Source organism: Monodelphis domestica, chromosome 1 (assembly GCF_027887165.1).
Source record: "Monodelphis domestica isolate mMonDom1 chromosome 1, mMonDom1.pri, whole genome shotgun sequence".
Lineage (NCBI taxonomy): Eukaryota > Metazoa > Chordata > Mammalia > Didelphimorphia > Didelphidae > Monodelphis > Monodelphis domestica.
In genome coordinates, this window is record NC_077227.1 from 304,814,100 (window position 1) to 304,886,188 (window position 72,089).

Consider the following 72,089-nt stretch of genomic DNA (forward strand, 5'->3'; position numbering starts at 1 on the left):
CAAACACTAAAATAACCCTAGGATATATGGCTGAGTTATTAGGTATATGAAACAATTTTCAAAAGAAAAACAAAATCCCTAAAAAATCCCAAATAAAAAACCAAAAATTAAATTATGTATAAAATAATAAGTACAGAAATGATTAAAAAATAAAAATCCTAAGTGTATAAAATTCTGTGTAAAAAAAAACAACAACCTGTAACAGGCAAGGTCCAATTAAAGTGACTTATGTCCCACAAGCCAGCACTTTTCCCCGTTTGCAGCCAGGACTACAGACAATTGCCAAACTATAAGAGAGAAGGGACTAGGTTTCAGCAGCAAATGTGAAAAATCATTCCCTGGTCTGTTTGTACCTTCATTGTCAGAGATAGGGGGAGCCAGGATGATAGCCAAACTGAGGAATTTGACTCAGAATTTTGCACATCTTAACATATGTCAAGTGCATGAACCTCGAGTCTCACACTAGGTTCAAGTCCTTTCGTGTTAGTATAGAATTTCAACAAACCTCCCTGGATTGGTTTGGTCCTTTTTGACCTTGTGATATTTGGCACTGCATAGTGGCTCTTTTGTTTCCTTCTGCTGGAATCAAACATAATCATTAAACACAGTCCCATGATATTTATCAATGTATGGCAGGTTTCCATAATCTAAAGTTTTGGAGTATGCATAGTTGCTAGGGCTAATAGATACTGTAAACTTATACTATAAACTTTTCCTTCAAATTAAAAACATTAATACTGGTTTCATGTACTTCAAATATTACTAAGGATAGGAAAAAAGAAAAGAATAAATATTCTATTGCAAATATAAAGAAGAAAAATGATTTAAGAATCATAATTTCATAATTCACAGTCCATGTCACAATGTGTTAGCCAAGAAGAGGCACAACACAACAGGTGCTCATTCAAAAATGAGATTTATATCCCTCATAACTTGGCCAGGATCCATAGTGTAATTGTACATGATTTTTTCACCAGGTAAAACAGTAGTACAGCAAATAATAAAAATTCTAAGTACCTAAATCCCCCAAATTATAAAGTCCATTAGTGACAACAGCAAACAAAACCACTATCAATGGGATTCACATGAATTTTTACAGTCATTTGCTATATGACATTCAAAAAAGCTATGAACACAAGAGTACTTGCCACAAGTTCTACAGATTTACCCAATCTTTCAACTTCGATTAAGATTTTTTAACAAAGTGTAAAAATAGACTCGAATTCAGGACTCCAATCCCCAGAATCCTTTTCTCCATGTCCCCAGAGTGCTTGGAATTACATTGAATTCTCACCTGGGTGAGAACACAAATGATTATTTAAAGGAGTTTTCCACCTACTGGGGTCTCTCTTTGGACATCTGTTTTGGAGCAGACGTGTCTCTTTTATGATGTGAGATTATCTTGTCTAGGCCTCTGGCCTTGGCACGTATTTTTCTTATTCTGTATTTTCTTTAATCCTTAACCTTTAATAAACCTCTAAAAAATATAATACTCCTTGCAGAGAGAAACTAATTTCTACCTGCCTCAGTCTCCCCTAAATTGTAATCTTTACAAAAGTCTATTATTACCATCATTCCAAAATTTTGTAGGGGAGAAACCCAGAAAAACCTCTGTTCTATAAATGAAAACCTTGTGGGACCAAAAATGTCACCACGAATCTAGATTATTCTGGTGGAAGGGTGGAATAAACTGAAGAGTTAAAAACATGGTAAACCCATTTGAAACCTACTAGGCTTCATAGAAAAAATCATTCCTACATCTTGGATGAGATTATAACACATCAAAAGGTAACTAAGCCCCTTGGACACCTCTCTCCCTGTTGGTACGAGGCTGTAACACAACTGTCTCCAATATGTCCCACCCATTTTCACATGGAGTCAAGAAATAAATAGTGAAATCCACTTCAGATGTCTGATCCAGTACATATTCAATAAATGCAGAGATAGGAAAATAGAACAGTGCTATTGCATTTAACTTCAGCTACAAATGGACCCTTACCTCTTATTACAAACTATTTAGAAGCAGGCAAATGATCAGTCAGAGGTAGAGATGCTCCAAGATTTCTGAAAATCACTTTCAAAGACCCATTAAAATCAATTTAAATCATTAGATAATTACATTCTTCAAAACATTTTTGCAGGTTAAAACCAGTTTGATGAAGTCCATCCGTCATCATATATGTGACAATTAACAAAAGCAAAACAGGAACAAAAGGCTGTTTGTAGTCTTTTTAACAATGATGTCCTTTAGTACAATCATAGGGGAGGTACAAATAAATACAGTGTCACAGAATATTTCAATTTTGATAACTCATGAAGTGGTTAACAGTAAATTCATACATCTTGTATTCATAATTTTGTTACAGAGACTTCTTCATTCGGGGCAGGGGAACAAACTGAAACAGTTATCAATAAGGCATTGGGGTCTGAAAAGGCTTTAAATTCTCCTCCAGATTCTTGGATGTTCCTTTCCCTCCTAAGTACCATCAGTCATCTAAATTCCTTTGTCCATACCTCTGGGATCCCCCATACTGAGGAGGGTTCCCACACTTAGTACAGATATTTGGGTGTGAGTTTTTTCCTGTTTTCCTGATTTGTCTTCTTATAATTCATAATTACATTATCCATTTTTCCACAAAAATAACATGAGTAATTGTTTTGTAGACTCTTTTAAGGGAGCTATGATCTCTATTTTATTTCCTTCCTCAATGTCTCTATTAAGGTAGTGTTCTCTTTATCTTTCTCTCCATGTTTAGCAATTAATTTCTTTATTGTCTTCCTTAATATTTCCACTAAATCTGTGTTCTCCTTCTCCTTTCCCTAATGTTCCTCAAAAGCAAAAACGGCCACTCTTTTCAAGTCTTCAAGATCCATAGAAGGCCAGTTTGGACATCCAGTTATAAAATGATTCTTAACTACTTGCAACTGTTTTTTTCAGACTGTATTCTGATTTGTCTAACATCCCATTCTCTAGCAAGATCCAATTCTATGTATCTTCCTCCCAGCTCCATAAGCCCATACATAAACTGAGAGGGGTTTTCATTGTCTTCCTGTTTCAGATTCTCAACTTTAGTCCATGTACCAGGCCTATCAGAACAAGCTCTCATAGCTGTTAGCAATGCATTTCAAGCCTAGCATAGTTGTAAGTACTCTTGTTCTGAATTTGGGTTCCATTTAGGATCTTCGTTTGCCCAACTAGGTCTTCCCTTTCCCTGGTTCTGATTAACAAGAGAAAGAATCTTACTTTTTTTCCCTTTCCATTATCAAGGCCTGAAGCAAATCAATCCATTTGGGATTGTATGTGAGGAAAATGCTCTCAACCTTATTTATAAAAAGCACAGGCTCAGACTCAGAGGAAGGTAATTTTTCATAGAATTTCTCAATGTCCTGTGAAGAGAAAGTTGTATGATGTCTAATGTTGACTAAATCTCCCTTTTGTTCTAAGTTGGAAAATCCCTTAGAGGAAATAGACCTTTATTTGAATAATCTGTGGTAACTGCTGCTTGGTCTATGTTCTGGATTTCAATGGAGTGGGTTATAGTGAGGCTATTAGGGGAAAGTTGGGTGAATGGAGAGGGAGGGGCTGGTCAGGGTAGGAGGAGGCATGGGGAAAAGATCGGGGGTGGAACTGGGGGCATGGTGGAGAGGAACAGGGGTTGGGCTCGGGGTGGGATGGAGAGGAGAGGGGTGTGAGGCTGCATCTGTGGAGCAAAGGAGTAGGATAGTTGAGGTCTAGAGGAGGAGTCATAGCAAGGTGGGTGTGATTGGTCAAGGAGAGGAGGTAGGGAAAATGATGGCCAGGAGAATGAGGATAGTGATGGTTTAGGTAACTCTAGGGATAATTGGTGGGCACTGGATAGTGAGAAAGAGGAAATAATTGTGGGTATAAGTAGTGAAATGATAAGGGAGGGTAGAGAAGATAGATTGGGATTAAGGGGATGGGAGGGGTGGGAGTGAGAGAAGGTCTGACAGGGAGAAGAGCTGAAGGGTTCAAGTCCTGGTTTGGGTCAGAATGAAGAGAAACCTTCTCACAGTCTAGATGGGATGATTTTCCTTCATACTAGATCTAATCAAGGGTTCAGGAGGAAGAACTGAAGAAGTTGAGACAGAAGGGTCTGTTTCCAAAGAACACATGGTTTACTTACTAGAGGGAATGGTTGATGTATCAACATGATAGGCTCACGAGAACCAGTATTTATAAACTTTGGAAATTACTTTTAATGGCTAACTTCAAATCTTTTAAGATCTTGAAGTTAAAAGACCCATATTTTGTCCAGGATAATGACTTTTCCATCCATGGCTTACAAACCTTTCTAGCTTCTTTCTTTGTCATCCAACTCTCCATAGGAAAATTCGAATCATCCCAAAAATGAAAAAGTGTATGCAAGGGTAAACCTGGTGGAATCTTTCCTGATTTCCCTTGATTTGTTGCAGTATTTCCCATATTGTCTAGTCTGTCGGAGTCTGACTATTTAAGTTAGTCTGCATATTGCTAAATGGTCAGCTTAAAGAATGGAAAGTTCCTAAAACATAAAAAAAAAGATACACAAATTTTGTCAATGTTATTGTGGAAGGCAATGAGAGTAGGTTTTTTTTTTTAATGAGCTAATATAAGGAACTAAATAATTGTGGCCCAGCAATAGTACTAATAATGAATGTGTATTTAGTGGAATATTGTTGTTACTAATAATTTATAATAATATATATTTATTATATTTATTGTATTTAATAATAGTTATGATTAACATATCAATTATAGATAATAATTAACAATTAATAAAAGTTGCCAGTGACTAATAATAATTATGGAAATTGAATATTATTATTGATAGCATCATTAATATTATAGTGTTCTAAAATTTTTCCTTATTATTGCATTTAATTAATTCAATTTAATGTTGGATTTGTTCAATTTTAGAAATTTGACTTTAATTTTGATTCAGTAATATTAATATTGAACTATTAATAATACTTTTATTTAAATGTTTTCAATTTAATATTATTAGTTTGGATTTCTAGTAGCAGTGGCAAAGGAATTTTCTTTTAATTTTCCTGTAGATTTAATTTTCAACAGAGGGTGGCACTATAACTGTGTGTAGAAGAGAACACATTCCTGTTTAGGCCTTATCTCTTTTCCACAGGGAGATAAAGAAGAGGGGGTGAAAACAAGGTGTGGCTTTTGATATGCTTAGAATAAGCTGGCAGGAATATGGGAGAGGGAGGGGAGGTTGAAAAATTCAGTTCTTTTCTCTCCCTTAGAGGTTAAGTCACGTTTTTTTCCTTTTAAAGTTGGGGGAGTGTGGGGGCTGGTAACTGCCAGCAACCTGTTTAATCAGTGCCAGAGTTTGTTTGTTTGTTTGTTTGTTTTTAACTCAGGATCTCCATCCCCAGGTCAGGCTCTCAAGCTACTAAGCTAGCCTGCATTGCAGGCTAAATTGCAGTCTCTGCTCCAGCCCCTCACCAGGTGCTAAATCTTAGGGGGAGGGAGCTCCTAACTCTAATCCACAGCCTTGAAGTAACCACCAGGATTAATTTAAGGGGTGTCTACCAAGCTCAGCACAGCACATAGCCAGCTAGGTCCTTGTGGCAGTGCTCAAGTGGGTTTTTTCGAGCTTGGGAAAGTCAGGGGCTAGGCTGTACTCATAGCAATCAGGATCCTGCCTCTTCACAACCAGAAGAAAATTCAGACAGACATGGACCTGGGAAACACCAGGAATTCCTATTGGGTCCTAAAACCCCACTGGTTCTGGGCAGAAAGGATCAAGCCTTGTACTCTACTGATCCACCCTAGGTTAAGCTAAAGGAGTGGGGTGGAGGACTACATGGGAGGGAGTTCTGTCACCAATTTATCCCAGGAAGTGCAATAAACAACCCTGCTTCTTTCTCTCAGCCTAGGTGTCACTCACACATGAAGGCAAAGAAGCAGTGCTGCTTAAATTCCCTTACACTTCCCTAATCACTAATCTAAAAAAAAACATTCCTCAGAAGAATTTAAGAATCCAAAATAAACCCAGGTGGTTGTCATGCTGTTGTAAATAAAATTAATATATCTACCAATTATTATTTTCATGAAGTTTATTAATACAAAGGAAAGATGAGCACAGATTTAAATCTCTTTCTTTATTCTAAGGTCTCAGACCACATTTAGACTAGCATCCATTAACCCTTCTTTCCCTCACCTCTCCCTTCCTCTCCCAGAGTCACCACCACCAGCCCCTGTCAGTTCCACCCTTTTTCATTTCTTCACATACCATGACATAGTAACTTTGGTATTTAGAGAATCTGAATAAAATAATAGTTTAAAAGACAAAATCACCTATATAAAAATGAGGCAGAGAAATTAATCGAAATAATGAGCAAATCTGAGAAATCCAAATTACACATAGATCAGACTTTTTAAGGCTCTCAGTCAAAAAGTTGCTTTAGGAAGCTAGAATCCTCAAATTGTGTGAGAAGAAGAAATTACCAGGCCAGCCTTTAGGAAGCTGGAACACAAGGAAGTTTTGTGGGGCTTCCATAAGGGGGTGAAAGTTATTTTCAATCATATCCATTGTTTGGGGACTGGCTAAACACTGTGGTACATTTACTTACATTCACGAAATATTCCTTGGTATTAAGAAGTTATGTATATGTTGAATATAGAAAAAATGGAAAGATTTTATCAACTGATTCAGAAAGAAGGAAGCAGAGTTAAGAAACCAATAAATATGACAACAGCAATGAAAAGGAAGAAACAACCACACTTAAAGAGAAGAAAGTGAATGTTTCATAATTACAAACAAAAATCATAATTCCAAAGTAAATGTATGAGATGGCTCTAACCCCAGAGCTTTGTGAAGATAAAGGGTCTCACAAAACTGTAATTGTACATAATTCCAGACTTTTGAAATGTATAACTTGATGATTTTCTTCTCATCTTCAGTTTTCTTTAAAAATATTTTACATCTATGTACAAAGGGATCTTAAACTGTATATCCTTTCATCCAATAATACCACAAGTAAGTGTGAATCACAAAGAGATTTTTATAAAGGGATAAGTACCTAGTTGTAGTAGTCTCTCGGTAACTGAGGATGACGATTGTCTTTGTGCGTTTTTGTGCACAAAGACACTTGTGCATAAAGATTTAAGTGGAAAAATTGATGCACAGAGACAGTCCCACTCTCTCGGCATTGGAAGCCTGGGTCCATTGGCACGAAAAGTCATTACACCTGGAGACTTCCTCAGCTGCGTTGAATGGCCGTGTTGTCTTTTGTGCTCCAACACGCCCTAAGCACTCCACATGGTTCCCTGCTGTATCGCCATCTCAGCCGTGGAACCTTCTTGTTGCTTTCTTCAGCCTTTTCCGCCGAAACAGTCATCACATGCCGGGTGAGCAAAGCCCTGGTTCACCAGGGGTCTACGACGACCCGATTGCTACCTTCACAAGGTTTAGCCGGCCTGTCGAAGTACAAAAATATTAATAGCAGCTCTTTTGTGGTAGGAAAGAATTGAAAACAGATGGAATGTCAATCAATTTGAGAATGGATATAGAAGTTGTAATGGTAATGTAATATTATTTGTGCTATCAGAAATGATGATGATGAGGATTTTAGGAAAACCTGGAAAGACATGATGAATTGATGCAAAGTGAAGTGAATAGAGTCAAAAGAACATTGTACACAATAGTAGTAATATTGTTTGATGAGCAAGTGTGAATCACCTAGCTATTATCATCAGTAGAGTGATATGATGCAATCCCAGAGACTCATAACAAAAAATGCCATATTCCTCCAGAGAAGGAACTGATGCACTATATTTCACTTTCTTCTTTTTTTTAGATCTCCTCCACTAAAGGACCTCTAGGGAATATTATTTTACATGATTGCTTTTATAAAATCTCTAAAAAATTGCTGTATGGAAGGAGAAAATTTGGAAGTATTTTTTCTAAATGTTAAATTATTTTTACATGTAATTTGAGAAAAATAAAATGTTATTTTAAAATATTGTTAGATATGATGACTCCCTAGGTAGAGAAGAGAGTCAGGGATGCAGGGAAACGTTATGATGTTTTTAAAAAATCAGAGGACATTAAGAAAGTATTATTTTCACAATTTACTTGGAGACTAATTTTGCTGAATTAAATAATGAAAAAATGGCAAAGGATAGAAAAAATAATTTTCAAACAGACTGCAGTCAACTCTATTAAGCTTCAAGTCACCTCAAAAGAGCTTGCATGATAGCAAATAAGCAAGAGCAAAAATAAAATTAACTTTAAAAGATAAACACAGAAATTCCATTCTTCTAAAAGACAACAGGGTCAATCAATTAATAACAACTCTTAAGACATGTATATATACATAATTATACATATATAGTATATATGTACACACATAAACATAGTATTTGATATTTAAAGGGAAAAATCAAAACTTGTTAATTAATTACTATTTGTTATTTAGTAAGGGCTTGATACAAAAACAAGTTATTGCATAAATATTCTCAAAGTATCTGTAGATTATTCTTTCATGAAACTGAATATTTTTATACATTCTGCTTTTATTTATAGGAAGATTGCTAATATAAATAAAGATAGCTCCTATATTAAAAATCAGCTCATACAATAGTGAGCACATTAAGAGCATCATTAAGTAATTCAACATTGGTAGTCTAAATCTTGCATGAGTTTTAGTGCATCAGTCTACTTTTTCCACTATTCTGGACAAATCCTTAAAGAAGCCCAAGGATGTCTGATGCAGGGGAATCACAAAGCCTGTTAGAGCATATCTTCACTAGGGAATTTTTAAAGCATGGAAATAATATCCAACTATACCAGCAGAAAGGACACTTTTCAACAAAATATTGGCCCACAAATTCCTTTGTATATTAGTTCTGAATTACCACAGTTTGATTCTGCTTCTTCTTCAGCTCCCAGCTTGAGGTAATGTTCTTGGATTGCCAGAAAGGTTCTCTTTGGTTCCCTGCAGCTCTGAATTTAAAAGCAGTTAAGAGTCCTGCAGACCAGAGCAGCCCAGAGAGCCAGCAGATAAGGTTAGTCCCACAGGCCTTGGAGGGAAGCACAGTTGGAGCATTCTGAGTAAGGCTTCATCCTAGCCAGTCTAAGCAAAGGCAAGCTGAGTCCCAGTCAGAGAAGGGGGAGCCCCAGCCCACGTGACAGGGACAGTCCGGGCTAACTCTAGGCAGCAAAGTGAGCTATGAGGTCCCACTCCTAGCAAGGGCCTATAGCAAGGGCTCAGCCAGGCCTCTAGCCAGGACAAATGCCCACAGAAACAAGGCTTCAACCTGGCACAAGCACCAGTGAGGCCCTGCCCCTAGCACAGGTTCACAGGGAGGCCCCAAGCAGCCCCAAGTCTCAAGTCCCAAGACCCCAGCACAGGCCTCCCACATGGCCCAGTCCCAATGAAGACCACCACAAAGGCCTTTGAGCTGGGCAAGCCAGCATGGAAACCCCCTCCAAAGGGACAAAAGGAATAAGATTTTGATCATATGAAAAGTCTGGTTGAGCCTCATATTCCCTCCAGTTAGATTCCTCCCATATATGCACAAATGTGGATATACACATGGAAAGATCACAATGAACACACACAAAAAAGATACACATACATACACACACATATATATACACCTATGTTAGATGGTGAACAGAGCATCTAGACTTAACCCTAATTAAATGAAGCCAGCTCATAAACGGAAGTTAAAGGAGTTTCTTCCACTTCTATCCCCAGAGAAGCATTGGAAGGACCTTCCATAAATCCTGCTTGTATAGACCACAGCAAGCATCTTCCAATGAGGTCAAAAGACATCTGAAACTCTGACTGAAATGAGAAGAGGCTGAGAGCGCGAATCCCACCTTCTTAGGCAGCTGCCTATGCAAAGGTTAAAAAAAAAAAGTTTTTTAAAAGTTTCCCCCCAGACTGACATGATACACCAGCTGACTTCCATGCACAAGTGTGCTTCCCTGTGCTCAGAGTGTATGAAAACCCTTGCAGGATGCCTGTAGTGAATGTTCAGTGATTCCTCATTTGTCATGTGACCTCGGCTCTACTTCATGACTGACAACATCAGAGAAATTAGAGTTACGATATACAAAATATGTAAACCATTAAGAGAATACGTCTCCTCCCTGAGCCTCTGCTAATCAGAAGCAGGAAAGAGCAGCAGAGACAAAAAGGGATTGAGACAGAGAGAGGGACGTTCACTGGGGTTTGTGAGAAAATCACCGCCTTGAAAAGACACTTGTCAGCCTCCCTCTTCACCTGTTGTTGTAACTGGGATCCTTGTGCTCAGAGTTCTGGAGTTCCCTCTCTGTCATTCTCCACCAGAACTCTCTGATGAGGAGGTTTTTGTCTGCTCTCTCACTGCTCTCCCTCACTGTGTCTCTTGCACAGTAATACATGGCTGTGTCCTCGGCTTTCAGGGAATTCATCTGCAGGTGCAGCAGGCTGTTGCCATTGTCCCTGGAGATGGTGAATCGACCTTTCACAGAGTCTGCGTAGTATGTGCCACTTCCAGTATCAATACCTGAGACCCACTCCAGCCCCTTCCCTGGAGCCTGGCGGACCCAACTCATGTAGTAGCTGCTGAAGGTGAATCCAGAAGCTTTGCAGGAGAGTTTCAAGGATCCTCCAGGCTGTCTCACATCTCCCCCAGACTCCACCAGCTGAATGTCACAATGGACACCTGCAAGCAAACAGTCATTAGAGACAATAGTCACACAGACCCACCACTTCAAAGACTTTTAAAAAACAGAGTTAAAAATTGAAATCTACCTTGCAAAATCATCAGAATGAAAATGCCATTGAGTCCAAATCCCATGATTCAGGCTCTACAGTGTCAGTCCTCAGCTGGGAAAGGCCACACAAGGAGAAGCTCCTCTCCTAGAGCAGCAGACACAGGTTTTGTGCTGGGTTCATGGCCAGAGGGAGGAGCCCCATTTGCATGTCTTCCTCTGTTTAATGGGAGGAAGAGCAGCTGCCTTCCACTGTGAGGAATCCCTTCCCTGAGCTACAGAAGCATGAAACCTCCAGAGTTGGCTCTAAAGCCCTGAGGAAGACTGTGGTGACACTGAGATTCCAAGTATCACTGTGAAGTCTCAGTGTCTATCCTCCATCACTCCATCTGACATAGTCTCAGTACCAGAAAATACTCATTAGTTCCTTCTGTGTTCCTGGCCACCCCTGAAATGAGTTGTTAATGTGTGTGGAAGTGGTGCAGTCATCTCAGATCATTTCTTAGGAAGCCTTTTCTTTAATCCAATTCCATGACACAAAAGTTAAATCAATGTAAAAGCATTCATTAAGCAAATACTAGTGGAAAATGCTGATGATACAGGAAAAAAAGATAAGAGCACACATTGCCCTTAAAGGGCCCACATTCTAATGGATAGACAGCACGTAAATAATCAGATATATAGAACATACATGAAGAGATGATGAGGACTAATTTCAGAGGTTTAGACCCAGGAAACTAGAAAATTCCTTCAACAGAAGTTCGTATTTAAATTGAGATTAGCAAAAAAAGTAAGAGGTTAAAGTTAGAAAGGACATTGCAGGTATGGATATGGCTAGTTCAAAAAAGACAGAGGAACCAGAGAAGATGGAGTGTCATGGATATGATACAGCAATGTGCTCAATGAAGTCAGATCTGAGTGTTTATATCCTGGAATCCCTTTACATTGAAATAGAGTAGGAACATGTCCTTGAACTGTTCGGAAGTCTTTAGATTCTTCTCAGAATCATTTTTTATTTGCATAATGCAAAATACAAGGAATTACAAAGGTAGCCAATGATATTGAAATATAATCATTAATTTCTAACCAACAAAAAGTTCCTGGGCATCAGATAAAGAACCTCTGGTGTTCTGGTCTCTCATAAACTATTCCTATAATTAACTCTCAACATCTCCTTAGTAAAGTATTTTTCTTAGTTCCCTCTCAGTCTCTCACATAGATGTTTCTAACTATCACAGTTAACTGATAGTACCTAACATTGTATTCAGTCACTCTTAAAGTAATAAACTATAAAGCAGTCTTCATCACCTCTGAACTACTTCCTCTAGATGCTAGTGTTCTCTCTCCCAGAATTACTTTCATTTTTTTTATAAATTTTTTAATAATCTCAGTACATAGTCATTCATGTACATATTTTACCCCAAAACAACAAGCTACTTGGTTTTATGAATATTTAATGGTCCATGATAGGTTCTGATTTATTCCTTTAATTTCTTCTTGTTTGGTTGCAATTTCACTTTTTCTGTTTGTTTTTCTGCTATTTTTCTTAGTCTTTTTAATGGATTAATCTTCAATTTTGATGATTATTTGTGTAATATTTTCTAGAATTTATCTTTTCTTCTATTTTAGGTTATTCATAGTTTTTTAATTTTTAAAAATTCACATTCACTTCAATAAATCTCTTTTATTGTGTTAATGTTTGTTTTAGGTATATAATTGACCTCAATCTGAATGATAGGATCCTGTGACCATTACAGTATGTTATCATCCTCCAATATCCAATTTGAAACTGGACCCACTTCCCAGCCGTTACTGTTTCTGTAACAGCCCCAATCCAGTTGTTTAGCACATGTTTCTCATGGACATTGCTATGGCCCACAAGAAATTTTATCCAGTGAGGGGAATTGACTAAATTCCTTTTAGGTTCTTACCCTAATGGAGACAATCTTTGAACAATCTTGTGCTTTCCTGGGAGCAAAAGGACGAGGAATTGGATTTTTACATATCACCAAATCTATGCCAGGCATTGTACTAAGCACTTTTCACAAATATATCACTGATTCTTTCAACAAGCCTGTGAGGAAATTGCAATTAATATTCCCATTTTATAGATGAATAAACACAAACAGAAGTAAAATGACTTACCCAAGATCACACAGCTCATAAGTGTCTGTGTAGAGGGGATTTCATCCCCTTCCCCTTCTGGATTGCACCCCTGGTTCATCCCAATTGTAATGATGGGGAATAGGACAAAAGTACCTTTGGAGGACATTGGAATGTAGGAATGACAATTAGAAACTGAACAAAGACTTCTGGGAAATTCTCTTGAGGAACAGAGACACAGAAGGGAGTGAAAGGAGGATCTTTTTCTCTGTGATATTTTCAAGACACCTGAGCCTATGGAGATTTCTGACACTGACAGAAACCTTAATATCCAGGATTCTTATTTAAAACATCGCTAGTTCCTGACAAGAAAACTTAATTTCTCTGAAGACTTTTATTTCCCTGAACTATTGAGATACTGGACTCAAATCAATGAGCAGTGCTCTCGCCCAGAAGAAAACCCTTTAATTCAGTAATTAGATTATTTTTAAAAAAGATTTAGGGAAACCTACAATCCCTCTAACCTCGTCCCCTTTACCCCAATCAACAATTAAGTCAAATCAGCAGTCAGATAGAGAATCCAATCTCATTTATTTACATCTAGAGAGGAAGTCCATTGATAGACTCCAATTTGTTGCCAGTTTTCAAGAAGAGGGGGAGCCTTTGAGGGAGCAGGAATTGCTGAGCCTTGGAAGTTAATATCTCAAAGATCCCAGCAGTGGGTACCAGATAACTTAGGGCCCTAATCAGAAACTGCCGGACCTTGGAAGTTAATATGTCAAAGGTCCTTGCAGTAGGTAGGTACCAGATAAGAGCTTAGGGACCACAAATGCTGACAAACATTCCAACAATGGTATATACCAGATAGGGACTGGGGGGGGGGGGAGACCATGCATGTTGGAGGGCATATATATCCCGGCATCCCCAGACTACAATTGGAACTCTATGGTAGAGCTCCCCTGGTGTGTGCTGCTGGTGCACATCAGTTCAATAAATGGCCCTCCTACTAATTGCATTGTCTATTGGTCTTCCTTGGTGGTGGGCAAATACCTGGACCCTAACATTTGGGGGCTCATCCAGCTTGTCCCCTCCTAGGATCCCCTTGACAAGAGGGCCAAAGGCACTGCCTTGGATCAGGTGAGCCGAGTGGGGTGTGAGAGTGTGCGTGTATGTGGTGACTGAAAGTGTATGGGGGAGAGAAGGACTCCCGCTAAACATATGGCCCAGTGGATGATTCTCTGTGCCTGAGACACTTAAAGGAACAGTACACTGAAACTGTTTTAATGAATTTTCTCCCTGCAAATATTTCTTCTTAAGAATGGATCCTAAAACACTGATTTTTCCTTTCAAATCATGCTGGCCACAAAGTTGTGTGTTTCTGTCACAATCTTGTCTTGATGTAAAAATGGGAGAAAATGCAAGATTAATCCTCATCAGAGGACAAAAGCAATTACCTGTTCAATGATTTTTTTATTTCCCTCTTTCTTCTTTTGGATGGGCCCCCAAAGGAGCAAAAGAGAGAAAATTCTGAGCAGAAAAGGGAGATTTTTACTCCACAGTTAGAGACACTTTTCACCTAAAAAAAATTAATTAACTCTAAATGTGAAATGTTGCCAGATTTTTATTGAGCACAAAAACTCCTGGTTAGAAGTTTGTTTTGGTAAACCTTGCAATGCATAATGGTTTCAGTGAATTTGAGAATTGTCTAAGTGTGATTGATAGCCAGTTTGCATTCAGAAAAAGTTATGTTGTTGAGCAGAACTTATTCTAGAATTTAAACTTGGGAATCTTTCAAATCATATTTATTTTAATGTATGTGCTGTCAGAAATAGCAGCAAGAAATGACATGACACACAAGAGGTTTTTAAAGTGGTTAATCTGTGCATGGGATTTCTAAGAATTTGATGTTTTACAAAAGAGGAACTTTTTAAATGATGTTGTTTTTGATCAAGGTCATATGAATTGTTTTTAAATGTGCAAAATGCATAGGAAGGAATTTGTAATTTAGAGATGAACATATATGTATTCAGATACCAAATGCTGGAAATTAGTAATGCTGAGTGGATGCAAAATATGTATGCATTTGAATTATGAAGAGAATTAAGTTTTCCACCTACATAGGTTAAGGGTATATGATATACAACCTGTGTGCCCTTAACAAGACAAATTTAACCAGCCCTGAAATCAAGAGGGCTTGTCATGAGGATTAAATACAGTCTAGCTTCAGATATATCAAAGAGGTCAGGCTGGAATGCCAGGTAACATGTAGCTGACTAGGGAAAGTGATTAAGTACATGTGAAAGGAAATAACTTTATATCTTATAACCTGCCTATACAAGTTAATAATTGAATTTTTGGGTGTCTGGATTCATTTTATGAAGTGCTCCGTTTCAATAAGAGTAATGAATAGAGGTACTAACTGATACTATGAAATCTAGTATGAAATAGATATAACAAATTATAAATTGGAATAATGTTGATGGACTTAAATTAGGAATGTAGCAATGTTTTGAGCTAGAAAGAGACTAACCTGGAGGTTCTATTCTACTTTAGACAGGTTTGAGAGGAGTACAGGTAAATGCTTTGCACTTCAGTTTGGTTACACTGAAACATTACTAAAGGACTTAATCAGAGTTATTTGAAAGTATGGAGTTCAAACTGAAATCCACTGAGAAGGATGGACCAAGGTTGCTAAGTAATAAAATCTAAATCAAGTCAGGCAGCCTTAGGATAAATTGCTCAGAAGCTATTAACCCCTTCATTGTACACAGGAAGGAGAAAAAAAGTGTTTATAATAATTCCACACTGATACTTAGGGACTGAAATAGGGATCTAAAAAGGTTAACAATCACTGTGTGATGGAACTTAAAGATGGTATATTTTAATTGTATATTTTGGAGATTTTGAGGTGCTCAAGCAAGCAAATATTGCCATCCCTGTCTGACCAAGTAGCTTGTTTGGAGCTGTGGAATCCTAATGCAAACATCCCAGGTCCAGAGTGATAAACTGAGTTGAGTGATATGTAATTGATAAGTAACCTCACACAAGTTTTGGGGATTTGTTGGTTGATATTTGGATTACATTTTTGATCTGTACAAATATATTTGTGGCAAACAGTAGCCAAAGAGTGGGTAGAGTGTTAAAAAAGAAGGCATATATGTGAAAAATGCTTGCTCAGAATTTTACAATTGTTATGTGAGTTGCTGCTAAAATGTGTGTTTAAGTATTGTTTGGATGTAAACAAAAGCTCATTGTAAACCTAACTCTACCATAGATTTTGTTCAATACTCAATGGTTGCCTCAGTTTACCAATTTGTACTATGAACTGTAATTTATAATGGTTGAACCCTATTATAAAGATGGTTCAATGATGTAATCCTTTAAATCAGAATTCTTTTGGTTACTGATTAGCAATTGAAGTGATACCAGGAGGATAGTTGTTTGCTTTAGGAGAGGTATGTTGGATAGTGGTTTGCCTTATGATGGTAACAGCATGTCAGAGAAAGTGGGGAGGTATGTTGGATTTGAATTCAGAAGAAAGAGGGACTTTGATCTAAAGTCCATAAAGCTTGAGTATGCAGGTTTGTGAAGGAAGAATGAAAGTTGTGCTCTGCTTTTTAAGCAGAGGGTTTTGAAGGAAAAGAGACAGACAGACAGACAGACAGACAGAAAGAGGAAGAGAGGAGGAGAAAGAAAATTGAGAGATGTTCTGCTCTAATAATTGGATCTCTGCCCTATGAATAATCTCTAAAAGTAATGTATGTGTTGTGAGAAAATCACACATGATTCTTTAATTTCTCTGGATAGTTACCCTGAAGTGATTCCTGCATGGCCTTGTCTTAGTCTTTCAGATGGCCTAGGTCCAGGAGATGATACAGCTCTGATTTATATTACTATGGAGCTACTTAATTCAGCATTCATGTTCTTCATTTCAGGTTTTGTGACTAACGTGTGATGTGTAAATTATTTACAAATAATTGAGTGATCAGCCTTGTAGGGATTTCAAAGGCTTGTTTGGGGGTGGGGAGATTTATTTCTGGACTGCTGATAAGCAGAATTTCTCTCAGCTGAAATGGGTGAGACTTGTCTTCTAAAGCAAAAGAAGGCTTCTGGGGTCCGGTGGCAAGTGCTCTAAGGAGAGAAAAAGTCCTAGGGTGGTTATAGAGAAGGCAGCCCAAGGCTCACTTTGGACTGAATTTTCCTGACCATCTAGGCTGCTACACAAAGCCACTCCCTCCCTTTCTGGGCCTTCTTCCTTCATGACAATTCCCATAATCAGCACATAATGCAAATTGTGATATTAAAGTTTCCATTTCCTCAAACAACCCTAATAATTGGGAATTCTCAAACTGTTGGGGAACATACTTTGAGAAGTAGGTGAAGTTTATTCCTAGATGGCTTGTATTTGTAGCCTTAATTTACCACAGTTGAAGTTTGGATCTTGAGCTTGGAAATATAGCTGAAAGCTTTCTTGAATTTTCCCCAGAATCTGGGGTAAAGGAATACATCTGTAAGATACTGTTACTCCAGTGTTTATACATGTTATAGTTAATGTGTACTTTGCAAAGGGATATTCTTTAACAGAGACATCACATACCAGCTCTGCAAACAACTCAGGAATCTGATTTCCTGGGGGGATCTATTCCTGAGGATGAAGTCTGTTGGCTAAGATACCCAAATGTAAATGTGTGATGTTCATTGCTATTGTACTAATGTTATGTTCCTATCTGCTATTTTCCCCAGTACACTTCTATCTTAGGGGCTGACTTTCCCCTTGTGACCAATCTACCAATCAGGGGAAGCAGTGGCTGGACATCCTTTGGATCTCCAAGCAGTACTCCACCGACCTGAGATCCTGGAATTCACTGAGGATGTGCCCCTAAAGACATTGTGTCTGCAGCCTTTCCCTCCCTGTCTTTATTCCCCTCCCCCTCTCTCCTAGGCAGGGACAGCTCTACACCCATTCCCAGCTGTGAAGAAGCTACAGAAGATTTGGACTTCGCCCTTTTTCCCTTAGATACTTGGAGAGGGGAGGGGATAGGATGGCATGGGGCACCGAACCAGGTGGGGCCTGAGATTCTGGCTCTCCTGAAGGCGGTGTGGTTCCCCTATGGCAGTGGGGAGACAGCTAGCAAAAAGAATACATGACACCACACATAGGAGAGAGAAGCTGCTGGCCCACCTTTTTAGCTCTTCTCCCTGGCTCACTAGCCTACATTTTAACCACTTTCTTTGGTTTGTGAAAGACCAGCTGGATGCCATCCAGGTGTTGGCCCTCCAACAACAGTATCAAACCTTGAGCCCCGGGCTGAAGCTATGAGCCCTCTCAGCGGGAGGACCTTCCCTCTGCCCCCTGAGAGAAAAAAAAGTAGGAAATGAGGGAGCAGGAACTGCCGAGCCTTGGAAGTTAATATCTCAAAGATCCCAGCAGTGGGTACCAGATAACTTAGGGGCCTGATTGGAAACTGCCGGACCTTGGAAGATAATATGTCAAAGATCCTAGCTGTACGTAGGTGCCGATAAGAGCTTAGGGACCATAAATGCTGGCAAACATTCCAACAATGGTATTTACCAGATAGGGACTGGGGGGGGGGCATGCATGCTGGAGGGCATATATATCCCAGCATCCCCAGACTACAATTGGAACTCTATGGTGGAGCTCCCCTGGTGTGTGCTGCTGGTGCACATCAGTTCAATAAATGGCCCTCCTGCTAATTGCATTGTCTCTTGGTCTTCCTTGGTGGTGGATAAAAACCCAGACCCTAACACCTTGTCAGCACCACAAAGCAGCACATATCCAGACTGAGATCCCTAATACCTCTCCTAGTAGAGAAGACTTCCCCACTGCCCTTGAGGACCAGCATGGCCACCAAGGGGTAAGCCTTCAGCAAAGGGGAGGTATCCATTTTGTCTGCCTCAAGTCATTCAGGGACTCCAGGAGGTAGTTAAGTAATTAACAAAAAGATGGCATAGAGAATAGATTGCTAGACTTCAATATTGCAAAATGAGATCAAATCTGTCTTGAGGATTTTATTGTGTGACTTTGAGTAAGTGACTTATATGCTGTCAACCTCAGTTGTTTAATCTATAAATTTAAAATAATGGTAATTCTTAATCTCATATGATTGTCTATGCAAATCTTTTCTTTAATTTTTATTTTTTAAATATTTTTCATGTTTCCAAGATTCTTTTTCTTTCCTTCCATTTTTCCTTCTCCCTTCCCAGAGCCAGCAAGAAATTCCACTGAGTTATACAAATGTTATTACTTGATATCTATTTCCATAGTGTTCATTTTTGCAGTAGTTCAATGTTTTAAAACCAAAGCCCCAAATCATATATCCATATAAACAAGTGATAAGTGATATCCATACAAACAAGTGAGTTCCTACTCCCATACTTCTTTCTCTCCATGTGGATAGTGCTCTTTCTCATAAATCCCTCAGGGTCATCCTAGATCATTGCATCACTACCAGTAGTAAAATCCATTACACTGTATTGTTCCAAAGGATTTCACTTTCTGTTCACAAGGTTCTATTGGTTCTACTCTTTTCACTCTGCATCCCTTCCTGGAGGTCCTTCCAGATCATGTAGAAATCCTCCAGTTCATCACTCATTATAGCACAATAATATTCCACCTCCTTTATATGCCGCAATTTGTTCAGACATCCCCCAAAAGATAGATACCCCCTCAATTTCCAATTTTTGCCACCACAAAGAGTGTGACTGTGATAATTTTTATACAACCCTTTTCTATTTTATCTCTTTGGGCTAAAAATCTAAGTAGTGGAATTGCTACATCAAAGGGCATGCATTTTTTAAAAGCCCTTTGTACATAATTCCAAATTGCCTTCCAGAATGGTTGGATCAATTAAAAACCCTACATGAAATGCATTAGTGTCCCAATTTTGCCACATCCCCATCCAACATTTGCTATTTTCCTTTACTGTCATATTGACCAACTTGCTACCTGTGAGGTGGTACCTAAGAGTTGTATTGATTTGCATTTCTCAATTGATGAGAGGTTGAGAACACTTTTCCATGTGTTTATTAATAATTTTGATTTCTTCATCTTAAAACTGCCTATTCAAATCCCTTGACCATTGTTAATTGGGGAATGACTTGATTTCTTGTACAAAATGACAAAGTTCTTTTAAATATGAGAAATTAGACCTTTGTCAGAGACTTTTGTTATAAATTTTTTTTCAGTTTGTTTCTTCTCTTTTAATTTTGGTTGCATTGGTTTTGTTTGCACAAAAACTTTTTAATTTAACATGATTAAAATATTTCATTTTAGATGCTGTAATATTCTCTGTCTTAAATGTTCTCTGCTTGGTCTTGGTATGGTATGATTGTTAAGGGGAAGTAACAGGAGGGAAAATATCTAAATATTTAAAGTTTATTGATGGTTTAGAGGATGGAGGGTAAAAGGATAAGGGAAGGTTGTGGATCTTAACCCCAAAACTAATTCCCTTGAAACTCTCTCAATGGCTAACTTATCTATGCTAAATAAATCAGTTTCCCCAAATACAATTTCAAAAAATACAGTCCAGTTTATGAGCCAGGATCCCAGAAGAAATGTCCAGAGTAAGTCCAGCAGAAAAGTGGTTCTCCTTTGGTCTTCTGTCTAGCTTCCAGAAGCCAATCCAAGCAGGTTTTCCTCCACTCAAGCTGGTATCTTCCAAAGGGCCAAAAACCTTGTAGAAAGATGGAAAATCTCCCCTCTCCTACAAAAGTTTTCTCCAGGAGACTGTTTTACAGTTGGGATCTTAGAATCTTGAGTCAGGCTCTCATGTGACCTTCTGTCACATGTCCCTGTCAATCAAATGGAAGTTCTTTTTGCAAAATACTTTTGCAATATTCCTTTGTTTACTACATTCTTAAATTCTTTCCCATAGATCTGACAGGTTTACTATTTTGTATCCACCTAATTTATTCATGAGTTCATTACTTTTTAAAAATCATTTATCCATGTTGAATTTATGTTGGTAGAGAGTATGACATGTTGATCTAAACCTACTTTCTACTATACTGTTTTCCAATATTCCCAGCAGTTTTTGTCAAAGAGTGGGTTCTTGTCCCAAACCTGGGATCATTAGGTTTATCAAAGGCTATATGGCTGAGTTCATTTACCATAGTCTATTCCATTGATCAACATTTCTATCTCTTAGTCAGTACTATATTGTTTTGAAAATAACTGCTTTATAATACAGTTTAAGTTCTGATACTCAAGAATGGATGAAGAAGTTGTAATATATATAATATGCGCTATCAGAAATGATGAGCAAGATGATTTCAGGAAAACCTGGAAAGACTTGATGAGTTGATGCAAAGTAAAGTGAATAGAGCCAAAACAACATTGTACACCACAGCAATAATAATGTTTGATGACTAATTATGATTGCCTCGCAGTTCTCAACAATACAATGATCTAAATCTCAAAAACTCTTCATGAAAAATAAAATATGCCTCCAGCGAATGAACTGACGGGTTCTGGATGCAGACCAAAAACATACTTTATTTCATTTCCGATTTTTTTGAGATATCTACAAAATAAATGACATGAAAAAATATTTTCCATGATTGCACATGTAAAATCTTTATCAGGTTGAGAATTTGGAAACAATTTTTAAAAGATAAATTTCAAAATTATTTTTCCATGTAATGGGAGAAAAATTATTTTCTAAAGGGCTAGAGTCAAATTTTTATGCTTCAAGTAAATACAAAAGAGTTTGCCCAATCTAAAATGAGTTTAGTCTAAATAAACTTGATTGAAAAAGAGAAACACTGAAACTACATTATACTGGTGTATCCCTCAATAGTGAGAGTAGGCCCCAATAAAATCAGAGCCATCAGCTAGGCAGAATCAGTCATGCAGCTTAGGCATCACCTAAGTCCCCTAAAACCCCTTCTTTACTTTGCAAAAACTGGTTGTCCTTGTTCTAACCACTGATGCCAAACATGTCCCTGAAAATCCTAACTATATGGTTACATATTTACTTGTGATCTATTATATATAGAAATTCCTATTGAGAATCACTGAAGGGTAGCCCCAGGATCAAATCCCAAGGCCCGAGCACAGGCTGCCTGTATGGCCCAGCCCCAGTGAAGGCCACAGCAAAAGCCTCCCAACTATGCAGGTCAGCATTGAAACCCCCTCCACAGGGACAAAAGGAATAAGATTTTGATCATATGAAGAGTCTGGCCAAGCAGAAGCCTCATGTTCCCTCCAGGTAGGTTCCTCCCATATATGCACACATATGGATAAATATATACATAGAAAGATCACATAAATAAGTTTACACAAAAAGATATACATTCATACACACATATTTATACCTATATTAGATGGTAAATGGAGGATCTGGACTTAACCCTAATTAAATGATGCCAGATCAGAAACAGAAGTTAAAAGGAGTATATTCCACTCCCATCTCCAGAGAAGCATTGGGAGGACCTTCTATAAATCCTGCTTGTATAGACCACAACAAGCATCTTCCTATGAGGTCAAAAGACATTTTGATAAAATTACTGAAACTCTGACTGAAATGAGAAGAGGCTGAGAGCGCGAATCCCACCCTCTTAGGCCTGCGTAAAGGTTAAAAAAAAAAAAAGGTTTTTAAAGGTTTCCCCTAGACTGACTCGGCACACCAGCTGACTTCCCCGCACAAGTGTGCTTCCCTGTGCTCAGAGTGTATGAAAACCCTGCAGGATGCATGTAGGGAATGTTCAGTGATTCCTCATTTGTCATGTGACCTCATCTGTGCTTCATGTCTGACCATGTCAGAGAAATTAGAGTCACGATATACAAAATATGTAAACCACACTTACGGTCAAGATGGCGGCTTAGAGACAGCAAAAGTTCAGACCTCTGAAAACCCTTCTTTACCGATCACAAACTGAATGCTCTTAGGGGACAGAAATTCAAAGTGAACAACAGGACAGAGCCAGGCAACCCTCCTCCTGGACTCGGTTAAAAAAGTACGCCCCCCAAAAGCCAGAATCCTAGATCACTCGGGTCTAAGGTGAAGGCAGAAGGAAGGTCCCAGGAACCCTCCCCCCCCCAAATGAGAGCACTGAGCCTGCAGCAGCAGCAAGAAACTCAGGGCTGGCAAAAGGGTCTCAGGGACAGCGATTCTGAAAGGCTCACCTTGAAAGCAACCTGAGCCAGTCTCAGGGGTATCCAACACAGACAGCAGGGAAACAGAGAGAGATGGAGGGGTGTGCTCCATCTGAGTCTCACGGCGGGAGGTTTTTACTTCGGGGCACATCCAGTCCAACCCAGCTGAAGCTAATACTATCACGAGCCCTCACAGCTCAGGGAGGCCAGGACCCCTCTCCCCTTAGACTGCAGGGCTCTCTGAAATAACAGGAACCTTGGGGCCAGCAAAGGCACTGAGGTACCTTGAGGGACAGTTCTGTGCCAGGTTCAGAACGTGGAAGTAAGGCAGTGGAGAAGTAACTGGAGGGAACTGAGAGCAGTAACACCTGAAATTCTGGCAGACAGGGGAGGGCAGACCCTGGGCTTCCCCAGGAAGACAGCGAAGCTACAGAGAATGGACAATTTGCCTGGGGCTAAAGCCTTGGAATATCAGACAGATACACTAAGAGTGTATCCTCCTCACTCAGACAAAGATGGCAAACAGTACAGAAGTGCAAAATCCTCCAAATAGCAAGAAAAGCAAGAAGAAGGGGGTGACTTTGGACACATTTTATGGTGCAAAAATACAAAATACAGAGGAGATAGAAGAGGAAACACAAACAAATGCTCCAAAACCTTCCAAAAGAAATGAAAATTCTCAACAAACTCTTTAAGAATTTAAATCAAAATTATCAACACGATGAAAGCCTTCTGTCAGAAAAAATGGGAAACAATGCAAAAGGAACTCAGAAATATGAGAGACCAAAATATGCAAATGCAGAAACAGCTCAAAGCCTCAAAAAAGAGGTCAGACCAAACTGAAAAGGAAAACCAGTCTTTAAAAGTCAGAATCAGGCAACTGGAAGACAATAATCTTGCAAACGAGCAAGAATTAATAAAACAAAGTCAAAAGACTAAAGAATTAGAACACAACATAAAATATTTCACTGACAATGTGACAGACATGGAAAACAGAGGAAGGAGAGACAACTTGAGAATCATTGGTCTGCCTGAAAAACCAGAGATAAGCAGGAATCTTGATATCATAATACATGATATTATCAAAGAAAACTGCCCAGAGATTCTAGAAAAAGGGGACAAAATATGCATTGAAAGAGTTCACAGAACACCCTCTATACTAAGTGCCCAAAAGACAACTCCCAGTAATGTAATTGCCAAATTCCAAAGCTTCCAAGCAAAAAGAAAAAATCTTACAAGAAGCCACAAAAAGACAATTTAAATATAAAGAAACACCAATCAGGGTCACACAGGACCTAGCAATTTCCACTCTGAATGACCTTAAGGAATGGAACATCACAGGCTTAAAAGCTAAAGAAGAAAGGTCAGAATTAGGGAAGGATATCAAAATGCCAGGGAGTCCACAAGTGACAATCATAACTTTGAACGTGAATGGGATGAACACATCCATAAAATGTAGATGAATAGCAGAATGGATTAGAATCCAAAACCTTACCATATGTTGTCTTCAAGAAACACACATGAGACGGGTAGACACTCACGAGGTCAGAATTAAAGGATGGAGTAAGACTTTCTGGGCCTCAACTGATAGAAAGAAGGCAGGAGTAGTAATCATGATATCTGATAAAGCCAAAGCAAAAATAGAACTGATTAAAAAGAATAGGGAAGGTAAATATATTTTGTTAAAAGGGACTTTAGATAATAAGGAATATCACTAATCAACATGTATGCACCAAATAGTATAGCACCCAAATTTCTAATGGAGAAACTAGGAAAATTGAAGGAGGAAATAGACAGTAAAACCATATTAGTGGGAGATCTGAACCAATCATTATCAAATTTAGATAAATCAAATAAAAAAATAAATAAGAAAGAGGTAAAAGAAGTGAATGAAATCTCAGAAAAATTAGAGTTAGCAGACATATGAAAAAAAATAGGGACAAAAAGGAATACACCTTTTTCTCAGCACCACATGGCACATTCAGAAGATTGACCATACACTAGGCCACAGAAACATGGCATACAAATGCAGAAAAGCAGAAATAATAAGTACACCCTTTTCAGATCACAAGGCAATAAAAATAATGATCAGTAAGGGTACATGGAGAACCAAATCAAAAATTAATTGGAAATTAAATAATATGATACTCCAAAATTGGTTAGAGAACAAATCATAGAAACAATTAATAATTTCATCGAGGAAAATGACAATGCTGAGGCATCCTTTTAAACCTAATAGGATGCAACTAAAGCAGTAATCAGAGGTAAATTCATATCCCTGAGTGCATATATTAACAAACTAGGGAGAGCAAAGGTCAATCAATTGGAAATGCAAATGAAAAAAACTTGAAAGTGAACAAATTAAAAACACCCAGAACAGAAACAAACTAGAGATCCTAAAAGAAATTAATAAAAATTGAAAGTGTTAGAATTATTAAACTAATAAATAAGACTATAAGCTGGTACTTTGAAAAAACAAACAAAATAGACAAAGTACTGGTCAATCTAATTTAAAAAGGGAAAGAATAAAAGCAAATTAACAGCATCAAAGATGAAAAGGGGGACATCACCTCCAATGAGGAGGAACTTAAGGCAATCATTAAAAATTACTTTGCCCAATTATATGGCAATAAATATACCAATCTAGGCGATATGGACGAATATATACCAAAATATAAACTGCCTAGACTAACAGAAGAAGAAATAGAATCATTTAATTATTTAAGAATAATCTCATATCAGAAAAAGAAATCCAACAGGCCATCAAAAAACTCCCTAAGAAAAAATCCCCAGGGCCTGATGGATTCACCAGTGAATTCAATCAAACATTAAAAGAACAGCTCAATACTATACAAACTATTTGACATAATAAGCAAAGTGGGAGTTCTATCAAATTCTTTTAATGACACAAACATGGTACTGATTCCAAAACCAGGCAGGTCAAAAACAGAGAAAGAAAATTATAGACCAATCTCCCTAATGAATATAGACGCAAAAATCTTAAATAGGATACTAGCAAAAAGACTCTGGGAAGTGATCAGAAGGGTCATCCACCATGATGAAGTAGGATTTATACCAAGGATGCAGGGCTGGTTCAATATTAGGAAAACCATCCACATAATTGACCACATCAACAAGCAAACCAACAAGAACCACATGAATATTTCAATAGATGCAAGAAAAGCCTTTGATAAAATACAACACCCATTCCTATTAAAAACACTAGAAAGCATAGGAATAGAAGGGTCGTTCCTAAAAATAATAAATAGTATATATCTAACACCATCAGCTAATATCATCTGCAATGGGGATAAACTAGATGCATTCCCAATAAGATCAGGAGTGAAACAAGGATGCCCATTATCACCTCTATTATTTGACATTGTACTAGAAACACTAGCAGTAGCAATTAGAGAAGAAAAAGAAATTGAAGGCATTAAAATAGGCAAGGAGGAGACCAAGTTATTGCTCTTTGTGGATTACATGATGGTCTACTTAAAGAATCCTAGAGATTCAACCAAAAAGCTAATCGAAATAATGAACAATTTTAGCAAAGTTGCAGGATACAAAATAAACCCACATAAGTCATCAGCATTTCTATATATTTCCAACACAGCTCAACAGCAAGAACTAGAAAGAGAAATCCCATTCAAAATCACCTTAGACAAAATAAAATACCTAGGAATCTATCTCCCGAGACAAACACAGGAACTATATGAACACAGCTACAAAATACTCTCCACACAACTAAAACTAGACTTGAGCAATGGAAAAACATTAACTGTTCATGGGTAAGACAAGACAATATAATAAAAATGGCCATCCAACCCAAACTTATTTATCTATTAATGCCATAACCATTGATCTTCCAAAAAATTTCCTTACTGATTTAGAAAAAACTATAACAAAGTTCATTTGGAAGAACAAAGGATCAAGGATATCCAGGAAAATAATGAAAAAAAAAATACAAAGGAACAGGGCCTTGCAGTCCCAGATCTCAAACTATATTAAAAAGCAGCAGTCATCAAAACGATTTGGTACTGGCTAAGAGACAGAAAGGAGGATCAGTGGGATAGACTTGGGGCAAGTGACCTCAGCAAGACAATATTTGATAAACCCAAAGATCCCAGCTTTTGGGTCAAAAATCCACTATTCAATAAAAATTGCTGGGAAAATTGAAAGACAGTGTGGGAGATATTGGGTTTCAATGAACACCTCACACCCTACACCAAGATAAACTCAGAATGGGTGAATTACCTGAACATAAAGAAGGAAACTACAAGTAAATTAGGCACACAGAATAGTATACATGTCAGACATTTGGGAAGGGAAAGACTTTAAAATCAATCAAGACATAGAAAGTGTCACAAAATGTAAAATAAATAATTTTGACTACATCAAATTAAAAAGCTTTTGTACAAACAAAATCAAGGCAACTAAAATCAGAAGGGAAGAAACAAATTGGGAAATAATCTTCATAAAAACATCTGACAGCCATTCCTCTTGGCTGCGTCTGGCGTTTCGGCTCCGGCTCCCCTTCTTCTCCCCTTCCATTACCCTTCCTCCTCTTGCCGTGTTCCCGAAAAATTTGATAGCGCGCTTTTCCTGGTTGATCCCTCGGTTCGAAAACTCATTCGGAAGGAGAAAGGTTCAGGAGCAGTGTGAAGTCTTTTGAGGCAAGAACAACTTGCATTTGGAGTGAAGGTGACAAGAAGGCAGCCGATTGAACTCTCGGAGGTCCCTGCATTTCCCCTGCAAGCTCCCGGCTTGGAGGCTCTGAGTGAGTGGTGAGGAGAGGCTCGAGAAGAGGTGTGTGGAAAAGAAGAATCGGACTCCGTGCCTTCTTTGGACGGTTCGGTTAACTCTGCAGGCTCAACAATGTCTGAAAACCTGGAAAGCAGATACAGCCGCCTTGGCTGGGATCAAATTAAAATACTAGACCAAGTATTAAGTGAAGACGTACCAATTCATGGAAGAGGAAATTTTCCAACCCTGGAAGTGAAAACAAAGGATATCATCCTCGTGATTCAAGAAGAACTCCAGAAGAAAGAGATCGTCATTAAAGATATCCGTCTGAATGGTTCAACAGCTAGCCACATCCTTACAAAGCAGAATGGAACCAGTTATAAGGATATCGACATCATTTTTGGTATTGGGTATCTCGGTGATCACGAATTTCAGGTTGTGAAGGAAACCGTTCTAGATTGCCTGCAAGACTTCTTACCAAAATGTGTCAACAAAGAAAAGATCACATCAATGACCATGAAAGATGCCTACGTTCAGAAGATGGTGAAAGTTTCCAACGAACATGACCGCTGGAGTCTCATTTCTTTGTCAAACAACACTGGGAAGAACATGGAGTTCAAATTTATCAGCTCACTTAGACGCCAATTTGAATTCAGTGTTGATTCCTTTCAGATAATCCTATCCAACCTTCTTGATGTCTACAGAGATGCCGATTATGTGCTGAGCGAAGAATCCTCCCCAGATATTGTGGCAGAGAGCATGTATGGGGACTTCGAACAAGCAATGCATCATCTGCAAAACAAGCTTATTTCCACCAGAAAACCTGAAGAAATTAGAGGCGGAGGCCTTCTCAAATACAGCAACCTACTGGTTCGTGATTTCAAGCCAGCAAGTGAGACCGAAATCAAAACTCTGGAACGTTACATGTGTTCCAGATTCTTCATTGATTTTCCTGATGTGACAGAGCAACAGAGGAAGATCGAGTCCTACCTACATAACCATTTCGTAGGTGAAGAGAAGAGCAAATATGATTACCTCATGACCTTGCGTGGAGTCATCGATGAAAGCACTGTATGCCTCATGGGGCATGAAAGAAGACAAACCCTGAATATGATCACCATTCTGGCTCTAAAAGTACTCGGAGAACAAAACATCATTCCCAACACAGCCAACGTAACCTGCTTTTACCAGCCTGCTCCATACATCACTAATAGAAATTTCAGCACCTACTATGTGGCTCATGGACATCCATTCCTCTATCAGTCTTACCCACTGCATATTCATATGCAGAATGGTTTGGTTTAAGTAAAATTAAGGCAGCAAACCAGCTGAAATAAAGACCTCCTGAAAGCAAGTTTTCAAATCCCACTGATTTTTGAATCTATTTTTTTTTTTGAAGCTTATCAATTATTTCCCGTCAGTCACAGATCATACTATCTGTCACCCATCAAGTCAGGCCACAAAAACAAAACAAAACAAATTACAGAAGAAAAAATTAACTGTGACTTTACCATCACCAACTGTGGCTTTCAAGTATTCCTAAGAAATGCATTAGAGGTTCATCTTTGACAGAAAAGAAGAAAAGACAGTTTCCAAATTCAGAGGCAGAGTTATGCCAACTACCACAAAATTTTTTAATTAAATGTGACCAGGACCATTTTTATCACTTAAACTTTTTAGTTACCATTTAAAAAAAAAATCCAGCATTTAAAGTCCCAAATTCAGAAGATATTAAGATGATAGGTCAAATATATGGTCAAATGCAAAAATCTTATCTTATGTATTCAAAAATACTTTTTGAGAAAGGAGGCTATTATGTTAATAATTTTTTTTTTTACTCTGTGTGGCTGAAAAGATGAAAAACCATCTGTACAAAAGATCCAATGATTACCTGTGTAGGTCACTTTGGTTTCCTCACTGTTACAAAAAATGAAAACGATAACTTCTATAAGCAGAAGCATTCTGTAAATAATTGTCCAACTAAAACATAAGCTCTAAGACAAACGGGAAAAACAGGCAGGTCTGTGGCATTTTGAAATTATACCATAGTGGCATTTACAATTTCATTGTAGATTTGTCCTCCATTTTAAAATGTCTGTGCACATACAATAGTGGCAGGTGACCTCATGAACAAGAAATGAAGTATTTGGGGTTTCTTTTTGTAGTTATCAAAAAGCAGTTTCCAACAAGCCACTCAAGTACCTCCCTGTGTCAGTTTTCCCCTGAATGCTATAACTTATTCTGCAAGTGTACCTGTTCTTTGCTAGATTCTCTGATATTTACATAGCAGATCAAATATGTTGTTTGTAAAACTACCTATAGGATAAAACTTTTCCCCCCCTCTTCACAAACTTACCTGTGAACAATATTTTGGGGGATGATGCAGAGAAGGTGAGAAAGTAACCTCTAGGGCAAAAGTATGTAACCCTGCTGGAAGGCTTCCAGCACTTTTTTTGATTTCTGATTTGCATTTTGATTTTTCCATTTAACATTATGTTCCATAGATAAGCTTATCCCCTACCATATTATGTTTTCTCTTAAGAATTTTATATTCATTTTAAACTATTAAGTATTTCAGTTAGGTTTTGTTTTCTTTATAGCAGTACCAGACACACAAGTGAGTGCACAACTCTGCTATTTCCGAGTATACAATATTCTGAGATCTGCCATTTTCTGCACCATAACACAACCTTCTATGTGTAATCACATATATGTAACATAGAACTTTAGGTTTTAAAAATGTTGTTTGCAATGTTACATGGCCTCATTTCTTGCTTTACTAGTATTTGGGCCAGAGTATGAAAATCATATGTAAAGAAGAGTTATTTCACTAAGAATCCATCTGTGCGTGGTAGATGAAGACCAGGTGTAATTTTCTCATTGAAAGATAGTAAGTCAGATTCCACCCTCAGCATATTCTTAGTTGAAACCATTGCAAAACAACAAAGGTCCATTTGCTTGATTATATGCTTATGAAACAACCTGACAATAACAACAGTAATGATGAGTCAACAGAAAATGATGTTGTCTGCAAGTAGCATTTTTCATTGAATCCTAGCCTTGTGAAAGCCTCTGAGTCCATCTCTCTGGCAAGGAATCCATCAGCTTCTTAAATGGTTCAACTGGTGATAGGAATTCCTTATAAGCTACAAAGAAGAATCCTCAAGGTGTTCTGCTGAGGGTGTCACTGGGACTCTAATTACTCCTGACAAATGAATTTCTTTCTCTACAAGACTTGGATGGCAGCAAAGACATGCACTTCTCTCATTTCTTCACTATACTTTTACATTGGAGGACAAAATTTACTAATGTGTACATGACATTTTCTGTCCAGTGGGAACCCTCACTTGAAACTACTAGAGAAAAATCGCTTCTTTAAAAGAGGATAATGAATGGCCTCGGTTCTTTTAGCCTTTTCCTGTCCAACCATCTCCCCAAAAATGTTTTATGTTGACCTAAAATATCCTACTGCATAACCAGCTCATACAGAGCAAACCAGTGATTTGGGAAGCCATATTATTTCAAGTCATTGGAAATTTCTCACTAAGAGAACTGGACAGTGACTGTTGGACCTCCTGAGAGAGTGCAGATTGTGTGGGACTTTGGCTCAATGTTGTATATAATTCATTCTATCTTATGTGAAGTGTTACCTTTGCATTCTGGGCTGAAGCTTACAGCATTAGATTGACTTCTGAGAAAATTCATCTGAAAGAACTTCTTGGTCTAGTACTAGCATTTCACCTGTTGCTTTAGCAACTATATAGTCAACTGCAAATGTAGGATTTGTATTTGTGCTACCAGAATGTTCTTACCTTTTATGGATATCAAATCTATTGTCAACTGGCAAAATTGTTGGGGTGGAAGATTTGTAACTTGTATATAGAAATAGTTCCTTAGCTAATGTGTTTAATGCTCATTGTAGAGAAAATTGGGATAGTAGGATTAAACTGTTTTGGTTAGGAAATAGCCTGAGTTAATTTTAAAACATGAAACAAAAGCTTGAACTGTACCCAAATGCCTAAACCTTGTTTTATTGTTGTTTCAACTTAAATGAACCTGAATTCAAAAGCTACAGTGTGTATGTATGTTTTTAGGCCATATCCTAGTAGCAAATAAATGTTTAAAGACACTAAAAAAAAAAAAACAAAACATCTGACAAAGGTTTAATTACTCAAATTCAAAAAGAGCTAAATAAATTGTACAAAAAATGAAGCCATTCTCCAATTGATAAATGGGCAAGGGACATGGATAGAAAGTTTTCAGATAAAGAAATCAAAACTATTAATAAGCACATGAAAAAGTGTTCTAAATCTCTTATAATCAGAGAGATGCAAATCAAAACAACTCTGAGGTATCACCTCACACCTAGAAGATTGGCTAACATGACAACAAAGGAAAGTAATGAATGCTGGCGGGGATGTGGCAAAGTAGGGACATTAATTCATTGTTGGTGGGATTGTGAATTGATCCAACCATTCTGGAGGGCAATTTGGAACTCTGCCCAAAGGGCGATAAAAGACTGTCTGCCCTTTGATCCAGCCATAGCACTGCTGGGCTTGTACCCCAAAGAGATAATGGACAAAAAGACTTGTACAAAAATATTCATAGCTGCGCTCTTTGTGGTGGCCAAAAATTGGAAAATGAGGGGATGCCCTTCAATTGGAGAATGGTTGAACAAATTGTGGTATATGTTGGTGATGGAATACTATTGTGCTCAAAGGAATAATAAAGTGGAGGAATTCCATGGAGATTGAAACAACCGCCAGGAAGTGATGCAGAGGGAAAGGAGCAGAACCAGGAAAGCATTGTACACAGAGATTGATACACTATGGTACAATCGAACGTAATAGAATTCTCCATTAGTGTCAATGCAATGTCCCTGAACAACCTGCAGGGATCTAGGAGAAAAAACCCTATCCACCAGCAGAGAACAAACTGTGGGAGTAAAAACACAGAGGAAAAGCAACTGCGTGACTACAGGGATTGAGGGGACATGTCTGAGGAGAGACTCTAAATGAACACTCTAATGCAAATACCAACAACATGGAAATGGGTTGGAATCAATAACACATGTGATACCCAGTGGAATTGTGTATCTGCTACAGGAGAGGTGTGGGAGAGGGGAAGAAAAGAAAATGATCTTTGTCTCCAATGAATAATGTTTGGAAATGACCAAATAAAATAATGTTAAAAAAATATATGTAAACCATTAAAAAAAATACGTCTCCTTCCTGAGCCTCTGCTTATCAGAAGGAAAGAGCAGCAGAGACAAAAAGGAATTAAGAGAGAGAGAAAAGGGGGGGGGCAGCTGGGTTACTCAGTGGATTGATAGCCAGGCCTAAAATTCAAATCATGCCTCAGACACTTCCTAACTGTGTGACCCTGGGAAAGTCACTTAACCCCCATTGTACACAGTATTGATTCCAAGACAGGAGGTAAGGGTTTAAAAATAATAATTTTTTAAAAACAGCGATACAGAGAGAGGGATGTTCACTGACATTTGGGAGAAAATCACAGACCTTGAAAAGACACTTGTCAGCCTCCCTCTTCACCTGTTGTTGAACTGGGCTCCTTGTGCTCAGAGTTCTAGAGTTCCCTCTTTGTCATTCTCCACCAGAACTCTATGAAGTTTTTGACTTTTAAAAAACAGAGTTAAAAATTGAAATCTACCTTGCAAAATCATCAGAATGAAAATGCCATTGATTCCAAATCCCATAATTCAGATTCTATAGTGTCAGTCCTCAGCTGGGAAAGGCCACACAAGGAGAAGCTCCTCTCCAAGAACTAGAGCCACAGGTTTTGTGCTGGGTTCATGGCCAGAGGGAGGTGCTTCATTTGCATGTCTTCCTCTGTATAATGGGAGGAAGTGCAGCTGCCTTCCACTGTGATGAATCCCTTCCCTGAGCTACAGAAGCATGAAACTCCCAGAGTTGGCTCTAAAGCCCTGAGGAAGGCTGTGGTAACACTGATAATCCAAGTATCATTACAAGGTCTCAGTGTCTTTCCTCCATCTCTCCATCTGATACAGTCTCAGTACCAAGAGAATATTTATTAGTTTCTTCTCTGTTCCTGGCCACCCCTGAAATGAGTTGTTGTGTGTGGAAGTGGTGTAGTCATCTGAGATCATGCGCCATATGTACTCCTGTTTCTTGTGAAGTGTTTTCTTTAATCCAACTCCATAGGATTAAGCAATGTAAAACCATTTATTAAGCAAGCACTGGTGGAAAATGGTGATGTTACAGTAAAAAAAAAAAGAAAGAGGTAAGAGCACACCTTGCCCTCAAATGGCTCACATTTTAATGGAAAGAAAGCATGTAAATAGCAAGATATATAGAACATACATGAAGAGATTATGAGGATTAATTTCAGAGGGTTAGACCCAGGCAACTACAAAAGGTCTACAGAACAAAAGGCCAACAGAAGTTAGTATTTAAACTAAGATTAGCAAAGAAACTGAGTGGGAAAGTTTAGGAAGGACAATGAATATATGGAGATGGCCAGTTCAAAGACAGAGGAACCAGAGAAGTTGGAATGAACTGGTCATGAAAAAGCAACATGGACAATGAAGTCAGATGTGAAAGTATAGTGAAACTTTACAAGTATTTAGATTCAATTATACATTTTTTTTATTCTAGAGTCTCTTTACATTGAAATAAAGTAGGCACGTGTTCTTAAGTGGTGTGTCATGGACTCCTGAAGTAGTCTGGTGAAGACTATGGATTCTTCTCAAAATCATGTTTTATTTGCATAATAAAAAATTACAAAGGAAGCCAATTATATTGAAATATAATAACTAATTTAAAAAGCAAAAAAATTTCTGGACATCAGGTTGAGTCTCTGGTGCTGTGGGCTCTCATAGATTCTTCCTATAAGACAATTAACTCTCAGTGTCTATTCAGTAATTGAGATATTTTAATTCCTTCATTGTATCACATAGATTTTTCTAACCATCACAATTAACTAACAATGCCAAACATGGTATTCAGTCTCTCCTAAAGAAAGTAAAAAAATATAAAGTTGGGCCTTGATCATCTTTTACCTTTACTATTACTATATTTCTTAATTGGTCTCCTTGGTTCAATTCTTTCACTTTTCCATTATTCCCTTCTTTTTTTGCCAAAGCCATTTCTTGAGTTCCCAAAAATAACTATAACACAACTCGACTTAACAAATTCTGTTGTCTCCTGTTGACTTCAGATATAAAAATTATAAAATAGATAACACTGTAGCCTTTAAATTATAATAAATAATCAAAAGAAAAAATAATGTGACTATTAAGAATGTATCCTATCCCTAATAAATTGCAGGGGCAGAGAGGATCATAGCTTATATTAATGAGCTAATACATTACATTATATTAATGAGTATAACATACCTAATACAACCAGTTAAAATGGTTCCAGAAAATGTACAATTGACTACCCAGGCAAGATATTCTAATAAAGGAATCCTAAGGTGTTGGGGACATCCTTCTTTGAACATTTGGAAGCCTAAACATTTGGGGTTGTTGTGCAATCAAGCCAACCCATGTATCCAGTTCAGATTTTCAGACCAGATGTCTGATCCACATGTCTAGACCAGATTCATGCCTCCTCTGACCATCCCTATAAATGTTGTAATTTGTAGATAAGAATCCCACAGTGGCCCTGTCTAAAATGAAGTGCTTTGTAACCTAAAATACTTTTTTAGCAGGATCATGCCTTTAATGCTTATATTTCCATATGCTCTATCTTAAATAAAAACCTACATTGTTATCATAATTATGAGAAAGACTAATGATTTTAACAGAAAAAAATGAATTATTTTTCAGAGCTATCTTCTATAATCATATATAAGTGTTTCTCTTGTGCACTTAAAATTCTTCTTGACCTGGTGCCAATCAGATTGCACTGAGAGAAAAGAGAAGGGAAAGATAGAATGGGGTAAATTATGTAGCATAAAGAGGCATGAAAAATCATTAGAGAGGAGAAGAAAATGGTGGTGATGGACAATTTTTAAACTTTACTCTCATCATAACTGGCTAAGAGAAAAAAAAAACAAATATATTCACTGGGATATAAAATTATCTTACCTTAAATAGAAGTAGGAAGGGAATAATACAAGGAAACAGAGTGGTAATTGAAGGGAGGAGTAAGTAGGAGGTGTTATAAAAAAAGCAAAATACTGGTGAGGAGGAACAAAGTTAAAGGGAACAGAGCAGGATGTAAAGGGGATGGAGGGCAACACACAGGAATCATAAGTCTGAATGTGAATGGGATGAACTTACCCATAAAACCAAAGCACTTAGCAGAGTAAATTATGAACCAGAGTCCTACTATATGTTGTTTACAAGAAACACAAATAAGACTGAGAGACACATACATATTCAAGGTAAAAGACTGGAGAAGAATTTATTATGCTTCACCTAAAATAAAAAAAGCAGGAGGATCAATCATGATACCAGACAAAGCTAAAGTAAAATGATCTGATTAAAAGAGATGAGGAAGGAAATCATATTTTGCTAGAAGCAATAAAGTAATATCATTACTAATCATTTCTAAAGGAGAAACTAAAGGAGCTTAAGAAGGAAAAATAACAAAGATAAAAAGGAATATACCTTCTCAGCAGTACATGGTACATATACAAAGATCTACCATGTACAAAGGCATAGAAACATTGCAAACAAATGCAGAAAAGCAGAAATAATAAGTACATCTTTTTCAGTTCATAATAAGATTAAAATTAAAATTAATAAGGGTCCATGGAGAGGCAAATTTAAAATTCATTGGATACTAATTAATCAAATTCTTCAAAACTGGTACGTCAAAAAACAAATCATAGAAACAATTGAGGATGTATTTAAAGAGAATGACAATGAGGAGAAAACATGTCAAAATCTTTGGGATACAGCCAAATCAGTACTCCAAAGAAAATGTATGTCTCTGAGTTTGTATAGCAGCACAATTGAGATTGTGAAGATCAATGAATTGGACTTGATATTTAAGTATTAGGTGGAGAACAAATCAAAAATCCCTGGATAAATTCTAAATTGAAAATCCTATAAATTAAAGGAGAAATTAATAAAATTGGAAATAAAATAACTTTTGAACTAATAAATGAGACTGGGGGCTGGTACTATGAAAAAACAAAACAGATAAAGTGCTGGTAAATATAATTTTAAATAAAAGAGAAGAAATTAACACTATCAAAAATGAAAAGGGTGATCTCACCTCTAATGAAGAGAATATTAAGGTAGTTATGAAGAAACACTTTCCCCAATTATATAGCAATAAAAATGATAATCTAGGTAGAATATCTAAAAATATAAATTGCAAAAACTAACAGGAGAGGAAATAGAATACTTAAATAAACCCATCTGAGAAAAAGAAATTGGACAAGTCATCTAGTTATTCCCTAAGAAAGAATCCCCAAGGACTGGTGGATTCACAAATTAATTCTTTCAGATATTTAAAGAACAACTAATCTCAAATCTACACAAACTATTTAGCAAAATAAGCAAAGAAGGAGTCTTAAAAATTTTTAATGACACAAATATGGTAATGATTCCTAAAACAGGAAGACCAACAACAGAGAAAGAAAACTAGAAACCAATATCCTTAATGAACATAGACACAAAAATCTTAAATAAAATGCTAGCAAAGAGGCTACAGTAAGTCATGAGAAGTATTATTTATTATGATGGGGTCAGGTTTATAGCAGGAATGCAAGGATGGTTTAATATTAGGAAAACCATCCACATAATTGACCATCACACACACACACACACACACAATAGTTTCTCGGTAACCGAGGATGACAATTGTCTTTGTGCGTTTTCATCTTGATAGATGAGTGTTCACAAAGACACTTGTGCATGAAGGAGATTTAAGTGGAATAGTCGTTGCACAGAGAAAGTCCCACTCTCTCAGCGTTGGACGCCTGGGTCCAGTAGCAAGAAAAGTCATTACACCTGGAGACTTCCTCAGCTGCACTGGATGGCCGTGTTGTCTTTTGTGCTCCAACACGCCCTAAGCACTCCACAGTGCTTTGCTGCGTCTCCCTCTCAGCCGTTGAACCTTCTTATTGGTTTCTTCTGTCTGTTCAGCGGAAGCAGTCTTCACATGCTGGGTGAGAAAAGCCCTGGTTCACCAGGGGTCAATGGCTACCCTCACAAGGTTTGGCCGGCCTGTCGAAGCCATTGCCCGGGGTGTGGCTGCTGCCACATGCTAGCAGCTACTAGGAGCCACAAGTGAAAGCTGGGTGTCAGGTGGGAGTCAGAGGCTGGAGAGCTGCCTTAGTGTGTGAAGTGAGTGGCTAAGATCCCTGCCTTGGCTTCAAGGAGACTTCTCCTCTGAATCCTGTGACAGCTTGCTGGGTGAGTGGCTGAGAGTCCTTTCTTGGCTTTGGAGGAGGATGTGTTGGTGGAACCCTGGCTGAAGATACCACTGGGACTTTGGGCTGAGGATTACTGGGAAAACTATGGGGAGGCATGGGACTTGGGGAAGCACCTGCTGGGGCTGATCCTGACTCCACCAGAGAAGGGGTAGGCTTGTTAGAATCTGTCTCTTCATCTACATTTTTTCACTTTCACTCTTTCCACCTCTTTGTAAATAAAGCTGCTAAAAGTTATTCAAACCCCAAACTAACAGAAATCACATGATTATCTCAATAGATGTAGAAAACACCTTTGACAAGACCCATCCCTATTGAGAACACCACAAATTATAGTAATAAAAGGGCTTTTCCTATAAATAATGAACAGTATTTATTTAACACTATCAACAAGTATCATCTACAAAGGGCATAAATTAAAAGCCTTACCAATAAGATAAGGAGTGAAGTAAGGATGCCCATTATCACGACTATTATTTAATATTGTATTAAAAATGCTAGCTGTAGCAATTAGAGAGGAAAAAGAAATCAAAGGAAATAAGGTAGGCAACAAGGAAAATGAGCCATTTTTGCAGATGATACAATGGCATACTTAGAGCTCCTGATGGAAATCAACTAAAAAATTGTGGAAATAATAATTTTATCAAAGTTGCAGGATGCAAAATGAAGTCACATATCATAAGCACTTCTATTTATTCCCCGTAAAATCAGCAGCAAGGCTTAGAAAGAGAAACTCCATTTAAAATCGCTCTAGGTGATATAAAATATTTCAGAATCTAACTGCCAAGACAAATTCAGGAATTATATGAACACAACTACAAAACACTTTTCACACTAATAAAACTAGACCTAAACAGTAGGAAAAACATCAATTGTTCCTGGTTAGGATGAGCTAGTAATATAAAAATAATAATCCTTCCTAAACTAGCTTACTTGTTCAGTACCATACCCATTGAACTACCAAGAAACTTTTTTTTTTTACTGAATTAGGAAAAAAACCATTACAAAGTTCATTTCGGAGAACAAAAGATCAAGGAAATTAAGGGAAATAAACACTGAAAAAAATGTGAAGGAAGGTGGCCTACCAGTACCAGATCTCAAACTATACTATAAAGCAGTGGTCATCAAAACAATGTAGTACTGACTAAGAGACAGAAAGGAGGATCAGTGGAATAGACTTGAGGTTAGTGACCTCAGCAAGACTGTCTATGAGAAACCCAAAGATCCCAGCATTGGGGACAAAAATCCACTATTTGAAAAAAACTGCTGGGAAAATTGGAAGATGGTATGGGAGAGATTGAGATTGGATCAAAACCTTACACCATACACCAAGATAATTTCAGAATGGACGAATGATTTGAATATAAAGAAAACTACAAGTAAATTAGGTGAACGCAGAATAGTATACACTTGTAGGATCCTTGGGAAAGGAAAGATTTTAAAACCAAGGAAGAGTTAGAAAAAATTACACAATGTAAAATAAACAATTCTGATTACATTAAATTAAAAAGGTTTTGTACAAACAAAACCAATACAACAAAATCAGAAGGTAAGCAACAAATTGGGGGGAAATCATCATAACAAAAAACTTACAAAGGTCTAGTTATTCAAATTTATAAGGAGCTAAATCATCTGATGAATGGGCAAGGGAAGGGAATAGGCAATTTTAAGATAAAGAAATCAATACTCTTAAAAAGCACAGGAAAAAGTGTTCTAAATCTCTTATAATCAGGGAAATGCAAATCAAAAAAACTCTGAGATACCATCTCACACCTAGCATATTGCCTATTGTGATAACAAAGTTAAGTAATGAATGTTGGAGGGGATGTGGCAAAATTGGGACATTAATGATGGTGGAGTTGTGAATTGATCCAATCACTCTGGAAGGTAATTTGGAACTCTGCAAAAAGTGTGCTAAAAGATTATTTGCCCATTGATCCAGGCATAACCCTCCTTGGTTTATACCCCAAAGAGATAATAAGGAAAAAGACTTGTACAAGAATATTCATAGCTGTGCTCTTTGTGGTGGCAAAAAATTGGAAAATGAGGGGATGCTCTCCAATCAGGGAATGGCTGAACAAATTGTGGTATCTGTTGGTGATGAAATACTATTGTGATCAAAGGATAATGAACTGGAGGAATGCCATGTGAACTGGAATGACCTCCAGGAATTGATGCAGAGAGAGAGGAACAGAACCATAAGAACATTATATACAGAGACTGATACACTGTGGTACAATGGAATGTAAAGGACTTCTGTACTAGCAGCAATGCAATGACCCAGGACAAGTCTAAGGGACTTAAGAGAAAGATTGCTATCCACATCCAGAGAAAGAACTGTGGGAGTAGAAACACAGAAGAAAAACAACTGCTTGATCACATGGGTTAATGGGTATATGATTGGGGATATAGACTCTAAATGATCACCCTAATGCAAAAAGCAATAATATGGAAATAGTCTTTGATCAAGGACACATGAAAAACCCAGTGGAATTGCACATCGGCTACGGGAAGAGTCGGGGGAAGGTGCTGTGGGCCGTCATGCCCCAACTGGCTGACAAATTCACAGTTTAGGAAATGCAGCCCCAGAAAATGAGGGCCCCACTGATCCCCCTTTCAGACTTCTCTTTCTCTTTTACTTTCCTCAATAATGGACATTTATTGTTCGCTCTCCAATATGAAAGAAATAATATAAGAGCAAAGACTTATAGAATAAATATACATCCCACCCCAGCCTCCCCAGATTAGTACCCGAGAAAGATTATATTCTTAGAATGAAAACCTAAAGATCACTACCCATTACTCCTCTTTTCTCTCTCAAGCAGAGACACATTCCAAGACCCCACACCCAACACCAGCCAAATGCTTAAACACCACAATAAATCTTTCCTCTAAAACATACACTGTTTACACACTCCACTGAATTCATTTACAAACAGAAACCAGGAATCATTTCTAGGTGCTTTAAAGTAACATAAGAAAAATAGAACTTGTAAATTGAGGAAAACCCCAATTCTGGTCTACTTTAAGTTACCCTTTAACCCTGTGCCTAGCTATGAAATGTTTTGTTACTCATTTCCTAAGTAATTGTGATTGATTGTGAAAGCTGATCAAAAGCAACAATGATTCTCTCAGCAGGTCAAAAGGAGCTAACTTCCTGATTACCCTATCTATGTCATTTATATCTATCACAAATTTCTCTGTTGTAGCAACACGGTAAATGATCACAGAATGTTGATTAAGTGATTTGTTAATGTGTGACATATATAATTAAATGCAGAAGGTCACATATGTAAAAAAATTGATTGTATGTCAGAAAAGTATGCACCCCCTGAACCTATATAATAAATGAAATCTCATGCCATGGCAGAGTGCTGTGTGATGCCTATGCACTTAGGATTGAGGACACAGCATCTCTCAACCATTATTTGACCAAACAACTATACCTAGACAGAGTGACCCTACCCTCTGAGAGACTGATGGCTCAGCTCTCAAAGGAGAAGGGAGGGAAAGAACATGATTCTTGTAACTGTGGGAAAATATTCTAAATTGGCTAATTAAATAAAAATTTCAAAAACAAACACAATAATATAACAAAGTTTATCTGGAAGAACAAAAGATTAAGAATATAAAGGTAAATAAAGAAAAATATGTGAAGAATGGGGACCTAGCAGTACTAGATCTTAAACTGTAGTACAAAACTGTGACCATCAAAACAACCTAGTATTGAATAAGACAAAATTTGTGGATCAATGGAATAGACTTGGGGTAAATGACATCAGCAAACTCACATTTAATTAACCCAAATATCCTGGCTTTGGGGACAAGAATCCACTTTTTGACAAAAACTGCTGGGAAAATTGGGAAATAGTATTGGAGAAATTAGGTTTAGATCAATATCTCATACCCTATACCAAGATAAATTCAGAATGGATTAAAAAAATATAAAGAGGGACATTATAAGTAAATTAGGAGAACACATAATAGTATGCCAGTGAAACCTATGGAACAGGAAGTAATTACGACCAAGGAAGAGATAGAGAACATTACAAAATGTAAAGTGAATATTTTTCATTCCATTAAATTCAAAGGGTTTCATACAAGCAAAACCAATGCAACCAAAAATGGAAGGGAACCAACAAAATTGGGGGAAGACGTACAACAAAAACCTCTGACAAAAGTCTGATTTCTCTTATTTGTAAGGAACTAAGTCAAATGTGAAAGGAATCAAGTGGTCCCCAATTAACAAATGGTCAAGGGACATGAATAGTCAGTTTTCAGATGAAGCAATCAAAACTATCAATAATCACATGAAAAAATGTTCTAAATTACTCCTGATTAGAGAAATGCAAATCAAAACAACTTTGAGGTACCACTTCACACCTAAAATATTGGTGAAGTTGACAGTAAAGGAAAATAATAAATGTTGAAGGAGATGTGGCAAAATTGGAACACTAACATGCTGCTGGTTGAACTGTGAATTTCTCCAATCATTCTGGAATGCAATTTAGAATTATGACCAAAGGGTTTTAAAAGAAGGTATCCTGAAGTTGCAACTAAAATGGCCAAGTAGCAGCAGAAGCTTTCTGAATCTCCTTCAGACTAATCAATAGAAAGTGTCTCAAAAGACAGAAATCAAAATCAGATGAGGAAAGAGGCTCTCCCACTAAATGAAGCCTTAAAGGTAGGCAGTTTTTGGAGATTTCTACTCTATAAGGGGGCAAAACTACATTTATCAAAGCATGAGCTGATCACGCCTACCACACACAACCACAGACACACACAACACCAGAGTCAGAACAAGGGCCAGGCAATCTCTAAATTATTTGAGGCTGGCTAAGGGTCACACAAACTTACCCCTGAGGGCAGTGCAAGGCCTTGGAAGTAAGACTTGGGACCTGAGACTGAAGAGCAAAGAGCCTAGGCAGCAGAACACAGAGATTGGACATAAACAAGACTGGCCACAGCAGAGGCAGAAGGGTCTGGAAAAATAGCCTCAGGGCAAAACTATTTTAAATATACTACACAAAGAACTGCCTGGAAGATACTACCAAGGAGAAAGATTCACCAACATACAGGAACTGCAATCCACAGGTAGCAAAAATTTAGAAGCCACAAAAAAAAGCTTTTGACCCTGGATAATTTCTATGATGAAAAAGAACAAAAAAAAAACGGGGGAAAGGGCAAAAATAAGCAACAGCAGAGAGTGACAAACAAGTAAATACATCCAAACTTTCCAAAGAAATGAAAATTGATCACAAATTCTCAAGGAACAGTTAAAAGTAAAAGTAATCTGTCTACCAACTATTATTTTTCATAAAGTTTAGTAATAGAAAGGGTAGATCAGCACAGATAAAAATCTTTCTTTACTTTAAGTTCTCAGACTATGTTTAGCCTAGCCTCCATTAACCTTTCATTCCCTCACCTCTCTCCTTTTTTTCCCAGATTCGATGCCACAAGCCCTGGCCAGTTCCTCCCCCTCTTCTTTTATTGATGTACCAGGACATAACTTTGGTATTTAGAGAATCTGAATCAATCAGTCTGCCCTACAGGAGGGGGAGGGAATGAACTTCCCTCGACACATATGCCCTTGTGATCCTTTAGGAGACCAGTCTCCCCAATGGATCATTTAAACATAACTATTTTAAACATCTAAATACCTTTTAGCTAAAAGTACACACAACTTTGCATTTTCTAAGAGGAAGTTACAATAGTTAGAGATGAGAGGAAAAGCTAAAAGGAAAAATATAAAAAATGATTAATAGACACATTGACAAAAGAGTTTACATTCAGAATAAGTATGTTCAACTCCCTTAGATTTAGTTCATTATATCCAAAAGTTTACTCTGGATCTTTTGATGCAGTGTATGGCTTCTTCAAGCATCTTTTCAGCACCTTCTCCAAAAGTTTCTGCTTTCTTGATTCAGGATGTTGGCAAGATTCTTTTCCTGAAATCTCTCCAAAAATTTTAAGTCTTGGATTTTACGATAATTACACAAATCCCTCCCCCTACCTCCACCCACCTTGAGGAGGGTGTTGACAAACATTGGAATAACCCTGGGATATATGGCTGAGTTATCAGGTATAGGAAACAATTTTCAAAAGAAAAACAAAATCCCTTAAAAAATCCCAAATAAAAAAACAAAAATTAAATTATGTATAAAAATAATAAGTACAGAAATTATTAAAAAAATGAAAATCCTAAGTGCATAAAATTCTGAGTAAAAAAAAAAACCTGTAACAGGCAAAGTCCAATTAAAGTGACTATGTCCCACAAGCCTGTAGGACAATAGCAGCAGTATAGCACTTTACCCATTTGCAGCCAGGACTACAGACAATTGCCAAACTATAAGAGAAAAGGGACTAGGTTTCAGCAGCAAATGTAAAAAATCATTCCCTGGTCTGTTTGTACCTTCATTGTCAGAGATAGGGGGAGCCAGGATGATAGCCAAACTGAGAAATTTGACTCAGAATTTTGCACATCTTTTGCACACTTTGCATATGTCAAGTGCATGAACCTCGAGTCTCACACTAGGTTCAAGTCCTTTCGTGTTAGTATAGAATTTCAACAAACCTCCCTGGATTGGTTTGGTCCTTTTTGACCTTGTGATATTTGGCACTGCATAGTGGCTCTTTTGTTTCCTTCTGCTGGAATCAAACATAATCATTAAACACAGTCCCATGATATTTATCAAGGTATGACAGGTTTCCATAATCTAAAGTTTTGGAGTATGCATAGTTACTAGGGCTAATAGATACTGTAAACTTATACTATAAACTTTATCCTTCAAATTAAAAACATTCATACTGATTTCATGTACTTCAAGTATTACTAAGGATAGGAAAAAAGAAAAAAATAAATATTCTCTTACAAATATAAAGAAGAAAAATGATTTAAGAATCATAATTTCATAATTCACAGTCCATGTCACAATGTGTTAGCCAAGAAGAGGCACAACACAAAAGGTGCTCACTCAAAAATGATATTTATATCCCTCTTAACTTGGCCAGGATCCATAGTGTAATTGTACATGATTTTTTCACCAGGTAAAAACAGTAGTATGGCAACTAATAAAAATTCTAAGTACCAAAATCCCCAAAATTATAAAAGTCCATTAATGACTATAGCAAAAACAAACCCGCTATCATTGGTATTCACATGAGTTTTTACATAGTCATTTGTTGTATGACATTCAAAAACACTATGAACACAAGAATACTTGCCACAAGTTCTACAGATTTACCCAATCTTTCAACCTCCATTGAGATTTTTTAACAAAGACTATTATTACCATCATTCCAAAATTTGGTAGGGGAGAAACCCAGAAAAACCTCTGTTCTATAAATGAAAACCTTGTGGGACCAAAAATGTCACCATGAATCTAGATTATTCTGGTGAATGGGTGGATTAAACTGAAGAGTTAAAAACATGGTAAACCCATTTGAAATCTACTAGGCTTCATAGAAAATATTATAACCACATCTTGGATGAGATTATAACACATCAAAGGGTAACTAAGCCACTTGGATACCTCTCTCCCTCTTAGTATGAGACTGCAACACAACTGTCTCCAATATGTCCCACCCATTTTCACATGGAGTCAAGAAATAAATAGTGAAATTCACTTCAGATGTCTGATCCAGTACATTTTTAATAAATGCAGAGATGGTAAAATACAACAGTGCTATTGCTTTTAACTTCAGCTACAAATGGACCCTTACCTCTTATTACAAACAATTCAGAGGCAGGCAAATAATCAGTCAGTGGTAGAGATGCTCCCAGATTTCTGAAAAAATCACTTTCAGAGACTAGTTAAAATCAATTTAAATCATTAGATAATTAAATTCTTCAAAACATTTATAAAGGTTGAAACCAGTTTGATGAAGTCCATCCATCATCATATATGTGACAATTAACAAAAGCAAAACAGGAACAAAAGGCTGTTTGTAATCTTTTTAACAATGATGTCCTTCAGTACAATCATAGCGGAGGTAAAAATAAATACAGTGTCACAGAATATTTCAATTTTAATAACTCATGAAGTGGTTAAGAGTAATTACATACATTTTGTATTCAGAATTTTGTTACAGAGACTTCTTCATTCTGGGGAGGGGAACAAACTGAAACAGTTATCAATAAGGCAATGGGGTCTGAAAAGGCTTTAAATTCTCCTCCAGACTCTTGGAGGTTCCTTCCCCTCCCAAATACCATTAGTCATCTAAATTCCTTTGTCCACACCTCTGGGGTCCCCCGTACTGAGCAGGGTTCCCACACTGAGTACAGATATTTGGGTGTGAGTTTTATTCCTATTTTCGTGATTTCTTTTCTTACAATTCATAATTACATTACCCACTTTTCCACAAAAATAACACATGAGTACTTTTTTTTGTAGATTCTTTTAAGGGAACTATGATCTCTCCTTGCTTTGCCTTTCCAACTGTTTTGGTTAATTCTTTTATTTCCTTCCTCACTGTCTCTATTAAAGTAGTGTTCTCTTTATCTTTCTCTCCATGTTTAGCAATTAATTTCTTTATTGTCTTCCTTAATATTTCTACTAAATCTGTGTTCTCCTTCTCCTTTCCCTAATGTTCCTCAAAAGCAAAAACGGCCACTTTTTTCAAGTCTTCAAGATCCATAGGAGTCCAGTTTGGACATCAAGTCATAAAAAGATTCTTAACTACTTACAACTGTTCTTTTCAGACTGTATTCTGATTTGTCTAACATCCCATTCTCTAGCAAGATCCAGTTCTATGTATCTTCCTCCCAGCTCAATAAGCCCATACATAAACTGAGAGGGGTTTTCATAGTCTTACTGTTTCAGATTCTCAACTTTAGTCCATGTACCAGGCCTATCAAAACAAGCTCTCATAGTTAGTAATGCAATTCTAGTGTAGCATAGTTTTAAGTAATCTTGCTCTAAATTTGGGTTCCATTTAGGATCTTCATTTGCGCAACTAGGTCTTCCCTGTCCCTGGTTCTGATTAGCAAGAGAAAGAATCTTATTTCTTTCCCTTTCCATTAGCAAAGCCTGGAGCAAATCAAGCCATGTGGGATTGTATGTGAGGAAAATGCTTTCAACCTTATTTATAAGAAGCACAGGCTCAGATTCAGAAGAAGGTAATTTTTCATAGAATGTCTCGATGTCCTGTGAAGAGAAAGTTGTATGATGTCTAATGTTGACTAAATCTCCCTTCTGTTCTAAGTTGGAAAATCCCTTAGAGGAAATAGACCTTTATTTTTATTATCTGTGGTAACTGCTGCTTGGTCTATGTTCTGGATTTCAATGGAGTGGGTTATAGTGAGGCTGTTAGGGGAAGGATGGGTGAATGGAGAGGGAGGGGCTGGTCATGTAATGAGGAGGCATGGGGAAGATATTGGATGTGGAACTGGGGGCATGGTGGAGAAGAACAGGGGTTGGGCTCGGGGTGGGATGGAGAGGAGAGGGTTATGAGGCAGTGGCTGGGGAGCAGAGGAGTAGGATAGGTGAGGTCTAGAGGAGGAGTCATAGTAAGGTGTGTATTATTGGTCAGGGAGAGGAGGTACAGAAAAGGATGCCCAAGAGAATAAGGATAGGAATGGTTCAGGTAAATCTAGGGATAACCAGTGGGCACTGGGTAGTGAGAACTTAGAAATAATTGAGGGTATAAGTAGTGCAATGATAAAGGAGGGGAGAGAGATAGATTGGGAGTAAAGGGAATGGGAGGGGTGGGAATGGGAGAAGGTCTGACAGGGAGAGGAGCTGAAAGTTTCAAGTCCTGGTTTGGGTCAGAATGAAGAGAAACCTCCTCACCGTCCAGGTGGGATGATTTTCCTTCATACTAGATTGAATCAAGGGTTCAAGAAGAAGAACTGAAGAAGTTGAGACAGAATGGTTTGGGTTCAAAGAACAAATGGTTTCCTTACTGGAGGGAATGGTTGATGTATCAACATGATAGGCCCATGAGAACCAGTATTTATAAACTTTGGAATCTATTTTTAATCACTAACTTCAAATCTTTTAAGATCTTGAAGTTAAAAGAGCCACATTTTGGCCAGGATACTGACTTTTCAATCCATGCCTTACAAAACTTTATAGCTTCTTTCTTTGTCATCCAATTCTCCATAGGAAGATTCAAATCACCCCAAAAATGAAAAAGTGTAAACAACGGTGAATCTAGAGGAATATTTCCTGATTTCCCTTGATTTGTTGCAGTATTTCCCATATTGTTTAGTCTGTCTGACTTTAAGTTAGTCTGTATGACTATTTAATTTAGTCTGCATATTGCTAAATGGTCAGCTTAAAGAATGAAAAGTTCCTAAAACATAAAAAAAAGAGACACAAATTTCATCAATGTTATTGTGGAAGGCAATGAGAGTAGGTTTTTTTTTTTTTTAATGAGCTAAAATAAGGAACTAAAAAATTGTGGCCCAGCAATAGTACTAATAATGAATGTGTATTTAGTGTAATATTGTTGTTACTAATAATTTATAATATGTATTTATTATCATTATTGTTGTCATTAATAATAGTAAATAGTCACAATTAACATATCAATTATAGATAATAATTACTAACAATTAATAAAAGTTTCTAGTGACTAATAATAATTATGGAAATTAAATATTATTATTGATAGCATCATTAATATTATGGTGTTCTAAAATTATTCCTTATTATTGCATTTAACTAATTCTATTTAATGTTGGATTTTTTCAATCTTAGAAATTTGGTTTTAATTTTGATTCAGTAATATTAATATTGAAGTATTAATAATACTTTTATTTAAATGTTTTAAATTTAAGGTTATTAGTTTGGATTTCTAGTAGCAGTGGCAAAGGAATTTTCTTTTAATTTTCCTGCAGATTTAATTCTCAACAGAGGGTGGCACTATAACTGTGTGTAGAATAGAACACATTCCTGTTTAGGCCTTATCTCTTTTCCACAGGGAGGTAAAGAAGAGGGAAAAAAACAAGGTGTGGCTTTTGATATGCTTAGAATAAGCTGGCAGTCTGAAGGAATGTGGGAGGGGGAAGGAAGGTTGAAAAATTCAGTTCTTTTCCCTCCCATAGATGTTAAGTCATGTGTTTTTTTTCCTTTTAAAGTTCAGGGGGGAGGGGGGTGGTAACTGCCAGCAACCCACTTAATCAGTGCCAGAGTTTGTTTTGTTTTGTTTTGTTTTTTAACACAGGATCTCCATCCCCAGGTCAGGCTCTCAAGCTACTAAGCTAGCCCGCAACTCATAAATTGCAGTCTCTGCTCCAGCTCCTCACCAGGTGCTAAATCATAGGGGTAAGGAGCTCCTAACTCTAATCCACAGCCTTGAAGGAATCATCAGGATTAATTTAAGGGGTGTCTATCAAGCTCAGTACAGCACATGGTTATCTAGGTCCCTGTGGCAGAGTCCAAGTCCAAGGTTTTTTTTTTTTTTAATGACTTACTGGATTTTATTTTCTCTCTATAACAAATTCATTAGGAAATTTTATTACACATGATTTCTCTTTATACAGATATGTGTCTAGAGCTTGGGAAAGTTTGAGCTTGGGAAAGTCAGGGGCTATGCTGTGCTCAAAGCAACCAGGAACCTGCCTCTTCCCAAGCAAAAGAAAATTCAGGCAGACATAGACTTGGAAACACCAGGAATTCCTATTGGGTCCTAAAATCCCACTGGTTCTGGGCAGAAAGGATCAAGCCTTGTACTCTACTGATCCACCCTAGGTTAAGCTAAAGGAGTGGGGTGGAGGACTACATGGGAGGGAGTTCTGTCACCAATTTATCCCAGGAAGTGAAATAAACCACTCTGCTTCTTTCTCTCAGCCTAGGTGTCACTCACACATGAAGGCAAAGAAGCAGTGCTGCTTATATTCCCTTATACTTCCCTAATCACTAATCTAAAAACATTCTTCAGAAGAATTTAAGAATCCAAAATAAACCCAGGTGGTTGTCATGCTGTTGTAAATAAAATTAATATATCTACCAATTATTATTTTTCATGAAGTTTATTAATACAAAGGAAAGATCAGAAAGATTTAAATCTCTTCTTTTACTCTAAGGTCTCAGACCACATTTAGACTAGCATCCACTAACCTTTCTCTCCCTCACCTCTCCCTTCCTCTCCCAGAGTCACCACCACCAGTCCCTGTCAATTCCACCCTTTTTCATTTATTCACATACCATGACATAGTAACTTTGGTATTTAAAGAATCAGGATAAAATAATAGTTTAAAAGACAAAATCACCCATATAAAAATGAGGCAGAGAAATCAATTGAAATAATGAGCAAATTTGAGACCAGAATCAACCTGCTTAGAAGCCACGAAAGGCATGACACACCAAACCAAAAATGAAAATCAAAAGATCAGAGGAGAAAATCAGGCATTAAAGATTAGAGCTGGGAAAATAGAAGCTAATGGTCTCATGAGACAGCAAGAATTAATAAAGCAAAATCAAAAGAATGACAAAATAAAAGGAAAATGAAATATCTCATTGAAAAGACAATTGACCTAAAAAATAGATCCAGGAGAGACAATTTGAGAATTATTAGTCTACCTAAAAACCAGGAAAAAATTAAAATCCTTAACATCATATTATAAGAAATTATCTGAGAAAATTGCCCTGATATTCTTGAACAAGAGGGCAAAATAGACATTGAAAGAGTCCATAGATCACCCCTTACACTAAATCCTCAAAAGACAACCCCTAAGAATGTGATAGCCAAATATAAGAAATTCCAGACCAAGGAAAAAAATATTGAAAGCAGGCAGAAAGAATCAATTCAGATATCAAAGAGCCCAAGTCAGGATTACAGAGGACCTGGGAGACTCCTCACTAAGTGACCATAAGACATGGGATATGATATTCAGGAAAGCAAGAGAATTGAGTCTACAACCAAGAATCACATACCTATAAAAACTGACTATATGCTTTCAGGGGAAAATATGGGCATTTAACAAAACAGGAGATGTCCAAGCATTTCTAAAGAAAACACCAGAACTAAATGGAAAATTTGATGTTGTGACAAGGGAATCACTTTAAAAGACTGATATATATTAATTTAAGGTCGCCAAGGAATTCAGCTATGTAATTCCTAAATGAAAACTCAAGTCAGCCGTCAGCCTTTTTGGAGTTTAATTACAATAGGAGCAAGAAAGGAATTAGAGATAGAGAGAGAGAAAAAGGGAGAGAAGGGAATAGGGCTTAAATACCCCTTCTGTTTAGGCTGGGCCAAAAGCTCAAGCCCTTAGATAGCTGGGGCAAAGAAAAGAGATCAGTCCCTATCACTCATGTGACCAAAATGGAGAAACAGTCTCAGAGGCCCCCACCTTCAGCTTCCTTCAGCGCAAGCTTCTCCGAGTCCACCGCAATCACCCCAACCAAACTCCTCAACCCCCCTCCCGTCTCCAGACCCTCCTATCTTTAAGGAAAACATCCAAGTTCCTCCTCTCAGTTCTCCCATCTACCAATCACTGTTCATCAATTTACCTGTGCCAATGGAGGCTCTAGCTTAACCCAGGACTGCCCAGAGGTTTCTGGCTTTTGCACATGTCTGTTGAAGGTCATATTTTCAAATGATTAAATCTTTGATCTAGGCTGCAGCCCTTACTCAATCCTGTTAGGACTGAATAGGGTGGAGATTTATTCCAAGTATCTCCATTGTATCAATTCTAAAATCAATCATGATTCAAAGAAATTCCTGTTCTATGCTTAAGCATAGGTCAAAGTTCTTTCCATTGTTCAGCAAAAGGTTTCTGTCCTAAAGTAATCTGAAGAAGGGAAGAGAAGGAACCTCCCATGCCAATGGGGTTCCCATTCCAATAGACTATCAGTAAGAAATTTTCCAAGTATGAAATATCCCAATGGTGAAATTTCCAACATTTATAAGTCTAAGGAATTTTTGAGGTTTACAATCCCCCCTGATGATCATTGGGAGACTAGTCTCCCCATTGATCATTTAACATAATCATTTTGTAGTTCTAAATTCACTTCTAACTAAAGATATACACAATATTCAATTTTCTAAGAGAAATTAGAATAGTGAGAGAGGAAATAGAAAAGAAAAGAAAGCAAAACCAATGTTTGCTAGGCGCATTGACAGAAAGCCAAATTAGGGGCAGTCCCTTTTGGCATAAATGTGTACAATTACAATAAATGTTCAATCAAAAGTTCAGTCCAATCAATCACATCCAAAGTTCATTCTTGATCTTCTTGATGAAGTGTAGGTTTTCGGCATCTTTCTGCAACAGTTCATTCTCTGGATATAAAAGTTTCAAGCTTCTTTCTTGAAGATCTTTTCTCGAACAAAATCAAAATCTTTGAATTTTTTTATAAAAGTAAAATCTTAAACAAAATTCTTGGATTTTTTCAAAAATACAATCTCAAACAAAAAAAATTTCAAAAATTCTTAGATTTTAAATTAAAAAAAACAATTCCCCCTGAAATAAGTATTAAAAAAATATAAAGTTTAGCTCAGAATGCAATGTTCAGTTATGGGGGTGTATGTGTCAATTATCAAAAGAATAGAAAAATAATCAAAAACATAAGAAAAATTCAAAATAGACCTTGTATAGGTCCAATTTAAAGTAATTTCTATCCCACAAGTATGTAGGACAGAATGCAGTAATATTTCACTTAGCCATTTGTAGCCAAGACTACAGGAAGTTGCCATAATATAAGAAGAAAAGAATTAGAATTCTATTTTGATGGGGAAATGTCATTCCCTTGTCTGATTTTTTTCTCAGGGATATAGGGAGCCAGCATGATAGTCAAGCTTTGTACTTGTTTGAGTACTTCGAAAAGAGTGTAGATACAAGGAAGTCCTACGACTTAAACATAAGTTAAGCCTCGCAACCTCGAGTCTCACTTAATATTTCTTGTGTGCTCTATTGGCACTATTCAGGTTTAGTCTGTGCTCCTTGTTTTTATCCCTTTTCCTGGAATCAGACACAAACATTAATCACAGTCCTATAATATTTTATCAATACATGGCAGGTTCCCATAGTTTAAAGCTTTTAGGCATATATTGATATTAACTTAAGTTAATATTAACTTGTATTACTGCAGGGAAAAATATTAATATTAATTATGTGTACCTTCAGTACAAAAAATGAGAAAAAAATCAAATATTCTGATAAAAAAATAAAAGAAATAAGAAAAAATAAGAAAAAAATCAGTAATTCAATATATTCTTGAAAAAAATATCCATTTGTCTATGGATTATTATCTCCAATTCTTATGATAAGATAGAGTCACAATTCATATGATAGGACAGAGTCAATCAGTCTCAGCAGAAGATGCTTTCTTCACATGTGAGCAGTGAATCCAAGAGTCTCTTTCTCCAATCTTTATAGATGTTGGAGTAGTTAATAATATTTGGAATGGTCCTTCCCATGAAGGTTGAGTTGCTCCAGTTCGCTTGAAATTCTTGATATAAACTTTATCTCCTGGGTTCAGGTCATGCAGAGAAAAGTCTAATGGTCCAGCTTGTACTGCAGCTCCGGATTCATGAAGTTCACGTAGTTTGTGCTGTAACTCCTGTATATAGGAAGCAATAGTAATATCTCCCCCTAATAGCGATGTATAAGCCGGGGAGAAAGGCTTAGCCTGTATAGGTGGATGTCCAAAAAGCATCTCAAATGGTGAAATATGTAAGTCTCCTCTAGGCCTACTTCTAAGATAAAATAGGGCCAGAGGGAGAATTTCAGGCCATTTTAAATGGGTCTCAGTGCATAATTTGCCAATCATAGTCTTAAGTTCTTTATTCATCTCTCCTACTATTTGGAGAGGAGAAAAAAACTGAAAAAGGTTAATTAATATCAACAAAATCAATAAAATCTAAGAAGAATCATCTTTATTATACTGGGAAGTTCCCTGGGCACCCTCCTGAAGGGCACCTCTCTGAGGTTCATTAGCACCTCGAGCATTTTTTGGACGAGCTCCATTTCTCATATATTGTTGTTGTTCATTATAATTTTCTTCAATTTGAGCATTGTTATTAATTTCCCAATTCCTATTTCTATAATTCTGGTTTCTAAAGTTCTTATTTCTATATTCATTATAGTTATTTCCATAGTCATTATTATAATTTCTAGAATTCTGGTTTCTATAACCATTATCATCATTTCTATAGTTATTATTTCTAAAACTATTATTAAACTGTGTATTCCTTCCAAACATCTTAAGAAAGGTTCTACAATCCATCATATTGTGGCCCTTCTTCCCACAGAAGTGGCAAGTAATGGATAGATAATTGGATTTCTGGAGAGGGGCAATTGTCGTTGGTTCATTATCATGCCCACTTTCTAATTTAGTTATCCTATCTATTACACATCTCATTTTTTTCTTCATTTCCTCCATGTCATCATTATTTTCTTTCTCCTTTTCTTCGTTTCCCTTTAAAACATATATAGCTGTTTTTCGCAATTCTTCAAGGTCCATATCTGACCATCTTGGGCATTGTGTTTTAAAATAATTTTTAATTGCTTTGCAAGAATTGTTTACAAAGATTCTCCTAACTTGTCTTAAACTACTCTCTTTAGTTAAGTCCCAATCTAAGTATCTGTCCCCAAACTCGATAATTCTGTCCATAAATCTGGAGGGTGTTTCTTCGTCCTTTTGCTTAATTTTTTCCAGTTCCATCCACTTATCTGTACTGTCTGCACATTCCTTCATGGCCGTGAGGATGGCCTCTCTACAATGGTATAGTTGTAGATAATCCTCAGGATTGTTATAGTCCCATTCGGGATCCTGAGATGGCCAATGTGCTGCATTATGCCCCCGGGTTTTGTTGACATGAGCAATTATTTTATTTTTTTCACGTTCACTTAAAAAAGCCTGGAGTAAGCTCTCAACATCCTTGTAAGACGGATTATACTGAAAAAATAGGTCTCCCATCTTTTTTGTTACTAGAAAAGGATCTTGTTCATATGTGGGGATATTTCGTGTAAATTCATTTATTTCTTGGGGAGTAAACGGTATCCTATGTCTTAAAGTCACCACATCCCCATTCCGTCCTATTTCAGGTACTTCTCTTAGAGGAAACAGGCCTCTAGTTGAATTTTGTACCTGTGGGTCAGTTTGACAAGGACAGGTTTCTCTAGGAGGACAAGATCTCCCTTGCATTGGAATTTGGTTTTCTGTAGGAGAAGGAACATGAGAAGCTGGGATTGCAGGGGAAGGGTTTTGGGGATTAAATTCAGACAAGATTTGCACTACACAAGAGAAGCAGTCTGTTAACTGGGCTATAGGGAAGGTGTTTTCCATCTCTATTTCAGGGAAGGAAATTTCCTCATTCAAAGGTTCAGAAACAGGTCTGTTTCTGGTAGAGTGGTTGTTTGCCAATTGATCCTGTAAGAAACTTTTTAGATCTTCTAATTGGGCTTGCATTTTATCCTCAATTTTTCTTATTTTATCATCTCTAAATATAGTATTGAGGATTACAAAAATGACAGTACCTATTAATATAAAAATTTGAAGGTATCCTGCATTCCCCAATGCCCCTACTTCTTCAGCTGCCATATAATTGTCAAAGAATGTAGTACTCATTTTTATATGTATATTTTGTAATTTCACAAAACACGTGGGGAGCAGGGCAAAGCAACAAACTTTCCACAGGTTTTTTTTTTAATCCAGGAAGTTGTTCCTTAAGGGAAAGGATATTTAGAAACAGCTCTTCCAGCCAGGAGTTTAGAGTCCTGTTGCTGAGATTTAAAACAGCTGTTTTCTGTCTATCAGAGTCACACAGCTGGGAAGTATCTGAAGAAGGGAAGAGAAGGAACCTCCCATGCCAATGGGGTTCCCATTCCAATAGACTATCAGTAAGAAATTTTCCATGTATGAAATATCCCAATGGTGAAATTTCCAACATTTATAAGTCTAAGGAATTTTTGAGGTTTACAATGTATAAATAAAAATTCAAAAGAATCATGAAAAGGTAAACAAGAAATTATGGGGGGATTTTAATGGTTTCAGTAAGGTTAAATTGATTATATTTTTACATGAAAATTTGATATCTGTAACTCTTAAAAATTATTTTCATTATCATAGTAGAAAGAAGAAATGTTCACAGGCAGAGGTTGTAGTGCAAAGTTTTTAAGATGATATGTAAAAAAAAGGCAGGGAATAGAGGATGGTACTAAGGGAAACTTGATGAAAGAAGAAAAATGGGACAAATTATACCACATAAATGGTGAGGGGGGAAGAATACTATTATAAAAAGGGAAGGAAGAGAGTGATAATAGATAACATTTAAACCTTACTCTGAGTGGAATGAATTCTGTGAGGGAAGTGTAGATAGTTTTATTGGGGTCTAGAAATATATCTTATCCTATAGGGGAGTTGAGAAGGGAAAACGAAGGGGGAGGGGGAAGTGGATTGAAGAGAATTAAAAGGAAGGGAAACTGGTGGGTGGCAATTAATAGAACTTAAAGAAAAATGAGAGAGGAATAAGAAGGGAGGGGTGGGGAGGAAAGTTAAATGAAGATGGGAAAAAGGGGACTGATTAAAAGCCAAACACTGTTGTGTATAGAAATAGTGAAAGAAGAAAGGGCAGAAATAAAAGAGGAAATGAGAATGATGGGAAATATACCAGTGGTAATCATAACTCTGAATGTGAATGGCATGAACTTACCCATAAAACAGAAGCAGATAATAGAATGGATTAGAAACCAAAATCCTATCATATGTTATATACAAGAAACACACACGAGGCAGGTAGACACACACAAAGTAAAGTAAGGGGCTGGAGGAAAATATATGGGTATCAATTGAGAGTAATAAGGCAGGAGTTTCAATTATGATACCTTACAAAGCCAAAGTAAAAATAGATCTGATTAAAAGAGATAAGGAAGTTAATTACATCCTGATAAAAGGCAGTATAGACAGTGAAGAATTATTAGTAATCAACATGTATGCACCAAATGGTATCCCATTCAGATTTTTAAAGGAGAAATTATTAGAGCTTAAGGAGGAAATGGATAGTAAAACTATACTAGTGGGAGACCTCCTCTATCAGATCTATATAAATCAAACAAAAAATAAATAAGAAAGAAGAAATGTGAATGAAATCTTTGAAAAATTAGAATTAATGGATATAAGAGAAAAATTAATAGGAATACAAGGGAATACACATTGTTTTCAGCAGCACATGGCACATTCTCAAAGATTGGCCATGTCCTAGGGCATAAAAACATAGCAAACAAGTGAAAAAGAGCAGAAATAATAAATACAAGCTTTTCAGATCATAATGTAATAAACATCCTGGAAGGCAATTTGGAATTATAGCCAAAGGGCTTTAAAAGACTGCTTGCCTTTGATCCAGCTATACCACTGCTAGGTTTGCATCCCAAAGAGATAATAAGGGAAAAAAACTTGTACCCAAATATTTATAGCCATGCTTTTATAACAGCAAAAAATTGGAAAATAATGGGGTGTCCTTCAATTAGAGAATAGCTGAGAAAATTGTGCTATTTGATGGTGATAAAATGGTACTATGCTATAAGGAATGATGAACTGGAGGGTTTCTATATGAACTGGAAGGACCTCCAGGAACAGATGCAGAGTGAAATGTGCAGAACCAAGAGAACATAGTACACAGTGAGTCAAACATTGTGTAACAATCCAATGTAATGAACTTTGACTACAAGATAATCTGAGGGGACTTATGAGAAAGAATACTATCCAGGTAGGAGAAAAAAGTGTGGGAGTAGAAACACAGAAGAAAAAACATATTACTTATTATTTGGTTGTATGGGTATATGAGTTAGGGTTTTGGTTTTTAAAAGATTGCTTTCTTGTAAAAATGAAAAATATGGTAATAGGTATAACTGATAACATTTGTATAACCCAGTTGAAGGACTTATTAACTCTGGGAGAAGGGAAGGAGTAGGACTGGGAAAGAAAATGAATCATATAAGTATCTGAAAATATTGTTTAAAAATAAAAGTAAAGTAAATGAAAGTAAAAAGAATTGAAAACTCTTAATGGTTTTTTATAATAACAAGGGAATTTCATGACTGAAAGAGGCACAGCCAAGATGGTAGAGACCCAGAAAGCTCAAAACTCTCTCAGATTTTTTTTTTAATTTCAGGATTGATGTTCGATTAAAATGAAGCACAAAGTAACTACTGAATATTTTGCAAAACAGAAGACTGTCTTTGCCCTAATAGAACAAGAATATGCAAGACAGATACAGTAACACTTAGCATCTATTACTAGGACATCTACCCTTATCTCCATCTTGAAAAACATTCTGTTAATAAGTCATGAGGGTATGGCAACTGGTCTGGTTTCAGGCACCCATCAACTCTGAGAAATCCAAATTACACATAGATCAGACTTTTTAAGGTGTAAAGACAAAAAGTTATTTTAGGAAGCTAGAATCCTCAAATTGTGTGAGAAGAAGAAATTACCAGGCTAACCTTTAGGAAGCTAGAACACAAGGAAGTTTTGTGGGGCTTCCGTAAGGGGGTGAAAGTTGTTTGGGTACTGGCTAAACACTGTGGTACATTTATTTATATTCATGAAATATTCCTTGGTATTAAGACATTATGAATATGTTGGATATAGAAAAAATAGAAAGATCTTTATCAACTGATTCAGAAAGAAGCAAGTAGAGTTAAGAAACCAATAAATATGACAACAACAATGAAAAGGAAAAAACAACCACACTTAAAGAGAAGAAAGTTGTTTCATAATTACAAACAAAAATCATAATTCCAAAGTAAATATATGAGATGCCTTTACCCCCAGAGCTTTGTGAAGATAAAGGGTCTCACAAAACTAATTGTATATAATTCCAGACTTTTGAAATGTATAACTTGATGATTTTTTTCTCATCTTCAGTTTTCTTTAAAAATATTTTACATCTATGTACAAAGGGATCTTAAACTGTATATCCTTTCATCCAACAATACCACAACTAAGTGTGAATCACAAAGAGATTTTTATAAAGGGATAAGTACCTAGTTGTACAAAAATATTAATAGCAACTCTTTTGTGGTAGGGAAGAATTGAAAACAGATTGAATGTCAATCAATTTGAGAATGGATAAAGAAGTAATATTATTTATGCTATCAGAAATGCTGAGCAGGATAATTTCAGGAAAACCAGGAAAGACATGATGAATTGATGCAAAGTGAAGTGAATAGAGCCAAAAGAACATTGCACACAATAGTAGTAATATTATTTGATGAGCAAGTGTGAATCACCTAGCTGTTATCATCAATAGAGTGATATGATACAATCCCAAAGACTCATAACAAAAAATGCCATATTCTTCCAGAAAAGGAACTGATGGAGTGTGAATGCAAACCAAAATGCACTATATTTCACTTTCTTCTTTTTTTATATCTCCTCTACAAAAAAACCTCAAGGAAATAATATTTTACATGATTGCTTTTTTTATAAAAGATTTTATATGTCTAAAAATTGTATACTGTCTTAAAGAGGGGGAAGCAATAAGTATGGAGGGAGAAAATTTGGAAGTATTTTTTCTAAATGTTCAAATTATTTTTACATGTAATTGGAGAAAAATAAAATGTTATTTTAAAATATTGTTAGATATGATGGCTCCCTAGGTAGAGAAGAGAGCCAGGGATGCAGGGAAATGTTTTGTTTTGTTTTTTTTTTAATCAGAGGACATTAAGAAAGTAATATTTTCACAATTTACTTGGAGACTAATTTTGCTGAATTAAATAATGAAAAAATGGCAAAGTATAGAAAAAATAATTTTCAAAGGGACTGGACTCTATTAAGCTTCAAGTCACCTCAAAAGAGCTTGCATAATAGCAAATAAGCAAGAGCAAAAATAAAATTAACTTTAAAAGAAATTCCATTCTTCTAAAAGACACCAGTCAATCAATTAATAACAACTCTTAACAAATATATATATACATAATGATATATATAATATATATGTACACACATAAACATAGTATTTGATATTTAAAGGGGAAAATCAAAACTTATTAATTTATTACTATTTATTATTTAGTAAGGCCTTGAGATACAAAAACAATTTATAGCATAAATCCTCTCAAAGTATCTGTAGATTATTCTTTCATGAAACTGAACATTTTTATACATTCTGCTTTTATTTTTAGGAAGATTGCTAATATGAATAAAGATAGCCACTATGTTAAAAATCAGCTCATATATAATAGTGAGCACATTAATGGCATCATTGAGTAAATCAACTTTGGTAATCTAAATCTTGCATAATTTTAGTGCATCAGTCAACTTTTTCCACTATTCTGGCCAAATCCTTAAAGAAGCCCAAGGGTGTCTGCTGCAGGGAAATGACAAAGTCTGTTAGAGCATATCTTCACTAGGGAGTTTTTAAAGCATGGAAATAATACCTGATTATACCAGCAAAAAGGCCACTTTTCCACAAAATCTTCATTCCAGATTGTGAAAGTAAAGAATCCCCTTTGCTTGGTCTTGGCCCACAAATCTCTATGTATGTTGGTTCTGAATTAGCACAGTTGATTCTGCTTCGTCTTCAGCTCCCAGTTTGAGGTAATGTTCTACTAGGACTGCCAGAAAGGTTCTCTTTGGTTCCCTGCAGCTCTGAATTTAAAAGCAGTTAAGAGTCCTGCAGACCAGAGCAGCTCAGAGAGCCAGCAGGAAAGGTTAGTCCCACAGGGCTTAGAGGGAGGTACAGTTGGAGCAGTCTGAGCAAAGGCAGGCTGAGTCCCAGGCAGAGAATGTGTAGCCTCTGCCCAAGTGACAGGGAGGGTCCTGGCTAACTCTAGCCAGCAAAGTGAGCTGAGAGGTCCCACTCCTAGTAAAGGCCTGTAGCAAAGCCTCAGGGGACCCAACCTCCAGCCAGGCTCTACCCCCATAGGAACAAGACTTGTACCAGGCACAAGCACCAGTGAGGCCCTGCCCCTAGCACAGACTTTACCATGGGATCAGAAGGGACAAGCTATAATTATTCAGACTCTACTGTATATCCTTCAGTTTGTATGACTATGCTATATACTGTCAAAAGGAATTTATTTTCTATACATAGTATAATTCTAACTTGGATTGTAAGAAATTCTACTATTAACAGTTATATAGGCAATTGGTATGACTCTCATGAGAGAAGGAGATAGAATTTTTCATCCACAACATAGACCTAGTAGCCCTGAAAACAAAAAATTGTGTTTGAAGCAGGAAGAGATACTACACAGGGACTTATCATGGACAAATTGTCCTGGTCAAACTCCTAGAAAGGATGAGATGTCAGGTAGAATATACTTTGAGATTTTTAATTAGGAACCTAAATTACTTAAAACTGTAATCTACATCTATTTATAGAATCTATTCATGACAAAACCTATACAGCTATTATGTACCAACCACCATTGGTGTGGTTACACGTTAATCTTACAGACATGGGCATTTACTACAACTGTACAATTTTATTCACAAACCTTTTACAGTCATTACTCCTGAAACCCCTGTCTTTTGGGTGATATCTTTATGGTAACTCTTTCATGCTCTCTTCCACCAGTTCCAGAGGTAAGGCAGGCTGCTGGATTTGGGGTCTATCAGCTTCCCCTTCTGATACTGAAAGACGTTCTGGTATGTGGGAAGTCTCGCCTCAGTGTTAAACTGAGTGCTCTAGGTTGGGCAACCTCTGTGGATGCTCAGTTGTTGACGCTCCTGTGTGGAATTGGATATTCCACATCTACATGGGACAGAGACAAAGCATACCCCAAGATTCCCCTTAATTAAAAATTGGAAAACATTGGCACTAATAAGCTTGTAGAAAAAGCACATTGGATATTTTACATTTACAACAAGGAATTAATAAGTTAGATCAAATTCTATATGAGCAAGTAGCTGTAGAAATTGCTTCTACATGAAAAGAAACTTGGGTTTTTCTTAACCAAAAAAATTGGTTGGTAGAATGAATTTTTCAAACATTGGCAATGTTATATTCTTGGTTGTTATATTGATTGGTTTATTTATATAGAAGTAAAGGTTTAAATAAGGCTTATATCAAAAATATGCAGCCAGAAGTTGCAATGTCACTTCATTCCCATCATTCTAGTTATTTAACCAACACATCAGAATGTAGTGTTTATGGGAATATTTGCATTTTTTAAAAATTCGCACTAATTGGATTAATCATTTTGTAAATCTTTTCATGATGAAAAATTTTGCGCACTTACAATGTGAATCTTAGTCAATGTAAATTAGGGAAATAGCAATCACTTTTGAATGTAAATTCTGACATTACACATTGGCTTAGCTACAACTATGCCACATGAAATGTGAGCCATGGGTTTGAAATTTTGTATTAATTTTATTTTTATTTTCCCTGATTAATTTTTTTCAGATTATTTTTCCGATATATTTTCTTTTAAGTACTAGAAGTACATTGAAAGTAGTATTAATTCTCTGATCCTGAACTATGAATTAACTATAAATCTGAACCTTTATTTTGTACATACCACAAAACTTGAGACTGTAGGAACATGACCGCATATGTTAAACTTCCCGAGACTGTTCTGAGTTATTGTGTCTGATTGCATAAGAAGGGATTATGATGGAGACCTTACAATTTGCAGGAAAGCCTAAGCCACAGACAGATGTATATTCCATATGAGATCGATATATGTTGGTTGCCTAAGGTTGGAGGTGAAAGAACGTGATGCTTTGACACCCTCATTCACAGGTTGGCCTGGTAGCAAAGTTCCAACCATATATGTATGTGGCAGGCATCTTGGCTTATATATCTCTAAGGCTATGCATAATCAGAACAAGGGAAACAAAAGAATTTTCTCTCATCTGAAGATATAGTCCTTTTCTTTAACTTTAAAGTTCTGACACCTTCTTAAAGTCCTGGTTGTACATGGGTAAGATGATATATTAATGCACCTGTCCTACGGACTGTGGAACTGATATCACAGTAATTCAGTATCAAAAGAGTGTTAAGATAATTTTATTATTTTTATTATTACTGGTATTTTATGAACTTTCTTACCTTTGATTTTTCTAGTGGATATGAAGATCATTCTTCTCATTTTTACAGGATTATTACTAAGTTAAGATAATTTTTATATTTATTATTGGTCTTTTATAACTTTTAAATTTAATTCTGCTATTTGAGTTGGAATTCATTTTTATTTGTTATTTTTGCTATACTCACGACTACTTTTATTGTTGATTTAATCTATAATTGTTTTTTAACATTATACACTCGGGTTTTAATTTTTAAACAAAAAGGGGTATATGTAGCATACCAGGCATCTTAGCATATTGGAAGTATGCTTGATATATTGATATTGTATCTTATATATTCATTTACCAGACACATGGTCAGATCACTTAATGTTCATTGTATGGAAAGGGACAGGCCAAAGGACTAGCGGCACAAAGGACTAGCAAATTCCTGGGCTGGGCATTGACAGCCACAGTGTCCTGGCTTGGACTACATTCATTTACAAAGCGCAGGTTGGATTAATCTCCTCCTCTTTGATTCCGTCATTGTCAATTCTACCAATGCAAAAACCTATATCATGTCACTTATTCAATAATCACCTCCTACTTGACATTCCTAAGGTCCCCAGTAAAGGCTGGGGAACATGTGCGAGCCTCCTCTTCTCTTACACCTCTTGCTCTCACAGCCCTTGCTCTTGCTCTTGCTCCTTGCACCTCTTAATCTGACTATGGCCTATAATGGCCTCCTCATGTCTGACTGACTGACACAGCACAGCTGCCCTGCACATCTCCCATTAATCTCTTGGCCGTGTGGCCCATGGGGGATATCCCGGAATTCTCAGTTCCATGAATGTTCTCTTGTTTCTCATACTTATAATTTCTCTGATTGCTTTCTCTTTCTAGAGAGGTATTAAGGAGCTCCCTTCTCCCCATGTGTTTTAACTTGTCGTCTCTGAGTCTTTATTCCTGCATCTCTTCCTCTGACTCCATTATCTATTTTACATCCATATTCCACTACCCTCCAATTTCCTTCTCAGGTCACCCACCCACAGATATATTATATAGGAACCGCAGGCAGATCTTATAAAGGGGGAGAAGGGAAACGGGTTGGGGAGAATTAAAAGGAAGGGAAACTGGTGGGTTCCAATTAATAGAACTTAAAGAAAAATGAGAGAGGAATAAGAAGGTGTGACAAGGGAATCTCTTTAAAAGACTGATATATATTAATTTAAGGTCGCCAAGGAATTCAGCTATGTAATTCCTAAATGAAAACTCAAGTCAGCTGTCAACCTTTTATGGAGTTTAATTTCAATAGGAGGAAGAAAGGAATTAGAGATAGAGAGAGAGAAAAAGGGAGAGAAGGGAATAGGGCTTAAATACCCCTTCTGTTTAGGCTGGGCCAAAAGGCCCAAGCCCTTAGATAGCTGAGGCAAAGAAAAGAGATCAGTCCCTATTACTCACGTGACCAAAATGGAGAAACAGTCTCAGAGGCCCCCACCTTCAGCTTCCTTCAGAGCAAGCTTCTCAGAGTACACTGTCACCACTCCGACCAACTCCTCAACCCCCCTCCAAGTCTTCAGACCCCCCTGATCTTTAAGGAAACCATCCAAGTTGCCTCCCCTCAGTTCTCACATCTACCAATCACTGTCCATCAATTTCCCTGTGCCAATGGAGGCTCTAGCTTAACCCAGGACCGCCCAGAGGCTTTGCACATGTCTGTTGAAGGTCATATTTTCAAATGATTAAATCTTTGCTCCTTTGCTACAGCCCTTTCTAAATCCTGTTAACCTGAGTAGGGTAGAGATTGGAATAATTAAATTTTGATCTAGGCTGCAGCCCTTACTCAATCCTGTTAGGACTGAATAGGGTGGAGATTGATTCCAAGTATCTCCATTGTATCAATTCTAAAATCAATCATGACTCAAAGAAATTCCTGTTCTATGCTTAAGCATAGGTCAAAGTCCTTTCCATTGTTCAGCAAAAGGTTTCTGTTCTAAAGTAATCTTAAGAAGGGAAGGAGAAGGAACCTCCCATGCCAATGGGATTCACATTCCAATAGTCAAGACCCACTATCAATAGGAAATTTTTCAAGTATGAAATTTCCCAATGGTGAAATTTCCAACATTTTTAAGTCTAAGGAATTTTAAGGTTTACAAAGGGAAGGGTAGGGAGGAAAATAAAATGAAGATGGGGAAAAGGGTACTGATTAAAAGCAAAACACTGATGCATATAGAAAGAGTGAAAGAAGAAAAGGCAGAACTAAAAGAGGAAATGAGCATGATGGGGAATACACAGGTGGTAATCATAACTCTGAATGTGAATGGCATGACCTCACCCATAAAACAGAAGCAGATAGCAGAGTGGATTAAAAACCAAATTTCTATCATATATTGTGTACACAAAACATATGTGAGGCAGGTATAAACACAAAGAGTAAAGGTAAGAGGCTGGAGGAAAATATATTCAGTATCAACTGAGAGAAAGAAGGCAGGAGTTTCAATCATGATATCTGACAAAGCCAAAGTAAAAATAGATCTAATTAAAAGAGATAAGGAAGTTAATTACATTCTGATAAAAGGTAGAATAGACAGTGAAGAATTATCAGTAATGAACATGTATGCACCAAATGGTATACCATTCAGATTGTTAAAGGAGAAACTATTATGGCTTAAAGAGGCTATCTATGTGGGAGACCTCCTCTATCAGATCTAGTTAAATCAAACAAAAAATAAATAAGAATGAAGAGATGTGAATGAAATCTTTGAAAAATTAGACTTAATAGATATATGGAGAAAAATAATTAGGAATAAAAGGGAATACACCTTTTCAGCAGCAAATGACACATTTGCAAAGATTGACCATGTACTAGGGCATAAAAATATGGCAAACAAGTGAAAAGGCACAGAAATAATAAATGTAACCTTTTCAGATCATAATAATAAAAATTATGATTTGTAAGGGTACACAGAAAAGAAAGTAAAAAATTAATGTGAAATTAAAAAATGGGATCTTCCAAAATTGTTTGGTTAAAGAACAAATCAGACTTTATTGAAGAGAATGACAATGCAAATCTACATATCAAAATCTATGGGATACAGCCAAAGCAGTGTTCAAATAAAAATTTATATCACTGAATGCATATATCAACAAATCATAGAGGGAAGACGTCAATGAATTGGGTGTACAAATTTAAAAAAGAGAACAAATTAAAAATCCCCAAGTAAAGACCAAATTGGAAATCCAAAACAATTCAATGGAGAAATTAATAAAACTGAAATTAAAAATATTATTGAGCTTAAATAAGATGGGGAGCTAATACCTTGAAAAAAATAAAATATATAGAATTCTGGTTAAACTAATGAAAAGAAAGAAAGAAAATCAAGTTAACAGTATCAAAGATGAAAAAGGAAACCTCACCTCTAACCAAGAGGAAATTAAGGTAATTATTAAGAACTATTTTGCCCAATTACAAACTGCCTAGATTAACAAAAGAGGATATAGATTACTTAAAAAATCCCATCTCAGAAGCCATGAACTAACTCCCTAAGAAAAAATCACCAGGGCCAGATGGATTTACAAGTGCATTCTATCAAACATTTAAAGAAGAATTCATCTCAATACTGTACAGCATATTTGACAAAATAAGCAAAGAAGGTGTTTTACCAGAGTCCTTTTGTGACACAAATATGGCACTGATTCCAAAGCCAGGTAGACTAAAACTGGAGAAAGAAAACTACAGACCAATCTCTTTAATGAACATAGATGCAAAAGTCTTAAATAGTATACTAGAAAAAGGACTCCAGGAATTTATGAGGAGGATTATTCACTAGATCAGATGAAATTTATATCAGAAATACAAATATAGTTTAATATTAGGAAAACCATCCACATAATTTACCATTTCAATAACCAAACAAACAGAAATTACATGATTATCTCAATAGATGCAGAAAAAGCCTTTGGAAAAAGACAACACACTTTTTTATTGAAGACACTACAAATTCTAGGAATAATAAATGATATATGTTTAAAACAATCAGCAAGCATGTCTGCAATGGGGATCAGTTAGAAGCCCTCCCAATGGGATCAGGAACGAAGCAAAGACATCAATCATCACCTCTATTATTTAACATTGTACTGGAAATTCCAGCAGTAGCAATTGGAGAGGAAAAATTAATTGAAATGATCAAAGTTGGCAATAAGGAGACTAAACTATCACTCTTGCAGATAATATGATTTTCTACTTAAAGAATCCTAGAAAATCTACTAATAAACAACTTAGGAAAATCACAGGATACAAAATAAACCCACATAAGCCAACAGCATTTCTATAGATTTCCAACACAACCCAGCAGCAAGTTAGAAAAAGAAACTCGCTTGAAAATCACTCCAGACAATACAAAATGTTTTGGAATTTCTCTGCCAAGACAAACACAGGAATTATATGAACACAATTACAAAACACTTTCCACACAATTAAAAGTAGATCTGAATAGTTGTAAAAACATTAATTGCTCCTGGGTAGGATGAGCTAATATAATAAAAAAAAAAGACAATCCTTCCCAAATTAACTTACTTATTCAGTGCTATACCTATCAAACTACCAAGAAATTTTATTATAGAGATTAGAAAAAAGTTCATATAATAAAGTTCATTTAGAAGAACAAAAGGTCAAGAACATCAAGGAAACTAATTTAAAAAGCAAGCTAGTGTTTCATAAACACAACAAAGCAAGCTTTTGGGACAAGAACCCACTGTTTGACAAAAACTACTGGATAAATTGGAAAACAGCATAGGAGAGATTAGATTTAGATCAACGTCTCACACCCTACTCCAAGATAAATTCAGAATGAGTAAATGACTTAAATATAAAGAAGGAAACTATAAATAAATTAGGTGAACATGGAATAGCATAACTGTCATATCTATGGGAAAGGAAAGTGTTTAAGAACAAGCAACAGATAGAGAATATTAAAACATGGAAATAATAGGCAACTCTACCAGCAGAAAAGCCACTTTTCCACAAAATCTTCATTCCAGATTGTAAAACTAAAGACATCCCCTTTGCTTGGTCTTGGCCCACAAATTTCTATGTATATTGGGTCTGAATTAGCACAGTTTGATTCTGCTTTATCTTCAGCTCCGAGCTTGAGGTAATGTTCTTGGATTGCCAGAAAGGTTGTCTTTGGTTCCTTGCAGCTCTGAATTTAAAAGCAATTAAGAGTCCTGCAGACCAGAGAGCCAACAGGAAAGGTTAGTCCCACAGGGCTTGGAGGGAAGCACAGTTGGAGCATTCTGAGCAAAGGCTTCGTCCTAGCCAGTGAAGGGGGAGCCCCAGCCTCTAGTACCAAGACCCTAGCACAGACCTCCTATATGACCCATCCCCAGTGAAGGCCACAGCAAAGGCCTCCCAGCTGTTTCAGTCACATTGAAACCCCCTCCACAGGGACAAAAGGAACAGGATTTTGATAATATGAAAAGTCTGGCTAAGCAGAAACCTCATGTTCCCTCCAATTAGGTTCCTCCCATATATGCACAAATATGGATAAATATATACATGGAAAGATCTCATAAATAAGTGTACACAAAATGATACACATACATACACACATATTTATATGGAATATACAAATGTTAGATGTTAAGTGGAGGATCTAGACTTAACCCTAATTAAATGATGCCAGCTCAGAAACAGAAGTTAAAAGGCATTTATTCTACTCCCATTCACAGAGAAGCATTGGGAGAATCTACCATAAATCCTGCTTGTATAGACCACACCAAGCATCTTCTTATGTGGTCTTTGCTAAACAACATTTGAATGATATAAATTTGTGGGTAACGGAATGAATGGAGGACATTAGGATATTCAAGTGAGAAGTGAGAATTTTTCAAAGCCTGATAAAGTCCAAAATTACTCTCATATTCCTTCTGGGACATGAGGAATCAAATAGTAGTAGCATATTCTGAACTATGCTTGCAGTCCTTTGGGGTCTCCACAACTAAGAAATTTTGTGTGATTGGGGAGATAAAATCTGAAGCTATTTGGTGGGGTTCCACTGAGAATTTAGAATGTAATTTTCTCTGAGACTGGTTATCAATATCAAGTAATCAATATATCTATAAAAACTACTAACATCAGTAAAGACTACCCAATTTCCCTAAGGACTTTCAATTCCTCCCTTACAAATTCCCATATGTATATATATACTTGCTGAGGGGTAATTTCAACATTAGATAGCCTGGAGTTAGAAACTCAGTATTTGAATTATCTAAAAGAGGTTACTATTGTTATTTAAAACACAAGAATTTTCTAACTCTTCCTGACCACATTTGAGGTCTTCTTGGCAGAGATGCTGCAATGGTTTGCCATTTTCTTCTACTGCTTCATATAGATTATATGATTTGGATAGGGTCACTTAGCAAGTAAATTTTTTAGATAAAATTTGAACCCAGGAAGACGACGCTTCTGTTTTCTGGCCTTATGCTCTATCAACTATCTCACCTAGTTGCCACCAAAGACTACAAGATTTAATTTAATTTATTCCACAAAGGGACATCCTTAGAGAGCACACATAGGGTATGTCCAAAACAGAAAGCCTCCCAGCACTGACTGTAGTAAGCCATGCCATTGGAACCAATTATTCCAGGACTCAGATTCCTGCAACCAGTTCAACTCTTGGGTGGAAATATTATGCCCATGGTATACTCCTTGTGTAAATGCCTTTCTCCTCTGAGAATTTATAGGATAAACCTGAGACATTCTATGCAAAGGAAGGAGATTTCAAATTTCTGCCACAAATCTGTTCTCTTGCATACTCATGGTACCTATCTCAGCAGGTTCCAGGAGCTCTAAAGAAGGGTATATGAGTGGATATGTAGCTAGATACACTAAGCCCTTATTCTCGTGAGGCAAGTCCATCTTTCATTGAACAGTGCTTAAGAATGAGAGCTGAAACCCAGCTGAGGTTCAATAGGAATAGAAGGGTCTTTTCTAAAAATAATAAACAGTATCTATTTGAAACAATGAGCAAGCATATCTGTAATGGGAATAAGTAAGAAACCTTCCCAATAACATCAGAAGTGAAGCAAGGATGCCCATTATCACCTCTATTATTTAACATTGTACTCAAAATGCTAGTGGTAGCAATGGCAGAAGAAAAATAAATTGAAGGGATTCAAGTAGGCAATGAGGAGACTAAAATTTCACTCTTTGCAGATGTTAAAGTTAAATTGTGGTTTCTCTGAAATATATTATTATAAGTGGTTTTATTAGGTGGTCACAAGGGATTTAATTTCTAAATCCCAAAATAAATTACTAAAGTAAATAAAATTTATGGTAGTTTATTTATAATATTTACAGGTGAAGGAAGATATTAAGGAAAGAGAGAGAGGAAAAACTCTGGCTACTTCTGATACCAGTTAGAATCTCTAAGCCCCAGCCAAGGGAAGAGTCTCAAGAAGATGGGCCTTATCTGGAGGCTTCACACTTCCAGAAAGGCAGGGTCACTAAGTCAGCTTTTCACTCACCAATGGTGACAGTCTAAAAGAATTCTGGCTTTCTGCCTTCAGGTCACTCCTCTAAATCAGTGTCAGAATGTCCACATGCCCAAATGTCTGAATCTCTGAATCTCTGAATGTCTGTCTTCCCTTCAGCTCCTAGTGACTCATCCTTCACCCCAAGCCAAGGTGACTAACTGTCCTTCTTCAGTCTTTATTTCTTCTATTTAAAGACCTTTTTCTCTTGTGTCACCTCCCCTAAATTTTTACATCTATCAATCACAGCAGACGCTTTTCTCCAGGACAGCCCACTCTTTAGTTCTCACCTTCTTTGGTTAGATTTTATCTTTTTGGGTTACTTAACACCTCTTTTGTTAAGTTCACCTTTTGTAGTTACTTAGCACCTTTTTGTGATTAATTCACCTTTTGTAATTACTTAAAACCTTTTTGTACTTAAATCTAAAAATAGATTACAATTCTAGCTTCACTATAAATGAAGAGCTATGTACCTTCATTGTTATAATCAGGAGATTACAATTTTATCTTCACAATAAAGAAAGGGCTAAGTATTTCCATTGAAGATATCTAAATCCAATCTTCACACAGATGATATGATGGTCTACATAAAAAATCCTAGAAAATCTACTAAAAAAACTCCAGGAAAACAATCAACAACTTTAACAAAATTGCAGGATACAAAATAAACCCACACAAATTATCAGCATTTCTATATGTTTTCAATGCAACTCATCAGCAAGTTAGAAAAAGAAACTCCATTAAAATCACTCCAAACAATATAAAATATTTCAGAATATATCTGCCAAAACAAACACAAGAATTATATGAACACAATTAAAAAAACACTTTACTTTCCACACAATTAAAACTAAATCTAAGTAATTGAAAAAACATTAATTGTTCCTGGGTAGGATGAGCTAATATAATAAAAAAAGACAATCCTATCCAAATTAACAAGACTTATTCAGTGCTATACCTATCAAACAACCTAGAAACATTTTTATAGAATTAGAAAAAATATATAATAAAGTTCATTTGGAAGAATTAAAACTCAAGAATATCAAGGGAACTAATGAAAAAATGTGAAGAATGTGGTACCATTCTTCAGTAGTAGTACTAGCAGTACCAGACCTCAGCAAGCTAGTGCTTGATAAACCTAAAGATTCAAGCTTTTGGAACAATAACCCACTGCTTGACAAAAACTGCTGAGAAAATTGGAGAGATTAGGTTTAGATCAACATCTCACAATAAATTCAAAATGGGTAAATGACTTAAATACAAAGAAGGAAACTGTAAGTAAATTAGGTGAAATTAGAATAGTATACCTGTCAGATCTCTGGGAAAAGTAAGAGTTTAATATTAACAAAATGTAAAATGAATAGTTTTGATATTATTAATTGAAAAGGTTCTATACAAACAGAACAATGTATCCAAATTTGAAGGCAAGTAACAATTTGGAAAAAAAATCTTTATAACAAAAACCTCTAGCAAATATCTAATTTCTCAAATATAGAAGGAACTAAATCAATTGTACAAAAAATCAGGCCATTCCCCAATTAATAAATGGTTCAGGGACATGAACAGGCTGTTTTCAGATAAAGA

At 36.7% G+C, this 72,089-nt stretch overlaps 1 protein-coding gene and 1 gene segment (V, D, J or C); one reads left to right on the forward strand and one right to left on the reverse strand.

The window, feature by feature from the left end:
• Positions 1 to 6,154: 6,154 nt before the first annotated feature.
• On the reverse strand, positions 6,155 to 11,019 carry LOC100619427 (immunoglobulin heavy variable 3-23-like). The segment is given in 2 exon segments: positions 6,155 to 10,678; positions 10,768 to 11,019. Coding segments are annotated over 2 exon segments (474 nt in total).
• Positions 11,020 to 27,451: 16,432 nt separating this feature from the next.
• On the forward strand, positions 27,452 to 31,765 carry LOC103091931 (terminal nucleotidyltransferase 5D-like). The gene has a single exon (XM_007473341.3). The coding sequence runs from the start codon at positions 27,826 to 27,828 to the stop codon at positions 28,996 to 28,998; it is 1,173 nt and encodes a 390-aa protein (XP_007473403.2). The 5' UTR covers positions 27,452 to 27,825; the 3' UTR covers positions 28,999 to 31,765.
• Positions 31,766 to 72,089: the final 40,324 nt, after the last annotated feature.

Excerpts from the sequence above, each read along its gene's own strand:
- LOC103091931 (XM_007473341.3), top strand. The coding sequence starts at position 27,826 with ATGTCTGAAAACCTGGAAAGCAGATACAGCCGCCTTGGCTGGGATCAA.